This window comes from Schistocerca americana, chromosome 6, assembly GCF_021461395.2.
Source record: "Schistocerca americana isolate TAMUIC-IGC-003095 chromosome 6, iqSchAmer2.1, whole genome shotgun sequence".
In the NCBI taxonomy this organism is placed as follows: Eukaryota; Metazoa; Arthropoda; class Insecta; order Orthoptera; family Acrididae; genus Schistocerca; species Schistocerca americana.
The window spans coordinates 26,810,851-26,882,939 of NC_060124.1; the positions used below are offsets into that span (position 1 = coordinate 26,810,851).

The 72,089-nt window shown below is 41.7% G+C and overlaps 1 non-coding gene across 1 annotated transcript; it reads right to left on the reverse strand.

The window, feature by feature from the left end:
• Positions 1 to 33,730: 33,730 nt before the first annotated feature.
• On the reverse strand, positions 33,731 to 33,846 carry Trnal-caa. The gene is made up of 2 exons: positions 33,809 to 33,846; positions 33,731 to 33,776 (listed from the first exon to the last, which is right to left on the reverse strand). It is a non-coding gene; the product is annotated as a tRNA-Leu (tRNA).
• Between the last annotated feature and the right edge of the window lie 38,243 nt (positions 33,847 to 72,089).

The window sequence follows — 72,089 nt, forward strand, 5'->3', positions numbered from 1 at the left end:
TGTAACTCCCCTGGAGAAATAGTGATCCTCTACAGCCACCCAGCCAGTGTTGCCAGTGCAGGATTTTGTGCACAAACTGACCTCTCGGTTATGTACCATTAATGTTTGATGAGACTCATGTCAATATGTAAAGGGGGACGAAAATCTAATAGTCGTGGGCGACTGGAATGCAGTTGTAGGGGAAGGAGTTGAAGAAAAGGTTACAGGAGAATATGGGCTTGGGACAAGGAATGAAAGAGGAGAAAGACTAATTGAGTTCTGTAACAAGTTTCAGCTAGTAATAGCGAATACCCTGTTCAAGAATCACAAGAGGAGGAGGTATACTTGGAAAAGGCCGGGAGATACGGGAAGATTTCAATTAGATTACATCATGGTCAGACAGAGATTCCGAAATCAGATACTGGATTGTAAGGCATACCCAGGAGCCGATATCGACTCAGATCACAATATAGTAGTGATGAAGAGTAGGCTGAAGTTCAAGACATTAGTCAGGAAGAATCAATACGCAAAGAAGTGGGATACAGAGGTACTAAGGAATGACGAGATACGTTTGAAGTTCTCTAACGCTGTAGATACAGCAATAAGGAATAGCGCAGTAGGCAGTACAGTTGAAGAGGAATGGACATCTCTAAAAAGGGTCATCACAGAAGTTGGGAAGGAAAACATAGGTACAAAGAAGGTAGCTGCGAAGAAACCATGGGTAACAGAAGAAATACTTCAGTTGATTGATGAAAGGAGGAAGTACAAACATGTTCCGGGAAAATCAGGAATACAGAAATACAAGTCGCTGAGGAATGAAATAAACAGGAAGTGCAGGGAAGCTAAGACGAAATGGCTGAAGGAAAAATGTGAAGACATCGAAAAAGATATGATTGTCGGAAGGACAGACTCAGCATACAGGAAAGTCATAACAACCTTTGGTGACATTAAAAGCAACGGTGGTAACATTAAGAGTGCGACGGGAATTCCACTGTTAAATGCAGAGGAGAGAGCAGATAGGTGGAAAGAATACATTGAAAGCCTCTATGAGGGTGAAGATTTGTCTGACGTGATAGAAGAAGAAGCAGGAGTCGATTTAGAAGATATAGGGGATCCAGTATTAGAATCGGAATTTAAAAGAGCTTTGGAGGACTTACGGTCAAATAAGGCAGAAGGGATAGATAACATTCCATCAGAATTTCTAAAATCATTGGGGGAAGTGGCAAAAAAACGGCTACTCACGTTGGTGTGTAGAATATATGAGTCTAGCGATACACCATCTGACTTTCGGAAAAGCATCATCCACACAATTCCGAAGACGGCAAGGGCTGACAAGTGCGAGATTATCGCACAATCAGCTTAACAGCTCATGCATCGAAGCTGCTTACAAGAATGATATACAGAAGAATGGAAAAGAAAATTGAGTTTGCGCTAGGTGACGATCAGTTTGGCTTTAGGAAAAGTAAAGGGACGAGAGAGGCAATTCTGACGTTACGGCTAATAATGGAAGCAAGGCTAAAGAAAAATCAAGACATTTTCATAGGATTTGTCGACCTGGAAAAAGCGTTCGACAATATAAAATGGTGCAAGCTGTTCGAGATTCTGAAAAAAGTAGGGGTAAGCTATAGGGTGAGACGGGTCATATACAATATGTACAATAACCAAGAGGGAATAATAAGAGTGGACGATCAAGAATGAAGTGCTCGTATTAAGAAGGGTGTAAGACAAGGCTGTAGCCTTTCGCCCCTACTCTTCAATCTGTACATCGAGGAAGCAATGATGGAAATAAAAGAAGGGTTCAGGAGTGGAATTAAAATACAAGGTGAAAGGATATCAATGATACGATTCGCTGATGACATTGCTATCCTGAGTGAAAGTGAAGAAGAATTAAATGATCTGCTGAACGGAATGAACAGTCTAATGAGTACACAGTATGGTTTGAGAGTAAATCGGAGAAAGACGAAGGTAATGAGAAGTAGTAGAAATGAGAACAGCGAGGAACTTAACATCAGGATTGATGGTCACGAAGTCAATGAAGTTAAGGAATTCTGCTACCTAGGCAGGAAAATAATGAATGACGGACGGAGCAATGAGGACATCAAAAGCAGACTCGCTATGGCAAAAAAGGCATTTCTGGCCAAGAGAAGTCTACTAATATCAAATACCGGCCTTAATTTGAGGAAGAAATTTCTGAGGATGTACGTCTGGAGTACAGCATTGTATGGTAGTGAAACATGGACTGTGGGAAAACCGGAACAGAAGAGAATCGAAGCATTTGAGATGTGGTGCTATAGACGAATGTTGAAAATTAGGTGGACTGATAAGGTAAGGAATGAGTAGGTTCTACGCAGAATCGGAGAGGAAAGGAATATGTGGAAAACACTGATAAGGAGAAGGGACAGGATGATAGGACATCTGCTAAGACATGAGGGAATGACTTCCATGGTACTAGAGGGAGCTGCAGAGGGCAAAAACTGTAGAGGAAGACAGAGATTGGAATACGTCAAGCAAATAATTGAGGACGTAGGTTGCAAGTGCTACTCTGAGATGAAGAGGTTAGCACAGGAAAGGAATTCGTGGCGGGCCGCATCAAACCAGTCAGTAGAGTGATGACCAAAAAAAAAAAAAAAAAGACTCATGTCGGACGATCTGTGTGGCCAAATCATTCGCTCGATAGCTCCACAATGTTCTTCCAACAATTGCGAACAGCTGCGAGCAGGTGTAATGGAGCATTGTCGCCCATAAAAGAATCCACCGTTGTTTGGTAACATGACGTCCACGAATGGCGGCATGTGGTCTCCGAGTAGCAGAGCATCCAGAGAATCCAGTCAATTCCATGTAAACACAGCCCACACCACTATGGAGATACCACCATCTTTCATAGTCCTCGTTGACAAATTTGGCCCATGGCTTCATGGTGTTCGGGCCACATTCGAACCCTACCGTCAGCTCTTACCATTGGGGACAGGGACTCATCTGACCGTGCCACGGTTTGCCGGTCGGTCTAGGGTGCAACCGATATGGTGACGAGCCCAGGAGACGCGCTGCAGGCGATGTCGTGTCGCACGTTTGCTGTCAGAGCCGATTGACGCTAGATTTCGGAGCACTGTCGTAGCGGATACGTTCTTCGCACCTCCCACATTGATTTCCGCGGTTACTTCACGCAGTGTTGCTTGTCTGTTAGCATCGGCATCGCTACGTAAACGCCGCTTTTCTCAGTCGTTAAGTGAACGCAGTCTGCCACTGCGTTGTCCGTGGTGAGAGGGGAACGAATGGAATTTTGATTTCGCGGCACAGTCTTAACATTGTGGATCTCGGAAAACTGAATTCCCTAACGATTTCCCAAATGAAATGTCTCATGCGTCTAGCTCCAACTGTTATTCTGTGTTCAGAATCTGTTAATTCCGGTCGAGTGGCCATAATCATGTCGGATATATTTTCACGTGAATCACCCGCGTACAAATGACAACTCCGCCAGTGCACTGTCCTTTTATGCCTCGTGTACGCGACAGTAACGCCATTACATATGAGCAAATCGCTATCCCACCCCTTCTGTCACCTCAATCTATGTTTCCTAAGTTACGCCCTCTTTATGGTACGTATATCTTCACGGAGTTTGTAGACGGTTCACTGCTGCAGGTTTTAGGGAAATCTAGTAAGACACTGGTCACGTACATAAAGTAAACGATCGCTATGAGATACCGCCCGATAGGTATGCAACACACCCAGAATACAGGTAATGCGGCTACGACTCTCTGACCGAAGCTGCTAGGAAAGCTACCACAGTCTACACATGCTCATGGTATCTAAGTAAGCCTCCGGTAGTTTTACAACTCTAGTTACGCGCCATTGGGTAATAGAGCTGTGATCTTGCCTGAAAACGTTTGTGGTTTGGATTGCTCCCTGGATAGTTGTAAATGCTTGAGACAATTTGCTTTGTTTCGGATATCTGTTCGCTTCGTGAACTCTCCTGTGCTTGCCTCCGCAACGAGCTGTTTCGTTCCGCCAGTCTCTGTTACTGCCACTGCAAACTGTGAAACTTCCTGGTACATTAAAACTGTGAGACTCGAACTCGGAACGTTTGAAAAAGTCCCGAGTTCGAGTCTTGGTCTTGCATATAGTTTTAGTTTGCCATGAAGTTTCATATCAGCAGCTACTCGGCTGCAGAGTCAAAGTTTCTTTCTATAATAAACTGTGCTTTATCTACGCAGAAGAGGATAGAAAAGTGGCGGGGAGAGCTTTCTGGCAGTACAACTATTCCAGTGAAGCATGGATCCCGAATTTGTAAAGTTGTGGCAGGAGCTGTTGTAGCAACAACAGCAGGAAAAATAGTGGGACTTCCATCAGCAGCAACCACTGTAGCAACAGCAAGAAAAACGGCGGGAATTGCACCAGCAACAGCAGACATTGCTGTTACAGGTGCTGCAAACCCAACACCAGTTCGCTCGCTCCCCCCTCCACCATTCGGTTGCTTCGATGAGGCACACTAGTATTTGGGAGGTCTATTTACGTCGGTTTGGTTTTCACTGAAATGCAAGTCAAATAACCGGCCGTGAACGTCGGCCTGCGCTCTTACTGCCTTTCAGTGTATGGGGCAGTCAAATGAAAACGAGAAAGATGGAAAAAAAAGTGAACTGTTTACCTGTAAGATTTCAAAATTACTCGCTATAACTGTCAATAAATTTATCCTACTGTGTGACAAGTTGGTCAATGCCTTCAAGGAAAAATGTTTGTGGTTGCCTACGGAACCCAGCGTTCACCACTTCGCCCTGAGAAAATCGACTTCCTTCAAGGCTGTAAATATATGGATTTCGCTTGGAGAGAGATCAGGACTCTATGGAGGATGTATAAGAGCTTCCCAGCGAAACTTCTGCATGCGTCGAAGCAACCTTGGCAACATGTCGTCGGACTCGAATGACTGCGTCCACCAACGTTCCTGGACGTCTGACCGTGATGGCTCGTTCCAGTTTTTGCAAGGTGTTCATGTAACGCTGTGCGTTAATTGTGGGTTGCTGTGTTCCAGAAAGTCAATGAAAGACGGGTCCTTGTGGTCAAAGAAAAAGGTCATCGTGAATTTCCCAGAGCTGGTGTGCTTGTTGCTTCGACTACTTTCTAGAACTATCGCTGAGAAGCCCTTATATATCCTTCGTACATTCCCAATGCCTCCCCATGAGATTTTTTTTGGAGCCCTGAAGAAATATATTAGTGGCCATCGATTTTATTCGGAAGGAGAGGGGCAGGTATGGGCACAATTATGGCTCCATAGGCAACCACGAACAGTTTCCGTGAAGGCATTGACCTTCTTACCTGAAAGTAGGATAAATGTGTTACCAGTTAAGCAATTACTTTTGACGTAGTACGCAGTTTACTTCCTTTTTTCCCATGTATCTCTTTTTCATTTGCATGTAACTTGTAGTAAACTGGAAGAAGTGCAGCAAAAATTGTACCTACTCTCCGATCCTTGAGAAGTTTGATTTTTTCTGGTAGTTTTGGTTTGCTGTCTATTATAGTCACAAAAAAATCACGTCTTTTTTATAAATCTTAAAATAAGGTTCTATTATTACACGATCCACCCACCATCAATTTTAACGAAATTAATGGATCACATCCAGGTCATTCTTCGTTTGCCAATGTAATGTAGATCATATTCACGGAGTAATATAACTTGACTAGCAAATATTGGTACACCTATGACCTAACATTGTGAGTATATATTTTGGATATTACCTATAATAATTTCAATATTTCATGAAGTGGAGATGTGTGTTACTCTTTACCATGTGTTTTGCACCTGATGCTGCTGCTCTAGACCGCCAAAACTGTTGTGTATCAATAAAACACGTCATGTACGTAGGATGCACATTGACGTCAGTCAAAATGTCCATTAACTGCTTCACTGTCTAGCACAAACTGCACCTAAGGATGGCAGCTAGCTGTCAATTACCAGTGTGAAAAGTTTACCGCGTAAGCATGACTTGCGTTTTCTTCCGGCAAGAACTCCTGCGTATCGAACGCTGCAGTCGCATCACACGCTCCTGACTTTCTAAAGGCGCAAGCAGGGTTTCCGTCCTGGTTCCGCTGAACTGTTGCTTCGTCGCAGCCGGATATATTAAATAATACTCAGTGAGGTGTTTTTTTTTTTTTTTTTTTTTTTTTTTTTTTTTAATGGAGCAAAATTTGCTTTCATCTCTGGCTCCGGGAATGTGCGAGCGCCTCCTTTGAGCAGCGAGTTTCAGTGAATCGACGGACCGTGCGTGGAATCGCCAAGGAAAACCCACTTAGCGGTCTAGCTGTCGTTTCATAAGAAAATGTCTCATTGTCAGATTTCCCTGACAGCTGATGAAAGGCCTGAGAACCCAGGCGTATCAGCTACGACATGGTTCGACTTGCTGTTCCTTACCCCGTGACTGATATTATAGGAAGAGAAGAAGAAGTAGATGAAGGTGAGATGGGACGTAAGATACTAGGATAAGAATTTGACACACCACTGAAAGACCTACATTAAAAAAAAAGCATCTCAGAATTGTTAAGAGCTCTGGCAGAGCCGGCTGTGATAGAGCTATTACATCTGGTATGCAAGAAGAAAAGAGACTGCAAGAAGTATGTAATAATTACTATTTCAGGGAAAGTGTTGACAGGTGTTGATACTGGCGAAAAATCTGTTTAATAAGTCATGCTTGCAAAGTACTGACACGAACTGTTTACAGAAGAATAGAAGAGATGGCAGAAGCAGACCTCAGGGAAGAGCAAATTAATTCTTCATTTGTGCGGCCGTAGTGTCCGTAGATGCTTTACAATTCTTATTGGTATTTTTATTCTGTCGTTGCAAATACAAAAATGCGTGACTTTTTCAACAGACGCGTTTCGCTTCATTGAGGTAAAGCATCATCAGTGATCTGTAATTAAGTTATTTACATTTTGATTTGCATTTAGAACGAAAAACAGTCCGTTAAGAATAAATTGATTTGTACTTACGGTGATTTTCGGTTGATTTTTCGCTTACATCGCCGTCTGATAGCACATCGTTGTTTTTCTGTGTTAGACGCTGATAATTTTTGGTCTAATTTTTAGATACTCTGCAGCACTATGCATTTCTTATGTTTTTCACAACACACTTTTATGCACACCACTGTATTCTGTTTGTTTTTGTACTTCAAGTATGTGTTGTGGTTTGTGTTTCGTAGTGTTGCCAACCTAAACCTTCCAATACTTGTCTTTGACCTATAACATCTTTTTTAATTATATTGTTGTATGTGTGTAATTGTATTTAACTTTGTTTCTGAGTATTTATGTACTGTGTAAGAGTAGAGAAGAAATAGCGATTTTTTTTTAGGGGAGGGGGGAACCATGATGGGTGGACATAAGTATATAGCAGTGTGATCGAGTGTGAGCTAGAGGAGAAGGTGAGGAGCGAGAAGTGAAATGAAACTGGGGGGAGGGGGGGTTGTGAGAGAGTGGGGGGGGGGGGGGTGAAGGATGGAAAAGGCTCTTTTCTTTTTCAAGTAATTTCATCAATTATTCTATATAAAGTCTGGTTTCCAATATTTACTTGGTCATTGAGCAAGAAAATTTCCACATACTAAAAGCATTAACACAAAATCAACAGAGAATTCCAAGACGACTATGCGTGGAAAATGGCTGAAATTTTTACGATATATTCCTAAGATTCCAATCTCATACAGCCTTGACAATTTTCTTGATACCTTTATCCATTTTCAAGATAAACAAGTTCAAAGTTATCTTATTTCTACACGTAAAATTCTGTATGAAGCGAAATCTAAATAATAAATAACTGTATAAAATTGCTTAAATTTTAACGATATTATCTAGAAGAACCATCTCCTCGTTTCCAAAAACCTTCACCCATTCTCGAGAAACACCCCTAAAACTTGTGTTTGGGTACCAAAACCCAGCCGTGGACACCGAGACGGCTATGCTCAGTAAATGGCTATAGTTTTTTCAATGCATTCCTAAGATCTCGATCTCGAACAACCTTGACAGTTTTCTTTATATCTTCATTCGTTGTCTGTAGAGGATATCATATGATGAAGTGTTGCAATATTGTGATAGACTGTGCTTACTTCAAGCACTTGAGGACACAAAAGCTATTTTATTGGAGTGGTTGCGGCCACTTTTTTAAGATTTTCCTGTTCTTTTTATCGTTGTCGCTTATTCTACAGCCGGCCGGAGAGGCCGAGCGGTTCTACGCGCTTCAGTCTGGAACCGCGCGACCGCTACGGTCGCAGGTTCAAATCCTGCCTCGGGCATGGATGTGTGTGATGTCCTTAGGTTAGTTAGGTTTAAGTAGTTCTAAGTTCTAGGGGACTGATGGCTCTGAAGTTAAGTCCCATAGTGCTCAGAGCCATTTGAACCATTTGGACTTATTCTACAAAACAAATTTGTCCGTAAGCTAGAAATCATTATATCTCAGTTTCCTGTTTTACAGATCTGTTCAATTTGTGACATTAATTTCCCTTTGAAGGCGCTTGTAGAAAATAAAGCAGAAATGAAACCATAGTTAACTTGTGAATCACTCCCTGGTGTCGCGTCATTTGTTTTCAAGTTCTTTTGTCTGCCCAAAATGATGAGTGTTCAGTATCAGCATCCCTTACATCGCGTTTGTAGTTAGACTTACCTACATCAAGGCGAAGAGACCGGGTGCGAGAGTTCCACATGATTTCACGACCATCAATATAACACATCAATCAGATCGATGTTCAGAACAGAGTTTTCTACGCTCAAAATCGGTGATAAAGTGAATAAAAACTATTACAGGACTGACTAGAGGCGAAAGTCTGAAAAGTGTTAAAGGTACAGTTCTCTCCCCTACTGCTATGACAAGAGACTGAAATTGAATTATGGTATCTTCAATAGTGTATGTATGCAGACTGAAGGGACGAATCGAAATTTGTGCTGGGGCCAGGATTCCAAACCGCGTTTCCTGCTCACTACGCGGACGCACTAACCACTACGCCACCCTAGCGCAGTGGCTTTTCATAACTGCACAGACTACCTTAGCACGTCCCCCTCCTCAGTCCAAATTCCATTTACACCTCATCCCACTGGTATTCCCCCGGAACTCGAACAGCATTTCAGCGGCTCTCCAGCTGTATTGCAACTGCACCTCGGTATCTAACAAACAGGGGATCCGGTCTGAAAGCGAGGGGTAGTTGCTTTACTGAAATGAAGCTACACGATTGAGACAAAAAAAAGCAACACTAAGAAGGAGTTGAGCGACATATCCAGATGTTCGTAGGCGTGTTTCTGCCTGTGAACGGTGAAGTCTATTACGTTTTCACGGCGGTCGCATAAGATTGCGTTAGTAGCGCCACTATAACGATACAAATCAGCTTTGCTTTACATTTAAAATTAAACGAGGTGGGTTGCTGCTATTCAAGAATGCTCTTAAGGCAACAAAGACGCCATTATCAACAACTCACTGACTTTTAATGAAGCCGTGTAATAGGGCTACGAGAAGCTGGATGTCCCTTCTACGATATTATACACTACTGGCCATTAAAACTGCTACGTCACGAAGATGTGCTACAGCCGCGAAATTTAACCGACAGGAAGAAGATGCTGCGATATGCAATTGATTAGCTTTTCAGAGCATTCACACAAGGTGGGCGCCGGTGGCGACACCTACAACGTGCTGACACTAGCAAAGTTTCCAACCGATTTCTCATACACAAACTGCAGTTGACCGGCGTTGCCTGGTGAAACGTTGTTGTGATGCCTCGTGTAAAGAGGAGAAATCCGTACCATCACGTTTCCGACTTTGATAAAGGTCGGATTGTAGCCTATCGCGATTGCGGTTTATCGTATCGCGACATTGCTGCGCACGTTGGTCGAGATCCAATGACTGTTAGCAGAATATGGAATCGGTGGGTCCAGGAGGGTAATACGGAACGCCGTGCTGGATCCCATCGGCCTCGTATCACTAGCAGTCGAGATGACAGACATCTTATCCGCATGGCTGTAACGGATCGTGCAGCCACGTCTCGATCCCTGAGTCGACAGATGGGGAAGTTTGCACGACAACAACCATCTGCACGAACAGTTCGACGACGTTTGAAGCAGCATGGACTATCAGCTCGGAGACGATGGCTGCGGTTACCTTGACGCTGCATCACAGGAGCGCCTGCGATGGTGTACTCATCGACGAACATGGGTGCACGAATGGCAAAACGTCCTTTTTTCGGATGAATCCAGTTTCTGTTTACAGCATCATGATGGTCGCATCCGTGTTTGGTGACATCGTGGTGAACGCACGTAGGAAGCGTGTATTCGTCATCGCCATACTGGCGTATCACCTGGAGTGGTGGTATGGGGAGCCATTGGTTACACACCTCGGTCACCTCTTGTTCGCATTGACGGCACTTTGAACAGTGGACGTTACATTTCAGATGTGTTACGACCCGTGCCTCTACCCTTCATTCGATCCCTGCGAAACCCTACATTTCAGCAGGATAATTCACGACTGCATGTTGCAGGTCCTGTGCGGGCCTTTCTGGCTAGAAAAAATGTTCGACTGTTCTTCTGGCCAGCACATTCTCCAGATCTCTCACCAATTGAAAACGTCTGGTCAATGGTGGCCGAGCGACTGGCTCGTCACAATACGGCAGTCACTGCTCTTGATGAACTGTGGTATCGTGTTGAAGCTGTGTGGGCAGCTGTACCTGTACACGCTATCCAAGCTCTGTTTGACTCAATGCCTAGGCGTGATTGTTCTGGGTACTGATTTCTCAGGATCTATGCATCCAAATTGCGTGAAAATGTAATAACATGTCAGTTCTAGTATAGTATTTTTGTCCAATGAATACCCGTTTATTATCTGCATTTCTTCTTGGTGTAGCAGTTTTACAGGCCAGTAGTGTAGAAAGACATGGCAGGAATGTAGCCAGTGTACGTGATTGCTGACAGCGGTGGTCACGAGAAAGCACGGTCGCAAGAAGATCGTTCTCCCGACTGCCACGTGACGCTACCGAGAGGGAAGACCATAGTGTTCGGCATACGGCTCGGTGCATCGTACTGCATCTGCAGCAGCAACTTGAGCAACAGTTAGCACCTGAGTGACGTAACGAACTGCTACAAATCGTTTACTTCAAGGACAGCTCCGAGCCAGACGCCCTGTGGTGTGCATTTCACTGAACCCAACCCACCGCCATTTCCGACTTCAGTGGTGTCAGGCGAGAGTTGTTTGGAGGGCAGGGAGGAGGTCTGTTGTGTTTTCTGATGGGAACTGGTTGTGCCTCCTTGCCACTGATGGCCATGCTGGTTAGAAGGAGGCAAGTTGAGGGCCTGCAACCAATCTGTGTGCGTGCTAGACACACACTGGGCCTACACCTGCATTTAAGGTCTGGGGTGCGATTTCGTATGACAGTGTGAGCTCTCTCGTAATTATCCCACGCACCCTGACTGCAAATTTGTACGCCCGTCTGGTGATTCGACCTGTTGTGCTACAATTCATGAACTGCAATCCAGGGGTGTATTTCACCAGGATAACGCTCGCCCACATATCGCTCTTACAACACAACATAGTATACGGCATATCGACATGTTGCCTTGGCCTACTCTTTCACCAGATCTGACAGTCCATCGCATATGGGATGTTGTGGACTGACAAGACAGCCAGTCCACAGTGACGGGTAACCGAAAGGCACGCGTTTAAACTCACGCAGGCTGGCGTGAGGTCCGAAACAGGATACGTAATGAATGCTATAAAGAAAAGTACGTAGCTTCTGGAATACTTAACTTTAATCCACATTTGTAGAACATCCCTCTTGATGATACATGTTACAACCACAATATATATAGCAAAGGATTATGGCGCCTTGCTAGGTCGTAGCCATTAACTTAGCTGAAGGCTATTCTAACTATCTTCTCTGCAAATAAGCGAGGCTTCGTCAGTGTTGCATCGCTAGCTAAGTCGTCCGTACAACTGGGGCGAGTGCTAGTAAGTCTCTCTAGACCTGCTGTCTGGCGGCGCTCGGTCTGCAATCACTGATAGTGGCGACACGCGGGTCCGTCGTATACCAGCGGACCGCAGCCGATTTAAAACCTACCACCTAGCAAGTGTGGTGTCTGGCGGTGACACCACATGGGGCATCAACGGACGAAAACTCCAACGTCATCCACAAACAGCATTAAACAACCAGCATTAACATTTCCTGTATTGACCGAAAAAGCGTAGCAGGTACGGCATCTGTATAATACAATGCGTACACGTTTGCACGCTTGCATTCAACATTCTGGCGTTCACATCGTTTATTAAAGTACCAACATTTCACTCTCGCAGTGGTACACCTCGCGCTTACATTAACCTGCGATCTAACAATGTTAATCATTTAAATATGTTGCCTAGGACAATGTACTCCCTGAATTTCATTACTCTAGAACAACAATATTTTGGTGCAACGATTTTGTACCGTCACTGTACATGGTTCCAGAAACCTGTTTCGAGTCTCAAACGTCTATTATGTATGTATACAGACCGAAGCGACAAATGGAAATTCGTACCACGGCTGGGATTCAAACCCGAGTGTCCTGCTCACGTGGACATATGCACTAACCACTACGTCACTATGGCACAGTGCACTGGACATTCACCAACGGTGATTTGTGATTGTACCCAATAACACCCCACACCGTAAGGCCCTGAGTTGGCGCATGCGAGTCCAGCCACTGTGATGCCGCTCCCCTTGTCTGCGGCGAACCAAAATGCGGCCTTCATTTTCAAACAGAACCTGACACCATTCCTGTCTCCGGAGGCGTCGTTCCATATACCATTGCCGTCCAGCACGTTTCTGCACATTCGTCGAAGGTAGGCGGAGAAATGGACGAGCGCACGTAACCCATGCCATAATAATTTGCGAACGACTGTCACCCCTAACGATGTGTTCCACTATTGCGCCAGAGCCGAGAAGGACGCAGATCTGTCCTGCAATGCCATTCGGATGAAGTGTCGACATTCTCGGGAACTGATTTGGGGCCTTCTGTGAACCATTCTGCAGACAGTAGTTGCATTGCCGAAATACTTCGTCCCACCCGAGCAGGAGTTTCCCGGGTGGATGCATCACATCCTCTCACGCCAATAACGCCGTCTCTTTCAAATTCATTGATCTGACGGTACGGTTCGTGCATTCGTCTGCGAGGCATCCTCCTCGTCACACTGATCCATTACCTTCGGTTTCTAGTGGCAACGAGAGCCGCAGCTATGTTTTACCGTCAGATGGTGTTGCGTCGCGATATCGATGTTGACCTCGATCCGCGCGCCGACATGGTTCAAATGCTAATCATTTCTGCAGATCATACTAATGTGCAGGTCCTGTGACTATGAAGGTCCTATCTCTAGTTGTCCGAGGTGTTCGGTTTCTTCTGAACGTGAGTGTAGATGGTCGGTCGCTTTCCTCGCAGTTCAAGAAGTGATTAGTTACGTTCCTGTTAGTTTCATTGATCAAGATTTTAAACATGGCTGCAACAGCAACTGTTGAAATTCTTCACGATAAAGGATGACAGCCAAAAACAGTTGCAGGATAAAATTTTTTTTACGCGAGATTCTCGCGCATTACACTAGTGCCCTCTCTCGTTAGATGTGTTCCATAGCGCAAGCTTTATCTGTTTGACACTAGGACACAGGTAAATTGTTTCTATATTTTATATTTTACATAAATGTTTTTAAATGGTCTGATATGTTTTATTTATTAAGACAGAAAGTTTGAATTAACACGACTTTTAATAATTTTTGATGTGCTTATGTATGTATTCATGGATTTTAATATGCGTGAGTGTCTGGCACATACAAGTGCCCTCTCTCGGTGAAACCATCTGCCCTAGTGCTTTCACACTCTTGTCTCGATAGTTCATAGGCGAAGTAATGGTGCTAAACTATTCGCTTTGACCCTGTGCCTATAGTCATGTTGTACAAATGGAGAAGATGTCTTAATTATTGACGACGCCTTTGGCACAATTGTTTTATTAATCTCCATTGCATGATGTAATTTTAGTAAGTAACTAAAGATTTTATGCCTGTATTACTCTGGTAATTTCACTATTACTTAAGCTTTTGTGTTTCTCACTTCCGATGCTAAGGCTTTTCTAATGAAAGTGTCTTCCTGTTCAGGATTTTTTACTTCTGATGAAGTTATATTTATATGTACCGAAACCTTGGTCAAGAATTTTAATAAATTTTTATCCTGCAACTGTTTTTGGCTGTCATCCTTTATCGTGAAGAGTTTCATTGATAATTTTTTTAGGATCACTGTGCAGTGTGTTCTTGGATTTTTAAGTCCAAATCCTCCTAAACTATAGGGTCACTTTAAAATGTACATCTGTTACACTGTATTGCCAGACATACCGAGATGTTGCGTCCAGGACTTGCGAAGCGATCGTGTTGGATACAATCAGCGCTGTTGCTGTATGCTGAAGCCACGTAGAATGTATCGACTGACGAGGAATCCTTTTTTGTGTCATAGGCTTAGTACAACTCGGCAACCTGAAGCTCTACGAACGAAGCATGCAAAACACAATAAAGGCGTAATAACACTACAGAGGTGGTTTTCATTAATCAATGGGATGGAGGTACCGTGTATTTAGTACCTTACGCGCCTGTTGATACTTACCATATGGTTTGAGCAGACAGTAAAGAACATTCCAGGATGTTTACCTGTGGCAACCAAACGTGCTGCAGTTTGTGCGGATGTCAACTTATGAGGAAGATTGCTGATTTGCACCGCTATATTGTTGGTAGTTTCCCGTTGGGCGAGCTACACTATGTGATCAAAACTATCCGGACACCTCCAAAAATATACTTTTTCATATTAGGCGCTTTGTGCTTCCACCTACTGCCAGGTACTCCATATCAGCCACTACAGTAGTCGTTAGACGTCGTGAGAGAGCAGAATGGGGCGCTCTGTGGAACTCACGGTCTTCCAACGTCGTCAGGTGATTGGGTATCACTTGTGTCATACAACTATATGTGAGATTTCCACACTCCTAAACATCCCCAGGTCCACTGTTGCCGATGTGACTAGTGGAGTGGAAACGTCAAGGGACATGTACAGCACAAAAGTGTTCAGGCCGACCTCGTCTGTTGACTGAGAGAGACCACCGACAGTTGAAGAGCGTCGTAATGTGTAATAGGCAGACATCTATCCAGGAATTCCAAAGTGTATCAGGATCCACTGCAAGTAATATGACAGTTAGGCGGGAGATGAGAAAACTTGGATTTCATGGCCGAGCGGCTGCTCATAAACCACACATCACGCCGGTAAATGCCGAACGATGTCTCGATTGGTGTAAGGAGCGTAAACATGGGACGATTGAGCAGTGGAAAAATGTTTTGTGGAGTGACGAATCACGGTACACAATGCGGTCATTTGATGGTATGGTGCGGATATGATGAATGCCCGGTGAACGTCATCTGTCAGCGTGTGCGGTGCCAATAGTAAAATTCGGAGGCGGTGCTGTTATGATGTGGTCGTTTCTTCATGGAGGGGGCTTGAACCCCTTGTTGTTTTGCGTGGCACTATCACAGCGAAGGCCTATACTGATGTTTTAAGCATCTTCTTGGTTCTCACTGTTGAAGAGCAATTTGGGGTTGGGGATTGCATCTTTCAACACGATCGAGCACCTTTTCATAATGCACGGTCTGTGACGGAGTGGTTACACGACAATAACATCCCTGTAATGGACTGACCTGCAGAGTCCTGTCCTGAATCCTATACAACACCTTTGGGATAATTTGGAACGCCGGCTTCGTGCCAGGCCTCGCAGACCGATATCGATACCTCTCCTCAGTGCAGCACTCCGTGAAGAATGGGCTGCCACTCTCCAAGAAACCTTCCAGCACCTGATTGAACGTATGCCTGCGAGACTGGAAGCTGTCATCAAGGCGAAGGGTGGACCAACACCAGTTGAAATCCAGCATTATCGATGAGGGCGCCACGAACTTGTAAGTCATTTTCAGCCATGTGTCCGGATGCTTTTGATCACCTAGTGTATGTGTTTCCGCCATTTTAACCACGGTAACACTCGGACGGCTATTGTCAGGTCACGTAGATCCATGCCCGATGGTGATGGAGATGCTTTACCAGAGAGTCTGTGTCGAGCGAAAATAAGCTAACCCTGACGAAGTCCTCTTCGAAATTTGTTTCCTGAGCGTATCATTTATTTTTCATTTTGAGGACGTGCCACTGATTCATGAGGGAACAAGGTTAGAAGAGGTAAAACAAACGTTTAGAGCAGACATAATGTCAATAGGTAACCATAATGTGTTTGGTCATACTGTCTTTCTAGGTTTAAAAGTGCGATTGCCCTTGATGTGTGCACCTGCAAGGTCGTAGGTTTGTACACTGCGGCAGAAATGATCGGCGCTAAATACATAAATAAGGTGGTTTTAGTCTGCAGTTGCAAGCGCGCGTCAGCAATTTGGAATCAGAGTTTAACAGCGTAATCAGTCGCAAGGCTGTGAGGATTGTAGCATTCATCGTTTTGTTACCGAGTTGCTGTGATTCCCTGTGTGAAACTGACTGGCTTGTGCACATAAATTTCTTAACAATGAGCTTTCCCAACTATTCGTCTACCGTAACTGGCGTACGTATACCGCACTGCTCTACTGGCCGACAAGGTGGGCTAATCTCACGGTATGTAACTTTTTTATGCGGCAAACAATCTTGCGGGAGCAACATGCACAACTGAATATCACAATCACCGCTTCGGTCGTAATGCTTTTATTTTTATCACGACCGGTTTTGGACTAAGAGATGCCCGGTACCAGGTGCAATTAGTCGTGTGCTGGGACCTTGAAGGCCGCGAGACTCGTTTGAATGGAGGCGACCACCATAAACGAGAGCAAAGCACTCATCTCATCAGGTTTCTGGCTGGTTTGATGCCGCCCACCACGAATTCCTCTCCTGTGCCAACATTTTCATCTGGGAATATCAGCTGCAACCTACATCCTCAATTATTTGCTGGATGTATTCCAATCTCTGTCTTCCTCTGCAGTTTTTACCCCCTACAACTCCCTCTTCCATGGGAGTTATTCCCTGCCGTCTTAACGGACGTTCTATCATCATGTCTCTTCAACTTCTCAGCGTTTTCCGTATATTCCCTTCCTCGACGATTCTGTGAAGAACCACCTCATTCCTTACCTTATCAGCCCATCTAATTTTCAAGACTCTTCTGTAACACCACATCTCAAATGCTTCGCTTCTCCTTTACTTCGGTTTTCCGAAGTGCATGTTTCACTACCATACACTGCTCTGCTCCAGACGTACATTCTCAGAAATTTTTTCCTCAAATTAAGACGCATGTTTGATACTAGCTTTTTTATATTCTCTTACCTCCATCCATCATGGATTATTTTGTTGCATAAGTAGCAGAATTTCTTAACTTGGTCTACTTCGTGGTGCCCAATTCTGAAGCTAACATTCTCGGTGTTCTCTTTCTCTCTACTTCTCATTACTTTCGCCTTTCTTCGATTTAGTCTCAGTCCATGTTCTGTACTCATTAGACAGCTCATGCCGTTCTAGAGATCCCGTAAATCTTCGTCACTTGTACTGAGGATACCAACTGATCATTGATATCCTTTCACTTTGAATATTAATCCCATTTTTGAACCTTTCTTTTATTTTCGTCATTGCTTCTTCGATGTGCAGACTGAGTAGTATGGGGCGAAAGATTACATACCTGTCTTACACCATTTTTAATCACAGAACTTCGTTCTTGATCTTCCAGTCTTACTGTTTCCTCCTGGTTCTTGTACATATTGTGCACTACCTGTCTCTGCCTATAGCTTACCTCTGTTTTTGTCAGAATTTCGAACATCTTGCACCATTTTATACTGTCGAACGCTTTTTCTAGGTCGGAAAATTCTATAAATGTTTCTTGATTTGTCTTCAAACGTGCTTCCATTATCAGCGGCGATGTCAGAATTGCAACTCCCGTACCTTTACCTTTAATAAAACCAAACTGATCGTTATCTAAGAGATCCTCATTTTTTTTATCATTCTTCTATATAGTAGCTGAGAAGCTTATTGTGCGTTGTCCAATGATTCTCGCACTTTACAGCTCTTGCTATCTTCAGAATTATGTGGATGATTTTTTTCCGAAAGTTAGGTGGTACATCGCCAGACTCATACATTCTCCACACCAACCTAAATAGTGGTTTTGTTGCCACATCACTCAATGATTTTAGAAATTGAGATGGAAAGATATCTGTACCTTCTGTCTTATTGGATCTTTAAGTCGTACAAAGCGCTTTTAAATTCTGATTCTAGCGCTGAACCCCCTATGTCTTTCTGTCGACTCCTGTTTCTTCGTCACCTCATCTGACAAGTCCTTCTCCACATGGAAGCCTTCAGTGCCCTCTTCTGCGTTTAAGGGTGGAATTCACATTGCCTCTTAATGTTAACACTCTTGTTTTTAATTTCACGGAACGTTGTTAGACTTTTCTGTACGCTGAGCCAGTCCTTCGGAAAATAACTTCTTCAGATTTTCGCTACAACTATTTCGACTTGGCTTCCATGCACTCCCCATTTATTTCATTCCTAAGAGGCTTATGTTTCTTTATTCATGAATTTCCCTGAAAATTTTTATACTTCCTCCTTTCGCCGGTCAATTGAAGTATTTCTTCTGCTACCCATGGTTTCTTCGCAGTTGCCTTCCTTGTACCTAGGGTTTTCTTTCCAACTTCTGTGATTGCCCTTTTTAGATGTGTCCACTTCTCTAGAACTGAAGTGCCCATTGAGGTATTCATTACTGCAGTATCTGTAGCCTCAGAGAACTTCAAAACTATATCTTCATTCCTTAGTGCCGAGCAAGGTGGCACAGTGGTTCGCACAGTGGAGACGCATTCAGAAGGACAATGGTTCAGACCTGCATCCGGCCGTCCAGATTACCTCTGTGATTTCCCTAAATCGCTCCAGGCAAATGTTGGAATGATTCCTCTGAAAGGGCACAGCTGATTTCCTTCCCCATCCTTGACACCTGTGGTCCATCTCTGGTGACCTCGATATTGACGGGACGTTAAATCCAGTATTCCTTCCTTCACTTCTTAGCACTTCTACATCCAAATCTTTGCACACTGATTCTTCCTGTCTCGTTTCTTAAACTGCAGACTACTCTTCATAATTACTAAATTGTGCTTTGTCTCTGTATCCGCTTCTATGTACAGCTTACAAATCCAGTATCTGATTTTGGAATATCTGCCTCGCCATGATGTAGTCTACCGGCCTTTTCCAGGCATACCTTCTCCTCTTGTGATTCTTGAACAGAGTATTCACTATTACTAGATGAAATTTACAGAGCTCAATCTTTCTCTTCTCTCATTTCTAGTACTACGTCCATATTGTTCCACAACTCTTTCTTCTACTCCTTTGCCCACAACCGCATTCTGGTCCCCATGACTATTAGATTTTCATCTCCCTTTACATACTGAATTCCCCATTCAGTATCCTCACGTAGTTCATCTTTCCATCTTCGGTTTGCAACACTGTCATGTATACCTAAGTTATTGTTGTTATTGTTCGTTTGTTGTGGACTGTGGGATATGCAGCTGTTGACTCCTGGCATCTATGGTGCAATAGAATTTTTATTAGGTTCTAGTTCAGTTCTAACTCACTAGCTCACTTGAACTTACCTAGAACCTACTATAACATTTTACTATAATCCACTTTTCAGGTCTAACTCACTTAATTTCATTTAAATAACTTAGAAAAATTAATAAAAATGAATATTTCTTGCATCACATACATCAATTTTCAGAATAATAATTTTTTTCATACAAAAGGTGAACATAAGAAAATTAAATTTATTATTTTTTTATAAAAAGTGAACATAAGAAAATAAAATTTAATATTTTTTTATAAAAGGTGAACATAAGAAAATAAATAAAATCGAATATGGTGAACATAAAAAGTAAATAAACAATAAAATTCATTATCAAAATTGTCAGGGTGTGAATTCAATATCATGAAATTCATTATTTTTATTTTTAAGGTTTTTCATTCATTTATATTTCATTTTTATCTGTTCATTTTCAATTAACTGAAAATCCTAATCAGTAATTAATATAGAATACCTATCTGGTAAAGTAACCTTAACTCATTATAAGCTCCATACAAGTTTTTTCTCCATATGTAGTATTTAAATATTCACAACCAGTAACATTATATAAAACATTTATCTCTAAGTTGGTAAGTTCTTTAATGTCTATCGAGACACTTACGTTGTTGGGCTTCTTGATTAGAATCTCCATTTTTATAGAAAAAGTTTTATTAGATTATTTATAATTTGTAATATCCATATGGTAATGTATCTATTTTATTTTCCAAAAAATTTCTTTTGTCAACATGATGACTCAATGCATTCTTGTGTAGTACAGCTGTCTATATTTCGTATTTTTAACATCAAATATATTAAATCTTCTGTACTGTTCTCTGTTGTTAAAGAGTATTCATAATCTTCTAAGCTTATTTTAATTTTGACAATTATTTCTTAACTCCTTTAGATTTTTTCTCTGTTTTATCACCAACTTTATAAGCATATATTTTTGCTGTCAAACTACAAAATTTTCCATTATTTTTCCATTACAATCATCTTTCAGTTTTGCTACAATGTTCTTGTTAACTTGTGGAATAACATAAATATTATTTTCAGGATAATCAATAGTATCAAATTTATCAATCATCGATTTCATATCTTCATAAAAATCTTCAGTTTGTTTATTATAGATATAGTTGTCTGTATCTTGATAACATACTTCAATATTTTCTCCATATTTGGGTTTCATTATTCTATAGTGATAATCATACATCAGTTCTTTATATAAATCAAGTATACTCCTACTGACATAGATGGGTTTATTACCTGTGTTTTTTGTCTTATTCATATGAATAGCAGAAAAATTTTCATTACATATAGTTCTTGCTTTAAAGTTTGGCTTTGCTGTTCATTTTTCATACAGGTAAAAAAATGACATCACTATGCTTTCAGCTATCCCAGTTTCAGCTACTTTTTTAAGTTTTCTGTTTTTTACCTTTTTAAATTCTAACTACTTTTACTTAAATCTAATAAAAATTTTTCTTTAAAATGGAAGCTGAAAATAAAATGTGCAATACAAATAAAATGCCTACTACAAACAAACAGAAATATTCTATAACAGAGCTACTTAAAATAAAACAAGAACATCTAGTTAGGGATTTGGCTTATGGTCACTTAATGAAAATTTAAATAATAATAACTGTATTACAAATGTTGGAAATATTGTCTATACAAATAGAGAACAATAGAATTACAGAACCATTCTGCGATACTGTTATGATAGTTAAAATTATAGATTTAATACACTGCACAAAAGATACAAGGAAAACAACAATTTTTAGTTACGAAGGAAATATCTGGATCATTTAATAGTTTCTTATGAGGAGTATTTTCTAAATTTTGTTCTGCAAAACATGCTGTTAAAGCAAACTTACCTTTTCTTTTAGATTAGAATACAATAACATGCTAAGGAGCTATACAAGATATTAATTTAGATATGGACTTCATAATAAGTAAATACATTAATCCAGTTATTATTCCATACAAGACTGAATTAGCAGATGCCAAGATTGACAGATTATTAAAAGAACTACCACAAATATTACAAGTACCTCATAAAGAGCATTGTTATTTGTTAGATTTAGATGTAACACAAGATTTTGTAGGAATTTTTAACAAAGAAGATATGTGGAAATATTTAACAAATAATTTTAATTTTCGACTGCAAGGAGAATATAAAGATGATTGTAATGTAATAATTAAGAACACCAATTTAGCTGCAAAAGAGTGTTTCACTTGGATTAATTCTAGAGTAGAAATATACAATAAATTTATTTCCAGTTAACAAGTCCAGGAGTTAACAAACAACTAGGTAACCCAACTATAGATTTTTTTTCTAGACTGTTAGTTAAAGGAAACATCTGCTTCTAAATTAGCTAAAGAAAATAGAATTATAAGGCTGGCAGAAACAATTTATGATTACATTAATCCAGATTTCAAAAGAGAACAGGAATTTGATCCATTAACAGAGTGTTTAAAATTAGTAACAGAAAACACCAAGTATTTCGAGAAAGCTCCTTTTTATTCTGTTCCACAATCTAAAATGAGACAAAATTAGCATATACTCTACAAAACAGGTACTGTCTTATTTACAACTATGTCTTGCAATATGTTTATTGTGGTAGTAAACTACAAAAAAATTAACAGGAATACAAGTAAAAATTGGAACAGATAATAAAGAAGAAAAAGAAAAAATTAGTTAAATTTATTTGATCTGCTTTTAGTTTTAACCTCTTACCTATTAACTGTATAGAAATTTTTGAAGAGATGGAGAATGTAATTTCTGTAAAACAAACATGCTTTATAAAATCTGAGGAGATGTATTTCTCTAAATCGAAGATTCTATTTTCTACAATACCAAAAGAATTTGGACCAATAAAAACAAATAATATTATTCTATTTGTGTGTAGAAAAAGAGTAAATAACCACAGCAAACTTTATCCATATACAATTAAAGAAACTGAACCAGTTAATATGGTATATTTAGAATCTACTAAAAAACCAGAACAAGGTCTAGAAAATTTAAGTATACAAGAAATAAAGATAGAATATTTGGATAAAATGCAATCATTAAAGGAAGAACACAAGTATATTCTGGAGGAGGAACAAAAAATAAGACAAACAGAAGAAATAAACAATTATTTTAAGCTAGAATGGATAGATTTTCCTATATGTGAGGTTTATAAAATTTATACTTTTTTAGTAAATGATAAAAATATTCACATTGTGGTGCATTGGGCGAAAATAATAGTAAAAATCTGTATATTATATTAAAGGAACCAATAAAAAAAATTTAGACATACAAGAAGGTTTTAAAAAAAGGAGGAATTATCTGTATCCCATACAGAAGTCTTTGACAAGAATTAGAGATATTTTACTATCCTGAAGGAGAGCCATTTTTGGCGCTAAAAGCAGATGGTCTTTCCAGTTTTAATGGACATTTGTTTTCTAAAATAATTTACTTAAAAATATTAATGATTTGGGAAGACAAAGAGAGTCTATTGTATAAAGCAGAAGATAAAGAAACGATCGAAAATATAAAAGTCTGTCAAATACCAAGAAACATAAACATAAATAATTGCAAATGAATAGAAGATCTACAAAAAACACTGGATCAACTTATTTCTAATACTGCTATTAAAAATGATCAAGGAAAAAGAGAGATATTTTTAAATTCGAAAATGTGCAAGAGTGTTCTTGTTCTAATTATTGGCTGGAAGAAGAAATTTGAAATAAAAATATAGATTAAATTACAAGATTAAAGTTAAGCTCAATAAAATTAAAACAATACAAAATAGCCACCAAAAATATTAATGTTTGTTGCTTAATTTTTATATGTTTATATTTTAACTGTTTCGAATTTCCCTAGAATAACTATGTTATTCTGTTTAAAAAATCTAAAATTAATGGTGGCTGTTTGTGATTAAGTACAACTAAACTTGCTATATTTTTACAAATATAATAATCTCCAAAAATATAACAATTTCCATCTTCTGGAAAATAAATATGCTAAATAACTAAGTAATAATGGAAATCATTCCTTTTCTATAATTTCCTTGGTTATGTAAACAAATACATCTGTTTCCCAAGGATCTATACCTGTAGGAGTAAATAGTTTTTACATCTATTTTAAATAAAATTATTTTAGTAATTGATATTTCTCTTTCTACCACATATTTGGGTATCTTCATTTCGGTTCCTTCACAAAAATTCGAATTCTTTCTATTTTAATAAAAAATTTTATGAACAAGGAAGACAGAAATGCTAAAATTTTAGATGTATTTTACAAGAATAAGGTGCAATACCAGGACATGAGAGAAAAATAAAATAATTTGTCAGATGAATAATACCAAGTAGAGTGTGTCAATTTAATTTTACTTAAAAACGGTTGTGTAAAAATTCTAGTTTACAATAAACAAAAAGCTGCATTTGTAGAATTAAAAGATCTAAATAAAAATAGTACAGAGAAATATGTAAAAAAGATTTTTAAGGCAATTTACAAACATTACTCAGAATAAAACAGTTCATATTCTAATAAAGAAAGCAAAATACATGTCGATAAATATTGTAAAAACTCATTTCCACAAGACGAAGCTGTAGAAGAATACAGTAGTGGCTGAATTTACAGAAGAGGATTTAATTTTTGTTTGTTGTTAGTTGTATTTGTTGTTTTGTTTGTTTAATATATTGCAGGAATTAAATTTTTAATCCCTATAATTCTGTAATGACTTTCCTTAAGAAAAATGAAGACATCAACTTTTTTTAAAATATTTATAAGCTAGATAGTTGGTAAAGATGATCAGTTTGATGATCAACATACAATCAATGATGATAAATATGATCAATTATATTTACCAATGTTGATCATATGTTGATCGTCAACAAAGTGGGCAATGAGCACACAGCTGTGCCTTTAACTTTAAGGTATTCCCCACTGTTACATGATGTATGTACAGCCACCTCAGTTGCACAAAATTATTGTCAAATTGAGCATGGTTTCGAGTGCTTAAGGAAGTCTTCATCAGAATAAAAAATTACGTAGGATGACATGTAATCACACCAAGTGTGAAAAACGTCTGAGCAAAAGTGCTCTCATCAAATAGAAAATGTCACAAGAATAAAAAATAAAATGTAAAAATGTCAGACTGATGGTAGTGGCTGCCATTGTATTTCCATGGAATATTTTATGCAGTTGACAAACATGTTACATTTTTACATTTTAGTTTTTATTCTTATGACATTTTCTATTTGATGAGAGCACTTTTGCTCAGACGTTTTTCACACATGGTGTGATTACACGTAATTTATGTAATTTTTTACTCTGATGAAGACTGCCCTAGTGCAGACAAAGTCATGGTCAATTTGGCAATAATTTTGTGCAACTGATGTGGCTATACATACAACCTGCAACTAAATATGTACGGTTGCTGGATCTCAGCCAATAAAAATGTTTAAAATTTCAATATTTCTCACTGCTGAAATCATGTCTGAGCCAGCACAGGGCACCTCGTCTTTTGGTACTGGTTGCATTCTTCCTGAAAGGTTTGGACACGTGCAGAGGGTGGGTTTGCCTGTAACTGGGAACTCCATCGTCAGGCGAATGTGGAGATCATTATGGAAACAATGGGCAGGTCGAAAAGAAAGGCCTTTGGCCACTGTGTTGTTTGCTGGGGATTGACGCACAGGGTGTGGAGGAGGCTCTGCCGGCAGCGACTGATTGCCCTGAGTGCATCCGACTGCAAATCGTTGCTCATTTCAGCACAAATGACCGCTGCCACCTGGGTTCAGAGGCCATCCTCGGTTGCTGTAGGCAGCTAGCTGATTTGGTTCCGAGAGGAATTCTTAAGATGTCAAACCAGCTGTGGACGAAACGCCAAAAAAAGTTTCATAGACCATGACCATACAACATGGTAGATTCTCCAGAAGCTAAGACAATCGGTCGTGAAAGTTTTAACTGTATGTCCCCATTTGTTTATGTTTGAATTCAGCTGCCAATCTTTGCACCAGGCGATGATTATCAGTAATCTGCCTCTCTGTTTATTTCAAGTATCGATTAAAAGCTTAGGAGCGGCCTTTGATCTGAACTTGAACGTTCAACCACTTAAATGATACCTGTTTACAACGTACTACATCGGTAGGTTGGAAGTCGGGTCGAGCAATATTATATACGAGCAATGTTACATAGGACACCTGTGGTCCATCAAGCCAGGAAACTATCTCAGACTGGCCCCCAAAAGCTGCCTGAGCTTCAGCGCATGTGTGTCGCGCGTGATTTTCGATATCCTATCGTCCTTTTACACCATCAGCTTAGTCGATCTTAATTGTTTGACGCTCTTTTCGTTTTCTTCCTTAAATGATACTTGAGTGATAAATGTACTTAGTTCTTGCATTTACAGATCGTAAAATTGGCGTTTGTGTAAATTTCACATTAAAATTTTGTGAATTTTAACAGCATAAAAGTGACAAATAAATCGTTTTCCTTATCTAACTTCCATACTAACGGACCACTGTGCAGGTGTGGGTTTAGATGGAAATGTAAACGTAATTAGTTTTAGCATGACGTCTACAAAGGTCTTTCTTCTTTTACTGCCTTCACATTAAATTCCCAATCCTAACGAAATAAAAAAATTCACATTTTTTTCGTCTCGACGTTCCCTACACCACTGTGGTACGTTGTAAACTTCTTTCTCGGCCTGTATATTGCGAACAGTAGCGGCCTCGTCACACTACCCTGACGCACGCCAGACGCAGCCTTCATCCCTGACAGTGCCTCTCCAGTAAGAACGACGTACACTCTTCATACAGCAGTCGTTGCACACGACTGACTGCAACTCGTCGAAACTAAATCTGCAGCTACATATCACTCTCACTACCTAATGACGAATACCGAGCGAGGTGGCGCAGTGGCTAGAAAACTGGACTCGCATTCGGGAGGACGACGGTTCAATCCCGCGTCCGGCCATCCTGATTTAGGTTTTCCGTGATTTCCCTAAATTCCTCCAGGTAAATGCCGGGATGGTTCCTTTGAAAGGGCACGGCCGACTTCCTTCACCATCCATCCCTAATCCGACGAGACCGTTAACCTCGCTGTCTGGTCTCCTCCCCCAAACAACCCAACCCAACTTAATGACGAATGGACCACCTGGTCACTTGTAGAGGAGTTTCGCCTGCCTACGTGGAACACTACTTGGGTGATATACTCACAGTTTGAGTCAACGCCTAATGTTTTTCCAGAATAGTTTCCTGTTAAATTCTACAGAAGGACGTAATTCACCGGTTGTTGAATACATAGCCGGTTTGTTTTTTCCTGCAGCCTTTGAATCCGACTGCACGCTGCCAGGGATGATGCACATTATGTAAGAGGAGACAGAAAACCAATGTACTGCACAGGATGAAGTCAGTGACTGTGGCTCAGTTCATGATTATATCCAGAGTTGCAAAACCACCGTAGACTGACGTAGTTTCCCTAGTAGTTTTGGTCAATTAAGCTTGTAACCTCGTTACTTGTATGTTAGCTGTCATGTGTACCTATCAGGCGGTAGCTCATTTCGATCGCTTTATCTGCGTATGCGATCGGTGTCTTACCAGAATTCCCTAGAAACCGGAAGTGGTGGACCGTCGAGAACCTTGAGTGAGGGCATATATGGGAGCTGCACCTCTACAGAACATTTTTGTTCTGCATAGTTTCCTGTCTGTTACTTCAAAATAAGCAGTATCTATAGCAAAATTGAAACTGTCATTGTTCAACTTCGATATTATTCGAAAATTGTTGCTTTATAACGTGAAACAGGAGGAGGCAAAAAAAAAAGAAAGAAGACTGATCATACGGCGCTAGAAAACGAAATCTCCTCAAAAAGGTAAAATAAAAAAAAAACAAAGGAAAAACAAATCAAACTGCACTTCAGTACTTCGTTGATCTTACATAAAACATGCCTGTGTTACGTTGACCAACTATCTCACTTATCACTAATAACAGGAAACTCTTACCTTTGATTATGATGAAAAACTTACTACTGAGTACAAAATAACAACTTTTTTGTGTTCGTGCATGTAAACTGTACTTGCATCAAAAGTAATTGCTTTGGTTGCACAAAAACGCACAAGTTATGCGAGCAGCTTATTTTTATTGTTTGCCAAATGTCATTTAAATTTTGTAAGGATATAAAATACACAATGGACTAACACTGAACGATGTGCGTTTCTAATTACATGAAAACGAAGAAAATGAAGTTGTTGGCTACCAGTTCCTCTCTCGCGCATTCATTTGTGTTTCCTTCCCTACTAGTACTGTCGCTAACCCTACCATTTACTACCACATTTATCTGCTGTACCGAAACTATTGAACCGCAGTTTTGGTATAGCGCAACTCAGTATCTGATCACCAGACTGACGAGTTAGACCACACGGTAATCAAGTCTTTGTAATTTTTTATATATGTGGTATTTGAAGTTCAGAACTGAAATATTGGTCTCCTACAGCATAGCAATGCAACTCTCAAAAATTTTCGAGACTTCTCTGATGTTTTCCGAGCGCATCCAATTCACTAAATGAAGGCTGCTGTTTTCGACAGGTCATGTGGCTTCATGACAGAAAGTACATCTGTCAACCTGGGTGGCATGGGTTCACTTCCTGGTCGAAGCATATTTTTATACAAAGGTGAATGTTCTAAGAATATTTCCGTGAAGCGTAAAATACATAAAGAAGAAACTAAAATAATTTGTAATGCTTATTTATTTAAACGGTCTTTGATAAATGATCGGTAATTGAGAATTTATATTTGTGACGAAATCTGTAATTTTGGCTGCTGTATGTAAATGCGTGAAGAATTTGACAGAGTACTGAAATACCTAAGTCGAAACAAGCCCCTGGCGGTAGACAATATTGCATTAGAACTATTGAGACAGCCTTGAGAAAACTGTTCCATCTGGCGAACAAATTGTATCAGACACGCGAAATACCTTCAGACTTCAAGAAGAATATAATAATTCCAATATCAAAGAAAGCAGGTGTTGACAGGTATGAAAATTGCCTAACTAGCCGTTTAATAAGTCACGATTACAAAATACTTACACGAAATGTTGGAACACGTGAAGCAAAACTGGCTCTACGACTTACCGTAGAAGACAGGTTAAGGAAAGGCAAAGCTACTTTTCTAGTATTTGTAGACATAGAGAAAGCTTATGACAATGTTGGCTGGAATACTCTCTTTCAAATTCTGAAGGTGACAGGCGTAAAATACAGGGAGCGAAAGGCATTTTACAATTTGTGCAGAATCCAGATGGCAATTATAAGAGCCGAGTGTCATGAAAGGGAATCAGTGGTGGAGAAGGGAGTGAGACAGGGTAGTAGCCTATCCCCAAAGTTATTCAATCTGCATATTGAGCAAGCAGTAAAGGAAACGAAAGAAAAATTTGGAATAGGAATTAAAATCCATGGAGAAGAAATACAAACTTTGAGGTTTGCCGATGACATTGTTATTCTGTCAGAAAAAGCAAAGGACCTGGAAGAGCAGCTGAATGGAATGGACAGTGTCTTGAAAGGAGAATATAAGATGAACATCAACAAAAGCAAAACGAGGATAATGGAATGTAGTCGAATTAAATCAGGTCATGTTGAGGGAATTAGATTAGGAAATGAGACACTTAAAGTAGTAAAGGAGTTTTGCTATTTGGGGAGCAAAATAACTGATGACGGTCGAAGTAGAGAGAATATAAAATGTAGACTGGCTCTGGCAAGGAAAGCGTTTCTGAAGAAGAGAAATTTGTTAACATCGAGTATAGATTTAAGTGTCAGGAAGTCGTTTCTGAAAGTATTTGTATGAAGTGTAGCCATGTATGGATGTGAAACATGGACGACAAACAGTGTAAACAAGAAGACAATAGAAGCTTTCAAAATGTGGTGCTGCAGAGGAATGCTGGAGATTAGATGGGTAGATCACATACCTACTACCCTTACTATTGGAGGGAATCATGGAAGGTAAAAATCGTAGGGGAAGACCAAGAGATGATTACATTAAGCAGATTCAGAATGATGTAGATTGCTGTAGGTACTGGCAGATGAAGACGCTTGCACAGGAAAGAGTAGCACGGAGAGCTGCATCAAACCAATCTCTGGACTGAAGACAACAGCAACAGCGTATGTAAATCAATAAGTCGTTTCGAAAAGGCCATATGTCCATCCCCACCACATTTCCATTTTAGCTCAAGATCAGGAACTACTCGAAGAAACGCCCATTTCCTGTGAAAAGGCCATATCCCGCTCACTCCTATGTCAGTGATATTAAGAGTCGTATTTCACGTTCCGCGGGAAAGAGACATGTGTCTTGCAATGTAGCCTTGCCGGAGTTGCGAGCTGTTAGGTCACGTGTTGACCGCTGCAAGCGCTGCTCGCAGAACATATGTTTGCGTGGACAACTGCCGTTGTTTCTCGTAGAGCTATTTTATACTTTTGTTGCAAGAGTGAAAGTGATAGTGTCAGTGATTATGAGGACGTAAAGAGAAGAAAAAAGGATAGTTTGAGTAAACGTGATCGAATAAAGAGAGAAAAACCCCAAGGGAAACAGGATGTGAGCTACAGTGAAAATGTCGTAGCACCACGCCGAACGGGATCCAATGCTGGTAGGTGTAGTTACTGATGTTGACCCTACAACACAATAGCTATATCTTACGTGATAACGTACCATCGTGTTGGGCAATACTCACAGAAATTCTATCTTAATTGGTCTGCATTTTTTTTTTTTTTTTTTTTTTGTGAACGTGTGTGTGAAATCTTATGGGACTTAACTGCTAAGGTCATCAGTCCCTAAGCTTACACACTACTTAACCTAAATTATCCTAAGGACAAACACACACACCCATGCCCGAGGGAGGACTCGAACCTCCGCCAGGACCAGCCACACAGTCCATGACTGCAGCGCCTAAGACCGCTCGGCTAATCCCGCGCGGCAGTGGGCTGTTTGATCACAAGTTGATTGTGTAGGTGTTTTCATGTGTCCAAGAAAGTCTTTAGAGACGGAGTAATCGCTAATGCAAATATTGACACATATGAATTGTTTTGCTGATAAAGATACTCAGGATATTAGGCACAATGTCTAATTAATGCGCATCCAGTAAAAAGAGAAAGGAAGTCAAATACTACAAATCCCAAAATTCGAATACCTAATTTTCAATATCACGTGAGCAGTGATGGAAGACAAATCCAAATTTGTAAAAATAGGTTCTTGGGTCTCCACCGAATAGATGAGAAACGTATTCGTCGTTTAAATCACCTAGTACTGCTAGACAGCCCGACGGGTGGTATGCGGGGCAAACCGGAGGGTTCAAGACATAACTTAATCCACGGAGCTGTATGTTCTTTGATTAAGTGCCATATTGAATAATTCACTGTAAATTAAATCGATTATTCGAACAACATCCGAACAAAATATTTATCAGTACAGCTGGGTGTCAAACAGATGCATGAGTTATTTAATCAATAATATCCTGATGCTAAAGTGAACTACAAATTTTATTTTAAATTTTCGAAGGAAGATTTTGATTACAAATCTGGAAAGCTGCAGATTGACACCTGTTCGACAGGTGAGGGGCTGAACAAAAAAATGGGAAAAGACCGCATTTGAATGATAATGCAAAAGAGTGGCTACGACAGAATTCATAGTACATAAGAACAGAGCCAAGAAATTTTGTGAGAGATTTGACGCAATCAAGACGGTTGCCCAGGATAAAAACAGTGTACGTGGCATTACTGTCGGCTACATGTAGAACATCCCACTGTCAGATACTCCAGTGCAGGAAATGTTTTTTACAGACAGTTGTTGTTTTTGAATTTTACATTGTCAACTTAGGAAATCATAAGGCAACGTTTTTCTCGTACCACGAAGGGCAGGCTCGTAAAGGACCCAATAAAGGCTGCTCATTGTTAAACAAGTAAGGAAAACATTCCCAAAGAGGCGATGGAGCTACACATCTTTTCAGTTGGATACCCTGGTCAAAATAGAAACAACACTGTGGTCAGATTTTTGTTAGCTGCAGCATCACCTCGGCAATTTGAAAAGATTATTCATTATTTTCCGGTCTTTTGCCACAGCAAAGAGACTTATTCGCAAGACTGATCGAATATACACTCCAGACGAAATCGACACAATAATAAAAAGGGCAAGTTAAATTTTCCAGGTTCATGCAGTACAAACTAGTGAGATCATTGATTGTAAGACTTAGTGGTCTAAACATGATAAAAAAATCTGCTGTATCAAGAAAATCATTGTCCAAAGTTCCACGTGATCGGAAAATGACCCTACAACTGTCGCTGTATGTGACGTTTGAACAGTGTGCAAGTGAACCTGGTTTGTTGAAAGTATGTCAGTGGATCGACGGCTTACAGCGAGAAGATATTTTGTCGGGGAAGCCTGAGTGGTACACGCCTGAACAACCAAACCCTTCCGCATGCAAAGAAAAGCTTCCATTCAACGTGAAAAAAACTGCAGACATAAGGAAATTGTTTCAGTATATACCAGACGATAAATTAGATTTACTTTGTAAATGGCCTACAAACGCCCTGAATGAGCATGAAGAAGACTTTTGATAATTAACAGCTGTTCTGTTTTGTACTGTTCTGAACGTAAGACTGTGTAATAAAAAGCACACCAACATATGCATCATGCTGCAGTCTTTGTAACTTACATTTTATCACTTACTTAGTTGACACAGTTGCAAGGCATCAACTATCTGTAGAATGTTACGTTTCATACAAGCAATTTCATTCGACAAGGCCGTGTCTCCACATCGGTTGTTTGTAACGTAACATGTTTTGTTTTGGCACACAGTTTTATGATGCCATTAAGTTAAAGATCCTGCACTGAAGTCTAAATGTAAACTAAAACACTTTACACTTCCGTTTCGCAAACCAAACAGTGTCTTCTTTCTCCTGAAAATTTTACTTTTATGGATATATGGCTTTATCGAAATGACTGATTCAGTTATGAATAGGAATAAGAGTATATTTTACAAAAACTACCAATTAGATTAGAACTTTATATTTAAAGGACGTAGATATTCGAACTAAACTGGAAAAAAAAAGGAAAATGACTGGCTGCAATGAGATTCGATCCAACGATTCGCATTTACGAGCGCAAATGAGTTTTGCTTCATCTTTGTGTGTTTTACGCTTCACGGAACGAATTTTAAAACATGCACCATTGTTGAAAAATATTCATCGACTTGGAATTGAATAGAGTCCACCCTCTTGGTAAACGAGCATTCTACCACAAAACCACACACCCTTTCGAAACTTTGTTCTAGCTTTAGTGAATTAAAGATGCTACGTTAACTTAGAAGCCGATTTTCGCGCGAATTTTTGATAGTTACAGCTGTCTGCTTTGTTGAATGATATTTGAGTACTATCGTTCACGTGCCATAAATATAAAGAAAATTAAAAAAATTCGATTGCATTAAATAAGAGTGCCTTTTATGTCATAGCACGCGTACTTCTGTTTTTGGTAGATAACTGACGAACATCCACCAATTTATTTACTGCGCTTCATATATCCCCGACACGTCCTAAATTTGTCTGAATTCTTCCTTGTATCCCTTCCGCAAGTGACTGCGAAGATTCCAGAAAATATCTACACCTCCTATGTGAATCACTGGAAGTGTTCAGGCTCCATTAATCTAATGGACATAGAAACAATCATTAAAATTAAAAGAAGAACAGAATGGAATAATTTTGCTTCTTCTGAATTCGGTTACTCTGTTGTGAGGAATGCAACGTACTTTTGGTTTGTTTATAAATAATTCTTCTGCTACCAGTCACGACTTACTTTATTTTATTTTTCGGGAAATGGTTTCCATTTGCAAGAGCAGTTTATCGTGTTTGTTATGCCATTTCTAGGTGATGTCGATGTGTTAGAGTGGCCAAATTTAGAAGAATTTGTACTTATAGTTTTCTTATGGCTCACACACACTAAACAGCACAAATGGAGACGCATCGTGTGAAAAATAAAATAAAGAAAATCGTGACTGGTAGGAGAAGAATTATTTATAAACAAACCTACTGTTTTCACAGTCTCAGGCTTTCAGTACCATTTATAACGGATCAAATCAGAAAGTATTTTTGAATCGGTTGTGTGGTTCATCAGCATCAGCTTTTAAAATTTTGTCAGAAGTGGGATTCGAACCCACGCCCTCAGACGAGGACCAGAATGCTCAGACCTGCTCTAGCAGGCAAGGTAATCCTTGAGTCTGGCGCCTTAGACCGCTCGGCCATCCTGACATCGCGAAACTGCTGCAGCAACAGATATCAAGAAGAAATCCGTTATCTCTTTGAAACTGTTACGAAGTTTGACCATTACGACCTAAGAGCAGCTGTTTACTGTAAGTGATTAGGAGGAGTCTGTGTAGGCTTTAGTGAATAGCTGAACAAGACAAGATGGACTGAAACTCTATATCGACTCACAGGAGGCATCCGAACATAGCGTCCACCCAATGGAATTGCTGTAACTTCTAATGGTAACGCAGAATGAATTGAAGCAACAAGTTCTCTGTAACCAGCGACAGTTTATTTTATCCCCACTCTGTATTTCAGAAATTTAAACCTCCATCAGCTGGTGGCATGTGTTGTTTGAACGACTTTGCGATAAACTGTGACAATGTCTAGTAATAGAAAGAACAAATCACTATTTTAGCGCATTTAGTTTTGGTGAGGTCTTTGATTATAAGGGTGAACAAAAATATAATTCTAAATGTAAAAATACCTATAATGGTCACAGGGTCCTTTTTCGGTGTATTACATCACATACATTCTGTAAACACTGAAGTAAGCAGAGATGGCGCCTATATTCTAATAAGTGAACATAACATATGTAATAATAATGTTGCCAACAGTGGCAGAAACGTTGTACTACTTTGTAAAGTAATGTGAAGGTCTTTGTTTGAGAAGATGAACAGGGATATAAATGTAAATATCTCCAGTTCATAGATTCTTTTGTAGTTGTCTTTATGTAAAGGAATATGTGAACACTGGAGATACATTTACTTTTACATTTCTATCTTTGTTCTTCTTTAGAGTCTTTTGTTTTGTCTTCTGTTACTAGATCTGCGCTTCTCAACCAGGGGGTAATTACCACCTTAGGAGTAGAATTATATCTTATGAGGGTAAAAACTAAAGAGTTAAAATGCGTTTTGGTCGCGAAACTAAATTAGTCTTAAAAGATCATCACTATTATCAGTGTTTTGTAAGACTGTAACACTGGTTAATAAGTTTCCAATAACTACTTTCTCCCCCCCCCCCCCCCCAAATGCTAGCATTAATCTGTGGCAAAAATGTGGTGGAGTTTATAGCTTGTGAAACGCATGTATGAACATCTTCCTCACACACTCCAACCACTACAAACATACTTTGTATTGTACATCCATGGCAATGAAATTGCGACGCATAGAAATAAATCACATATCTGAGTTGTAGGTAGTTCCTGTAGTACTCCATAAACTGCTTCATTATTCATTTCACAATAAATAAAGTAACTAACAGCACAACACAGCAGTAATTTTGTAATGGGTACTACACTGTTGTAGGGTCTGCACAGTATTATTAATATCACTGTTATTATTATTATTATTACTAGTATCATTATTATTACTACTGCTACAACTAATGCTGCTAGCAGAGGTCAAATAACACACTGACTCCAGAAGTTTTCCAGTTTTTACAACTTCAGAAGTAGGAGATAAAACAATTAAGTGATTTACAAACAGTGGGTAAAGTGAGTTTGTTTGCGAGGCCATCCTCCGCAACAAGTACAGAATTTTTCATTTGTAAATAGAAAACACCTTCTCTTGCTACACTGTATTTTATTCTCCCAGACGCAGTCACCTTTTTTCACTTTAAGGCGATATCTATAATAATACAGATTTATACACTATTGTTTTGGTGTGTATTATTCGTAGCTTATAAAATAGTTCACTTCTCGCTTTTTATGTAAAGCCGGAAGTAAACTGTTTTATCACCTACGAATAATACATACCAAAACAAAGGTGTATAATAACTGTATCATTATATATCCCACTGATGATGCCTTAAAGTGAAAAAAGGCGAAACGCGTCCAGGAGAATAAAGTTCAGTGTAGCAAGGGAAGGCGTTTTTTATTTACAAAACTAAAGTGGATTTAGTACATGCTTTTTAACCTGGTTAAATTTACGTAACGGTAGAGGTTGTGGGTGAAGGACTTGTCGGTAGGGAAAGGACTGAATCAGAGGAAGAATGTTTTTAACGTGTGTCCATCCTCAAAGAAGTTAGCAAGCTTTCTTTACTGACAGGGAGTCGTAGGTACCACTCACAGTAAGAATTGTTTCATCATTCTATAAAAATGTTGTTAGAAATCAACTGTGCCAATTGTGCCATTGACTCGTTAGTTGGCGGTTTAGTAAACCAGTTATAACACTAAATATTATTTATCTTTTGCGTTTTAAAAATAAAAGCCTTCAAAGAAAATTCTAAAGATTAACTGGGCTCTGATGTTGATGATGTGGAAGGGGGTACTAGCTCATATCAGACTGCACTGACGGGCAGTGGTCACAGGATGGGAAACACTTTGCTAGACAGTGGCGAAAGTCACAACACGTACACGACTTATTAACTGTCATAAAGTCATCTGGTTGAGGAGGTTTAACTAAACCTGGGAAATGCGTAGCGCAATTGAAAATTGTGACTGCTAACAGTAAACTTGTAGTTTCAGTCCATGTGACTAACACTCACGGTTAAGCCCAATTTCATTTAAGTGGCTATTAGTGCTTGTACTTTTTGTGGTACAGTCTTTCTTCTGAACAGATGCTATGACCCGCCAAACATGAAACTTTTTTAAGTTCCTACGAGCAGACGTTAGAGTTCGTAGATATTAACATACTACGTTCGTTATACTTCCCGAGATTTTTATAAGACGTGGTCTTCATTTTATGCTTTTTCTGCTAATTTTCACTATCATGACTACAACTACTTTAACTGGTGAAACGGATAAAAATTTTCTAGAGCAGAATTGAATCTAAACGATCAACTCCACTCCTGTTGCAAAAGTATGCAAAAATGGTGGATACTATTCGGTAGTGAACTGAATTTATTGAACATTATTCACCAGAAAACGAGCACAGTTCGGATGATACACTACAAAACTGTTCTTTCCTTATAATTACTGATTCTGGCTGTCCTGGATTACCGATCATGCCGACATTTCCCTGTGCTTCATTGCTTACTTTTTCGACCACGAAGACTGTATGAAGTACAACGCTTTCTGCCACCAGAATGCAGAATGAAGAGTAGAGGAATTCGTTTATCTAATGATGTGTACACAGATATCACCACTTCCCACACTATATTATTCATATGCTACTTGAGATATTCAGTCCAGATATGCGTGCCTGTGCATACGAAATGAACACAATCGAAATGTATTTCTTTTTCTTTCACGTGGGTAACCACAGCAGTGAACTTGTTACTTGTCACTGTCATCTTTCCCTCCTTGGCAGCTACGCTATTATCATACGTACGTATGTAGAATCAGTGACAGTGTGTAAGCAGATTCAAAATATTGACGCTAATTGTATGCACGACCGGTAGCGATGTACCTTGATACAGTAATGGTCTTCTCACAGATTGTTAGTACGGTGTTATGCGTTCAATGGGTTCATTTTTGTTTCAGTAAACAAAATATAGTGTGTACTGATGTGAGGATACAGGGCTAATTTCAACATCAGTTAGGCCAGCAACGACATATGGCATGTGTCCGCCTCAACATATTCAAGTCAAGTATAGTGTAACACAGACAATGTTTGTACAGATTATGTTAAATTCCGTTTTGAATCCAACAAATGTCTGTGTTGTCGTTTCTGTGTTTCATGAGCGGCGCAGCAGCTAAGCGGCTGCGAAAGGAATCATCCACCTTGGCCGGAATCTTCCACCTCGACCGGACGCAGAAATCGGGGAGCCGACGGCCGTGCGCAAGAGAAAGACGCACAAGCTTCCCTTAGAGGCTGTGGCCTACGTTTTAACAATGAAATTATGTTTCATAAACGAAAATGTGATGTTATAACTTCAGTCCTCTGCCAGAGTTCGATGTTAGCTGTTCTGGAAGAGACACGCTTGATGGCAGATGTACATTGAAACACTTACGTAGCAGTCATCTGTGTATGATTTGTGTTCATCTGTATATGGTTTATGTCTTCCAAAATGAAAAATGTTAAAGAATTAATTATTTTGAAAATTTATGACTCTACTTTACGTCTATTGACATGTGTGTGAAAGTCAGGAAAAGCGGTGATTTTTTCTGAAGGAAAACTTACGACGCAAAAAGAAAGTGGTGATTAACTTATTGGTTATGAACTGCAGATTAAAACTGAAGAAACTACAAAAAGGAGGGAATTTAAGGAGATGGGATCTGGATAAACTGAAAGAACCAGAGGTTATAGGGGGTTTCAGAGGGAACATTAGGGAACGATTGACAAGAATAGGGGAAAGGAATACTACAGACAAAGAATGGGAGGCTTTCAGAGATGAAATAGTGAATGTAGCAGAGGATCGAGTAGGTAAAAAGCCGAAGGCTAATAGAAATGCTTGGGTAACACAAAAGATATTAAATTTAATTGATGAAAGGAGAAAATATAAAAATCCAATAAACGAAGCAGTCGAGAGGGAATACAAATGTCTAAAACATGAGATCTACTGGAAGCGCAAAATGGATAAGCCGGAATGGCTAGAGGACAAAAGTAAGGATGAGGAAGCATATATTACTAGGAGTAAGACAGATACGGCCTACAGGAAAATTAAAGAGACCTTTGGAGAAAAGAGAACCACCTGCATGAAATATCAAGAGCTCAGGTGGAAAACCAGTCCTAAGCGAACAAGGAAAAGCAGAAAAGTGGAAGAAGCATACAGAGGGGCTATACAATGGAGATGTACTTGCGGGCAAGTGAAGTGAAAGAGGACGCAGATTAAGATGAGAAGGGAGATATGATACTGCGTGAAGAATCTGATAAAGTACTGAGAAACTAAAGTCGTAACAAGGCCCAGCAGTAGACAACATTCCGTTGGAGCCACTGATAGCCTTGCTAGAACCAGCTATGACAAAACTCTTCCACCTGGTGAACAATATGTCTGAGACAGGCGAAATACTCTCGACTTTAAGAAGAATATAATCATCCCAATTCCAAAGAAAACAGGTTCTGACAGGTGTGAAAATTGCCAAACTAGCAGTTAATAAGTCATGGCTGCAAGATACTAAAACAGAATAATGGAAAAACTGGTAGAAGATCAGTTTGGGTTCCGGAATAATGTAGGAACATGCGAGGTAATACTGACCCTACCACTTCTCATCGAAGATAGGTTAAGGAAAGGCAAACCTACGTTTATAGCATTTGTAGACTTAGAGAAAGATTATGACAATGTTGACTGGAATACTCTCCTTCAAATTCCGAAGGTGGCAAGGGTGAAATATGGGATGCGAAAGGCTGTTTACAATTTGTTCAGAAACCAGATGGCAGTTATAAGAGTCGAGGGGCACGAACGGGAGCAGTGGTAAAGAAGGGAGTGAGACAGGGTAGTAGCCTATCCCCGTTGTTATTCAGTCTGTATACTGAGGAAGCAGTAAAGGGAACAAAAGAAAAATTTGGAGTAGGAATTAAATTCCAGGGAGAAGAAATAAAAAAAATTGAGGTTTGTCGATGACTTTGTAATTCTGTCAGAGACAGAAAAGGACTTGGAAGAACAATTGAACGGAACGGACAGTTTCTTGAAAAGTGGATATAAGATGAACATCAACAAAAGCAAATCAAGGATATTGGAATGTAGTCGGATTAAATCAGGTGATGCTGAAGGAATTAGATTAGGAAATGAGACACTTAAAGTAGTAAATGAGTTTTGCTACTTGGGAAGCAAAGTAACTGATAGTGGTCGAAGTAGGGGGATATAAAATGTAGACTGGCAATGCCAAGGAAAGCTTTTCTGAAGAAGATAAGTTTGTTAACATCGAATATATAAGCGTCAGGAAGTCCTTCCTGAAAGTATTTGTATGAAGCGTAGCCATGAATGAAAGTGAAATGTGGACGATAAGCAGTTTAGACAAGAAGAGAATAGAAGCTTTTGAAACGCGGTGCTACAGAGGAATGCTGAAGACTAGATGGGTAGATCATGTAACTAATGAGGAGGTACTGAATAGATTTGGGGAGAAGAGAACTTTGTGGTATAACCTGACCAAAAGAAGAGATCGGTTGGTAGGACATATTCTGAGGCATCAAGGGATCACCAGTTTAGTAATGGATGGAAGAGTTGGGGGTAAAAATCATAGAGGGAGGTGAAGATATGAATAGAGTAAGCAGATTCAGAGGGGTGTAGGTTGCAGTAGGTACTGGGAGATGAAGAAGCTTGCACAGGATAGAGTAGCACGGAGAGCTTCATCAAACCAGTACTTGGATTGAAGACCACAACAACATCGAGTTTACGACGATTCTCAAAGGATAGTGATCTGACAGGGTTTATCAGTAAAACATGATCAGTTTCATTATTTAAAAGGCGTGTAACTTGAACATTAATCACATATTTAATACTTTCCTGCATTTGAGGATTTTGAAACGTTTGCCAGAGATAATTGTGCTTACGGATCTTGGCGTTGACAGTCATCCTTAGTACGCATAGTAACGGATAAGCGAATAGAAAGTTTCACTGACCTTCAAAGTAGTCACCAGCATTGTGTGTAACCCGTTGCCAGCGATGTGGTAGTCGTAGGACACTCTTAGCAGTGCCAGTTGTGTTGACAGTTCGGGCGGCGCGGTCTATTGCCCGACGAATTTGTAGCAGTTCTGAGGCGAATGCCGTGAAGTGTTTCCTTCAGTTTAGAAATCGAGTTGAATTTACGAGGGCTTAAGTGAGGGGAGTGCAGCAGGTGGTATAGCACTTAGCAGCCCCATCAGTCAAACAAATCAGCAACAGCTTGCACTGTACGTGCTTGAGTATTGTCCTGCAAAATGATGGTCAGGTCCTGCAGAAAGTGTCATCACTTCTGTCTCTACGCTGTTCATTTTTGGAACACAACCTACGACCAGCTTAGAGACAGAAGTGATGACACTTTCTGCAGGACCTGACCATCATTTTGCAGGACAATGCTCAAGCACGTACAGTGCAAGCTGTTACTGATTTGTTTGACTGATGGGGCTGCTAAGTGCTATACCACCTACTGCACTCCCCTCACTTAAGCCCTCGTAAATTCAACTCGATTTCTAAACTGAAGGAACACTTCATGTCATTCGTTTCAGAACTGCTACAAATTCGTCGGGCAATAGACCGCGGCGCTCGAACTGTCAACATAATTGGCAATGCTAAGAGTATCCTACGACTTCCACATCGCTGGCAGTGGGTTATACACAATGCTGGTGACTACTTTGAAGGTCAGTGAAACTTTGAAACACGAATCTATTTTGTACGAGCTGTAAATAAATAGTTTCCACTCTCGTACAAGGGCTATGCTGAAAACGTATGGATTAATTCAACGGTAGTATTTGCAACTGCGTAATGGCCCGTCATCGAAAGCGGACTTCCAGTTCCCCGAAGTCGCTTATCTATTTGTTGATTGTCGCGTAAGTGGGAACATCGTCAGATGGTGGCAATCCATACTTACGCTGAAAATGACGTTCTACCCGTCCAACAGACTTCAGCTCCGCGAGAGAAAGCACACACAATACCTTATGCAGTGGAATCCACATGGCTACTGACCCGCGTTTACGTGAACAAAAGAGTTACGCGATGTGCACTGTTTGCCGATGATGCTGTAGTCTACAGGAAAGTAGTATCACACGAAAGTTATGAACAAATCAATGAGGATTTGCAGAAAATAAATGCGTGGTATAATGACTGGCAGCTATCTCTCAATCTTAGTAAGTGTAACCTACTGCGAATAACAAGGCGAAAATCCCCATTAACGTACGAGTACAAAATAAATGCCCAGTCTTTGGAAGCGGTAACATCCGTCAAGTATCTGGGTGTGACTATTTGAAATGATCTCAAATGGAATGATCAGATTACAGAAGTAACAGGCAAGGCGAACTCTAGATTGCGGTTTATTGGTAGAATCCTGAAGCGATGCAGTCCTTCAACAAAGGAAATTGCTTACAATACGTTAGTTCGTCCAGTATTATTGTTCGTCTGTAGGGGACCCTTACCAGCTGGGTCTGATTCAATAGATTGAGAAGGTCCAAAGAAGAGCGGCAAGATTCGTGACTGGTACATTTAGCCATCGCGTTACAAATCTCATAGAAAGTTTGAAGTGGAGATAGACGACGCGCTAAACGGAAGGGACTGCTCACTAAATTCCGAAATCTGATCCTCGCCGAGGATGTAGAGCACGTGTAATTACCACCAACTTTCAAATCCCACAATTATCACCATTCAAAGATAAGGGAAATTAGAGCTCGTACTGATGCGTTCAGACATTCGTTTTTCACTCGCGCGATCCGCGAGTGGAACAGTGGGGCGAAATATGACTTTGGCGCGAATTGTGCCCTCCGCCACATACCGCTTGGTGACTAGCGGAGTATATATGTAGATATGTACTACCAACCGCCGCAAGCAAAGAAAGAAAACATTCTGAGTTACAATACTTGTAGAAGCAAACCGCCAATAAATATCTCAGTTACATGTCAAGTTATTACATTTTACATTCCTGTTTGTTTATGTGGTGTCACCGCCAGACACCACACTTGCTAGGTGGTAGCCTTTAAATCGGCCGCGGTCCGTTAGTGTACGTCGGACCCGTGTGTCGCCACTGTCAGTGATTGCAGACCGAGCGCCGCCACACGGCAGGTCTAGAGAGGTTTCCTAGCACTCGCCCCAGTTGTACAGCCGACTTTGCTAGCGATGGTTCACTGACAGATTACGCTCTCATTTGCCGAGACAATAGTTAGCATAGCCTTCAGCTACGTCATTTGCTACGACCTAGCAAGGCGCCATTATCAATTGCTATTTATCTTGTGATGCATGTACCGTCAGACCGATATTCACCAATTATGGATTAAAGTTAAGTATTCCAACAGCTACGTACTTTATTTACTAGACTCAATTCCTTTAGCTGTTCCAGACCTCACGCCAGCCGGCGTGAGCTTAAACGCGTGCCTTTCGGCTTCACCTCCTAGTGGCTTGGCTGTCTCGCCAACTCACAACAGTTTAACCTGAACACCCTGTGTTTATAGTTTTCCACGTCGCAAATAATTATCTGCGATCGAATCCGTAACAACGCTTTCCTAACTTTGGCAATCAACACAAAGATCGCATCCCACAGTGAGCGAAAGACGTCACGTGACCAATTTCCGATTTCAGGCGAATGGAGGGACGTTATGCGAACGGTTTTTATTTCAGCCCCAACGCCAGCCGTAAACTGCGGTGTTTCATCATTTTAGTCGTCGTAGCCGGCCGAAGTGGCCGCGCGGTTCTGGCGCTGCAGTCTGGAACCGCGTGACCGCTACGTCGCAGGTTCGAATCCTGCCTCGGGTATGGATGTGTGTGATGTCCTTAGGTTAGTTAGGTTTAACTAGTTCTAAGTTCTAGGGGACTAATGACCTCAGCAGTTGAGTCCCATAGTGCTCAGAGTCATTTTTTTAGTCGTCGTAATCTGACCAGTGATTAAGATCCTAGATTTGAGTGAGGTAGAAACTGTATTAGTGATGCCATCGCGAAAGAGGGTTACCGCGGTCTTCCAAAAATGAGTTCATGGTAGCATCACGTCGGTTCATTCAAATAGGCCCGCACGTGTCACCTAAGCTCGTGCTCCATCTCTAACGACCTCGAAGTCGAGCAGACGGTGGAGTTTTAACTTTCCACTTTTCCTCGCAAGCTGCGTATAAAAAGCGGGATAGGTAGACGCTGGGGGTCAGACCGGAGATTCTCGTTCCGCGCGATAATAACGTTAATCTCGCGCTCATTTCGCTTGCATGTTTGCGGCGGGGGAATCCCGCGCGGGCTTTTTTCCTGCCGAGCACGGCCTGCTAATGGAGCCGGTCTGTGTTTCCGCTGGCCATGTGCTCGCACGGCCGGCCAGGGGAGGGGGCCACGAGCCCTCCAGTCGCATGCCACGCGCGCGGCTCAACGACTTCGCGTGCGAGGTCGGCGGCGCGAATTAAATGCGACGGTGCACGTTCTGCTCAACACAAGCCGACCATAACAGCTATCTACATTACCGATGCCCTTCCAAGACATAAGATCTGCGAACATGTGTCCTATTGTAAGTAGGCTGTTTAGGTTTTTAGTTGGTAACGCCACGTAGCGCTCTGTATGAAAATCACAGTGCAGTCTTTGGCTGGTTTCTGATGTGTTGGTAAATGTGCCAACACCTTGTAGATAGAGGAGGCCTTTATGCACGCTATCTAACGCAGACGGGCGTGACTTCTGGAACAGGATAAGTAGTGAAAGCTAATAAGAAAAGTATGCAGCTCCTCGAATACTTATCTTTTATTTCCTTCATGTGAGTACAGCATTTTGGATGAGACATTTCATACGATAACTATCAAACTATGTAAGGCTAATGGCGCCTTGCTAGGTCGTAGCCATGCACTTAGCTGAAGGTTATTCTAACTGTCTCTCGGCAAATGAGAGAAAGGTTCGTAAGTGTAGTCGCTAGCAAAGTCGTCGTACAACTGGGGCGAGTGCTATCCCGTATCTCGAGACCTGCCTTGTGGTGGCGCTCGGTCTGCGATCACACAGTGGCGACACGCGTGTCCGACATGTACTAAATGGACCGCGGCCGATTTAAGCTACCACCTAGCAAGTGTGGTGTCTGGCGGTGACAGTTTCCATTGTTGGAGTTTGCCATTGTAGTGTTGGGCAGCTGGCTGTTAACAGCGCGTAGCGTTGCGCAGTTGGAGGTGAGCCGCCAGCAGTGGTGGATGTGGGGAGAGAGATGGCGGAGTTTTGAGAGCGGATGATCTGGACGTGTGTCCATCAGAGACAGTTAATTTGTAAGACTGGATGCATGAACTGATATATATATATATATATATATATATATATATATATATATATATATATGATGACTTTAGAACACTATTAAGGTAAATACATTGTTTGTTCTCTATCAAAATCTTTCAATTGCTAACTATGCCTATCAGTAGTTAGTGCCTTCAGTAGTTAGAATCTTTTATTTAGCTGGCAGTATTGGCGCTCGCTGTTTTGCAGTAGTTCGAGTAACGAAGATTTTTGCGAGGTAAGTGATTCATGAGGAGTATAGGTTATTGTTAGTAAGGGCCATTCTTTTGTAGGGATTATTGAGAGTCAGATTGCGTTGCGCTAAAAATATTGTGTGTCAGTTTAGTGATGATCGGAATAAGTAAAGAGAGAAATCTCTGAGTACGTTCAGTTTTGCTCAGCTGTTTGAAAATCAAATAATGTAAGGGGTTTACGAGCACAGTAATTCATTAATTTTTCTAAGGGGGCGTTACACTATTTAACACAGTTAAGGGTGTGTCAGAATCTTCAGTGATTTATTCTTGAAATAAAATGTTACAAAACTGCATATGAGCTTGCCACTAAAATCCTTCGTTAGGGACGCATGAAATGATTCGTCAATCCGGACACAAAAATATATTTACCAAATACATTTACACGTGTGAAAGGGTTTACTATCTGTGGCACAAAAATGACACATTTAACAAACAAATTTACGTTTGATACTAAAATGTAGACTTTCACGGCCGGAAATATCATGCCCATTATAATTATTCGGGCTGTTATGCCGTGGTCGGTTGACGAATTCTGTGTCAATTCCCAACGTTTCGTCTCCGACTGCGGGAGACATCTCCAAGGGGGTCCGTAGCACGATGGAAGGTTCAACGCACCCACTGGCTCGCTACTGACTGCCGCTAAATTCCGTGTCCGCGCGCTCCCACGCCGCGGCGTGACGTCACGTGTTTTGAAAACGTCTCCTCGAAACGAATATTGTGGTTCCCTGGGGAGCACAAGGGAAATTGTAGAAGAGGAGAAACGGAACGATCAGCTGTTGCGGAGCATGCTTTCCAGCCAGGGAACCACAATATTCGTTTCGAGGAGGCGCAAGTACTAGCGGCCACAAGCGGATATTACGAAAGGCTCTACAGGGAGGCAATCGAAATCGCTAAACACCCAAATAACTTCAACCGAAAGGAGGAGGCCGTGAAATTAAACGGTATATGGATGCCGGTGTTAAAGAAGATGTGTACCACCCGTCCACTACTGGGTGATGGCAACGGCGATCGACGGCGACGGACAGCGGCCAATTCCACTGACGTTTTCAAAACACGTGACGTCACGTCGCGGCGTGGGAGCGCGCGGACACGGAATTTAGCGGCAGTCAGTAGCGAGCCAGTGGGTGTGTTGGACCTTCCATCGAGCTACGGACCCCCTTGAAGATGTCTCCCGCAGTCGGAGACGAAACGTTGGGAATCGACACAGAATTCATCAACTGACCACGGCATAACAGCCCGGATAATTATAATGGACAAATTTACGTTTATAGAAATTGCTCGCTTCCGTTCATCCCCTGAACCAGCGTTCCATGTATATCTGTACATTATGGAAAAGTCCTCGTGGTCCGAATTTGGACAAATCCATTTTGGATACATTTCCTCAGACCATTAGGTACGGGAGTTGAATACTCCAACGATTTCAAATATCCCCAGAGGTTAAATTCTATTGAATGAATTTTATCATTTTGCGAGAACTGAGGGTGATCTGTTTAATTGTTAAAAACCAGTCAACAGCCAAACTCGCATATTTTTTTAAAAAAACTTTAAGACAACCTGTTTCAACAGGCTATATTGTCATCTTCAGGTCTTAAAATCTTTTACTGTAAAACATGTTCGTTTTACGCTGACCTCACACACAAGGTGTCAAGTGGATAAAAATAGCACATTATAAAAAGCCTGTCATCACTAAAATATTTAAAAACATAAAGCAACTTGTGCAACAGGCTATGTCCATATACCTATTGATCACAGTTGCTTGTTGCATCATCCAAACACGGTACACAATAACACAACTATTTATATGTGTTGGACATAAAAAATGTTCAAATGTGTGTGAAGTCTTGTGGGACTTAACTGCTAAGGTCATCAGTCCCTAAGCTTACACACTACTTAACCTAAATTATCCTAAGGACAAACACACACTCACCCATGCCCGAGGGAGGACTCGAACCTCCGCCGGGATCAGCCGCACAGTCTATGACTGCAGCGCCTTAAGACCGCTTGGCTAATCCCGCGCGGCGTGCTGGATATATTCTAAACCAATATGAATATTATCTACATAAATATAGCACAAAAAATGTTTGAGAAAAAAGTCAAGCGTTTTGTGAAATGATTTGTCTAAAATTAACAAATAAAATAGAGTAGAGAAACTTTTGAAGCAAATCATTTCATAAAACATTTGACTGTTTCTTTTATTTTCAGATGTTATTAAAAAATCATGATCTTATTGATACCTCATTAGCCTTTCTAGCGTCTTTTGTTCTCTAAGTATCCTAAATTTAGTACCTGATTCGAAGGAGGTCTTTTTAACAGTTAAATATCACACCATTGTATCTTTTTATGCAAAACTAGCTATGCATTTAGAACTGAACATCTTGATACTTCATTTACGTAGCTAGAAACAGCTGTTCGTGAAAAACTTCAATTTTTCTTCTAATCAATAAATTTTCTTAATTACTGTGAATAATTAAAATAATTAAACAGTTTTAGTCGTAACTAAACGTCACGCTCGTCCGTTTGACGCCCCATTTATCCTTTATCCACTTTTTGTTTGGCTATGAAAATTCGGAGAAAAACGCATTGTGTAATTTACAGGAAGTCTTCTTTCCTTTCCAGTCAAACATTTGACCAAAACGGTTGGACTGTTAATCATACGACAAAATATGTGCCTCTTTGTGCGCCATCATTTGCAAAAAATATTGTTTAGGTACCTTGAACCGTTTATGAAGTATCATTATTTTTACAACCACATAATTCCCTACGCACAGTGATGAAATTTTGAGTGCCGTGCGCGACCCATCTCCCACATACGCAATCAAAAATCTCGAGGACTAAAAGAGATATCGTTCTGGTTTCAACTTTAAATACAATTTCGATATCTTGGCTGAATTTCATACACAGAAATGTCTGACCTAAATTGAGCTAAATGGAAAATCTTTGCAGTGCGTTTTTACTTCTGCAAACCTTTACAAATTTCTTGCAAGCATTTACTTAGTTTCGTGCAGCACAGTAACTACGAGGGCTGTTCTGCAAAGAATGATCATAATTTTTTATGGTCGTAATTTCTCACGCTAAAATTTAATCTTATGATATTCTCTTAGCTTAATGTGCAACAAACATGGCGTAGTTGTTTCATTGTGGGACTCCTGGTTCCAGCCTATGAGAGGCAGCCGAGGTCAGGAATGTTCAGCATCGCCTACCGCTGCAGTGGAAGTAACACGCGAGGAACAATATGCGGCTTCGAAATTCTTCTTTCGTCTCAACGTATCTTCAGCTGAGACCTATACAATGTTACAGGAGGCCTATGGAGAGTCTGTTCTTCCCAACAGCACAGCTCGAAGGTGGTTTAAAGTGTTTAAAGAGAGGAGACAATCAATTTCAAAGGAAGGTGGACCCGGTTACTGCTCTTACGGATGAAAACATCAACACTGCTGCTGTCATTTGAAGAGAGGATCGACGAATCACCCTAAGATCAGTTTCTGAAATACTGAACATTTCACTGGGCGCCACCGACACGTTGGTGACAGAAAAATTACACATGACATGTGTTTGTGGGCGATGGGTTCCAAACTGTTGATTCCCGAACTAAAGGACATTCGCTTGCAAGTCTGCATGCAGTTAAAGTTGATGTTAGAGGAAGATCCGGAGTTTCTTTCAAATGTAATCATTGCTGATGAAACATGGCTACATCATTTTGATCCTGAGAGCAAACAGCAAAGCTCGGTGTGGAAAGCTCTTTCATTACCAACCAAATGGTTCAAATGGCTCTGAGCACTATGGGACTTAACTTCTGAGGTCAACAGTCCCCTAGAACTTAGAACTACTTAAACCTAACTAAGGACATCACACACATCCATGCCCGAGGCAGGATTCGAACCTGTGACTGTACATCACCAACCCCCAAAAAATCAAAAGTGGTTGCTTCTGCTGGGAAAGTTATGGTCATCTCATTCCTTGATATTTATGGAATGGCTTATCAGCATGTTGTACCTGCACACACATCAGGAACTGGACAATACTACAGGGATGTCCTGAAGCCATATTAGGTGCAGAAGACCATATTTCTGTGAAGCAGGCTGGATGCTGTGCCACGCATATTACCAATGTTGTTGCTGAATATTTGGCAAAAATCAACGTGAAATGCATCCCTCACCCTCCCTATAGTCCGGATTTAGCCCCATGTGACTTTTTTCTATTCCCTAACATGAAGGCATTGTCAATCATCAGAAGCAGTGGTGGAGGCTACGATTTTGAAGGATCTCTCAAAAATTGGTTTCCAGCATGTATTTGAAGACTGTCAGAAACGATGGGACAAGTGCATCTCATTCATGTGAGTCTACATTGAGAAGGACCACCAAAATTATGAGGATGAGTAAAGGTATACACTAAAAACAAATTATGATCATTCTTTATTGAACAGCCGGCCGGCCGCGGTGGTCTCGCGGTTCTAGGCACTCAGTCCGGAACCGCGTGACTGCTACGGTCCCGGGTTAGTTCGAATCCTGCCTCGGGCATGGATGTGTGTGATGTCCTTAGGTTAGTTAGGTTTAAGTAGTTCTAAGTTCTAGGGGACTGATGACCACAGATGTTAAGTCCCATAGTGCTCAGAGCCATTTAAACAGCCCTCGTATCTCAAATAACGAAAATAAATACATTCATATATCGAGCGAAGGTATCAGGCTGATAGACGTGAGAGAATCAAATGTTTTCATCAAATAGTTTTTTTTATCGGATAAGTATTTCAAAGGAGCTGGCGCGTCTGCTCCAATGCTTCGCCAACGAGACTGATATCTGTCACTGTTACTGTCGTGAATTCTTCAGTGACAAACTTCGCCAGTTATAACGGATGATAAGTGGCAGCCGTGTTTTGTTGTCTGAATCTGCGCGCGCTGTCGGTCGCTTCTGTTGCTCTCTTAGGACCTCTGTCCACGATTGGGAGACACTGGAGGTGCATTCAGTGGCCGAAGCTGATGGTCAGGTAACACAGAAGTGGGATAAGTTTCTATAGTTAAGGAATTATTAGTTCGACTGAAAATATCAGAATTAGTGTCGTGAATATAGGATGAATTTGTGTATACATGGACTGTTGTGTCTAGACAAGACAGCCTAGACACAATGAGAGGAAGCCGAAAGGCACGCGGTAAGCTAAAGCAGGATGGCGTGAGGTCTGAAACAGGATACGTAATGAATGTTATAAAGAAAAGTACGTAGCTTCTGGAATACTTTAATCCATCCTTTTGGTACATCTGGAGATTGTGGCGATACAAGTGAGACTCTTTAGATACATGCAATGTTACTAATGGCGCCTTGCTAGGTCGTAGCCATGGACTTAGCTGAAGGCTATTCTAACTATTGGCTCGGCTAATGAGCAATGCTTCGTCCATGTAGTCGCTAGCAAAGTCGTCCGTACAACTGGGGCGAGTGCTAGTCCGTATCTCGAGACCTGCCTTGTGGTGGCGCTCGGTCTGCGATCACACAGTGGCGACACGCGGGTCCGACATGTACTAATGGACCGCGGCCGATTTAAAACTACCACCTAGCAAGTGTGGTGTCTGGCGGTGACACCACATGGACTTTATAAGTGAAGCAACGAAAGCTACAAGTAGTACCAGAGGCTAGTGGAATAAAGCGTGAGTGGCAGCCATCGATGGTGCATCCAGAGGATAGTGGAATAAAGCGTGAGTGGCAGCCATCGATGGTGCATGTCAGTTTAGATACTTTATACTTGACCGTCAACATGACTGGACATCAGTCTTATCACAAAAACGCAGGCTATTTCATGTACGGCGCAAGCGCATGCACACAGTTCGTGCTGGATGTGCACTCTTGCACGGTTTGCTTCTTAGCAGCTGCCACAGTTCGTCTTGCCTGAATTGAGTTTAAACTGACATACAGGGTGTCCCATTTATCTTGACCACCCTAAATAACTGTTTATCCAGATGTAAATTACAAAATGTTACTAGCAAATGTTCTTCAGCCGTCAGGGGGACATCAATCAGCATGATTGCCTTCGTTGTAGCCTTTTTTTAAATGGGACCCTGTATTTTTTTCCGGTAATTCATTTGCCCTCTTAAAAACCTATTCAAAAATGTACCACAGTGTACCATTCACTGAAACACAACGTTATTAATTACATAACACAACATTGACGTTGACGCTCCTAGCTCTTAGTACAGGTACTCGGGGTAATGGAACACATCCACTTGCTGACGTTGACAGAAGACAAATGTAAACCTTAGTAGAATGCACACCTGTCATTCCGTCAACGATCGTCAGTTGAAGAGTTGTGTGAGTAGAATGTACACCAACGAAGAGAAGGTAGAAATGCTACTCAATTATGGGGAATGTAAGTTAGCAGAACAGTAATTCAATACTGTTTTCTTATGTACGGATACATTTAGTACAGTAGTTTAGTCCTTTTAAATACTGTTGTCTAGTGTAGGCATATGCCTACTCTACAGTAACGGTTGTCCTTCCTACAAACTGCATCGACAAAATGTTTCTTTAATTGTTTTTGTTGTTGTTGTTGTTGTTAAAGGTAGGCGAAATGCTACGCAGGCAGCGGAACTGTACAGAGAGCAATATCCTGACAAGAACCCACCTTCTCGACGGATGTTTTCTCGTCTTGTTGCGACGTTTCAGCAAGCGGGGAGTTTCAAACCACGAAAACGCACAGTTGAAGCTGTCGAAGTTACTGTTCTCGCTTCCCTTGCTATGAATCCACATGTGAGCACAGAGCAGCTTGAACACGAGATTGGCATTCCCAAAACCAGTGTACATAGTATTCTTACACGTCACCGGTTACATCCTTACCATGTATACCTACATCAAGAATTGCATGGGAGTGACTTCCAGAATTGTGTACAGCTCTGTCAGTGGGCACAGCAGCAAATCCTCGGCAACCCGAACTTCTTCTCCAATGGACTATTTACCGATGAATGTTCCTTCTGAAACAAAGGACAGGTAAATACGAGGAACATGGACTATTGGTACAGCGACAATCCACGATCGCTGAGACAGGTGGAACACCAGCGTCAATGGAGAGTTAACGTCTGGTGTGGGATGCTTGGTACTACAACTATTGGCCCTTATTTCATCAATGGTAGTCTAACGGCACAGCGTATGCCAACTTCCTCAGACAAATTCTTCCTCCTCTTCTGGATGAAGTGCCGCTAAGAACCAGAATGTTTATGTGGTATCAACACGATGGATCTCTAGCACATAATGCCTTGCGTGCACGTCGTGTTCTGAACCGAAGGTATCCTGCCAGATGGATTGGTCGAGGAGGAACAGTTACTTGGCCTGCTAGGTCCCCTGATTTAAATCCTCTGCACTTTTTTCTTTGGGAATGCATTAAAGACGTTGTCTATGGTGATATTCCAACAACTCCAGAGGACATGCAGGAACGTATCGTTATTGCTTGTAATTCTCTTCACCAGGCAACACTGGAAGCAGTAAATAATTCTTTCAGTCAACGAGTGCATCAGTGTATCGGTGTCCAGGGTCACCACTTTGAACACTTTTGAATGTTCCGCTCCTGGGCAGTGCTACAGGAGAGTCAAAGTCCATTGTGTGTTATGTTTTTACGTGGTTTTCATTTGTTTTCCGACAACTCCAGCAAGTGGACGAGTTTGTGATCCCGGGCTCAAAGTCAATATTGTGTTATGTAATTAATAACGTTGTCTTTCAGTGAATGGTGCACTGTGATACATCTTTGATTAGGTCTTTAGGAGACGAAATGAGTTATCGAATAAAAAACACAGAGTGCCATTTAAAAAAGTCATACCGCTGTTCATATCTTTATAAAAAACAAAGCAACAACGAAGGCAGTCATGCTGACTGATGTCCCCCTGACGGCTAAAGAATATTTGCTTGAAACATTTTGTAATCTGCTTCCGGACAAACAGTTATTTAGGGTGGTCAAGATAAATGGGATACCCTGTATAATACGACTATATTAAGCTCAGTTTTACTTATAATAAACGCTCAAAATTAATTTCCTTTTGTTTGGGAATCTTGTATTAAATTAAAATAAAAAAGAACTTGTTTCTTGATTTGCTGTATGTCCGTGAGCGGAGAGTGAAACGGAAATCACATACTAGGATTTTCTTTCAACGGAATGGATACCACAGAGAAAATAAAAAAGTCTTATTTGCAAAATTTAGCTACACCTTCCACCTGCTTCTCTATATACTCACCGCTCCGACTTCGACATTTGTTGTAGCGTGGTACCAATTTTCCAATACCCTTGTCGTAGCAGCGAGCCGCTTGATTTTCCGCTAATTACCTACACCGGGCTGCAGCTCGTTGTCTGTGTCGAAATGCTGTCATCGTAGCCAGCGGTTCTGGCGAGCGAAGAGTTGAAAGTCAGAGGAAGCCAATTCTGTGCTGAATAGCAGGTGATCAAAAGCTTCTCATCGCAAAAGCGCAGGAACGTCTTCGTTGCCCCTGCGTTGTGCGACCGAGAATTGTAATGAAGGCGGAAACGGATGGCAGTTACGTTGTGTGGGCTGCGTGAAATCTGGCGAAACCAATCAGCAGGAGTTAGAACTTGGCGACTGACTTTATTTTCTAGGCACATTTACGTGCACAGCGTGCGCTCAGTACTGAAAAATGCGAAGTGACGCCATAGACAGGCATAATAGACACACTGTGCAGGGAGCTTCATGGGATTTCCACTGTGGTTTTAATTTCGCTGACGATCGGAGGCTGAAAAAGAAATTGCCCTCGTATCATCATTCCCTCTGAACAGGGCTAATTTAGGACGAGGCTAATTTTAATGAAAAGATATACGCTCCGTCTTCAAGCCCAAAAATGCCCATCGGGACCATCCGACCGCCGTGTCATCCTCAATGAGGATGCGGATAGGAGGGGCGCGTGGTCAGCACACCGCTCTCCTGGTCGTAATGATGGTTTTCTTTGATCGGAGCCGCTACTATTCGGTCGAGTAGCTCCTCAATTGGCATCACGAGGCTGAGTGCACCCCGAAAAATGGCAACAGCGCATGGCGGCAGGATGGTCACCCATCCAAGTGCCGGCCACACCCGACAGCGCTTAACTTCAGTGATCTCACGGGAACCGGTGTATCCACTGTGGCAAGGCCGTTGCCTTAATTTTAATGCAAAGGCTTTCGAACTATAGTTACTTGTGGTCACAAAGAAGGCGGCGAAAGAGAGGTTGCTTGGTTTAAAGAAGGACCTTTAGTGAGAGGCAGTTGGCAAGTGGGACGAGCTAGGTAATGGCAACGAAACAGATCTGGTGGGCTCTGCCACAATTTGGTTCGATGACGAAATAGTTTTTATAGGAACGAGCGTTTAGGGTGTCAATAAAAAATACTGGTTTCTGGCTGGTGAGCGACAGTGCTCTCGTTGTCGGAGTCTGTTAGCACTCCAGGCTACTCAAGTCTTTAACTTCAAGGTTTCAGAGCAGTCCTTTATGCAAAGTTTGCATCCTGAAAGCTGTTCTCACGACATCCCTAAGTGAGGTTACTGTGTTTAGGCTCTTCACAGTTGTACGTTCTGCCTGTTCCGCAATGTTGCCGAAGTGCTGACTCTGCTGTGCTTGGCTTCCCTCTCGCATAGTCTGATGAAATGAGCTCATGGCTTGTTTGTACTACGGGCTACCCGTACGACACCATTGTATGGCCGGCAGACGCGCTGCACTCAGCCGACTCTGTTTCTTCCTAACAAAATTATATTGCTGCACTTACCTAATATTCTACTGTGCAACTCACCTCATTGCAGTATTTGTCTCCCACCCTCGCCTCAACCCTGTTGTGGCTTCTTTGATATCGTTTTGAAAATTTTTATTTTAATTGACGGTTGGTCACATGTGAAACCTGACACTGAATACTATCGCGTACGCTCCTCCCGGCTTCAGTGCTTAGTATTCGTTTTCCTCTCTGCATGTAAATCTTACATGCACAATAAATTTTGTCCGCAGCTCGTGGTCGTGCGGTAGCGTTCTCGCTTCCCACGTCCGGGTTCCCGGGTTCGATTCCCGGCGGTGTCAGGGATTTTCCCTGCCTCGTGATGACTGGGTGTTCTGTGGCGTCCTTAGGTTAGTTAGGTTTAAGTAGTTCTAAGTTCTAGGGGACTGATGACCATAGATGTTAAGTCCCATAGTGCTCAGAGCCATTTGAACAATAAATTTTAGTTAATGAGTCAAATTTGGCCACAATTCATTGTTATGCTATGGTACGATGCATCCTATCCATTTACATTTTCAAACTCACTGCTTGATTCATGCCTGGCAATGGGATCGAATGAGGTGCTGCCAAGCCCATATCGCTGACGTCAAAATGTTGTAGAATTATGGAAGATGTTTTATGTTTACGTACTACGCTTATGCGTTATGAAATTATGGCAATGGGATCGAATGAATTGTTTCCAAGGCCCATATCGCTGTCGTCAAAATGTTGTAGAATTACGGAATGCGTTTTATGCTTACGTATTATGACTTTTTGAAGAACAAAAATTTACATAAAAACCAACATAAATTCTGCAAACAGAGATGTTGCAAAACTCGTGTTCTTCTGTTCATCCATGATATCCAAATCGACGTGACGTCGGCACCCAGATTGATGAGTTGTTGCTCGACTTCAGGTCAGCTCCGTACTTTCGTTTCGTAAAAAACAACAACAACTTGCAGAGTATTGTACCAGATTTGTGGCTGGATTCGGCACTTCCGTTCTAGGCGCTCAGTCCGGAGCCGCGCGACTGCTACGGTCGCAGGTTCGAATCCTGCCTCGGGCATGGATGTGTGTGATGTCCTTAGGTTAGTTAGGTTTAAGTAGTTCTAAGTTCTAGGGGACTGATGACCATAGATGTTAAGTCCCATAGTGCTCACAGCCATTTTTCGGCTCTTCCTTGCAGATACGACTCAACACGCAAGGCAACAAAATCGTCATATGTAAAGATAATTTCAGGATTTACTGTTTACAATATCGAGCAACGTGGTGCAGTGGTTACAACGCTGGACTCAAATTTGGGAGGACAACATTTAAAACCCGCGTCCGGCCATCGAGATTTTGGCTTTCCGTGATTTCCCAAAATCGCTCCAGGCATATACCGGGATAGTTCATTTGAAAGGGCCCGGCCGACTTCCTTCTGCATCTTTAACACAATCCGAGCTGGTGTTCCTTCTCTAACGACCTCGATGTCGACTGAACGTTAACTCCAATCTTCCTTCCTTCCTTTTACTGTTTACAATAGATATAAATGATCTAGGGAGTGAAGTCGGAAGCTCCATAAGGCAGTTGACAAATGAGACTGATGTCTGTAATAAGGTAGCAGCTTCAGAATACTGTAGCGAATTGCCAGAAAACCTGCAGACGATCAATGACTAACAGTTGACTCTAAACATAAATAAAATGTAAAGTGGTGCGCATAAATAGGCGAAGACATGGGCTACTTTACGATTTACACTATTGGCGACAAATCATTGGAAACAGTAAGTGCTACAACAGTAGCTAATCATCCGGACGGACCTTCAGCGAAATGACCACACACACACACACACACACACACATATATATATATATATATATATATATATATATATATATATATATATACAGGGTGTTTCAAAAATGACCGGTATATTTGAAACGGCAATAAAAACTAAACGAGCAGCGATAGAAATACACCGTTTGTTGCAATATGCTTGGGACAACAGTACATTTTCAGGCGGACAAACTTTCGAAATTACAGTAGTTACAATTTTCAACAACAAATGGCGCTGCAAGTGATGTGAAAGATATAGAAGACAACGCAGTCTGTGGGTGCGCCATTCTGTACGTCGTCTTTCTGCTGTAAGCGTGTGCTGTTCACAACGTGCAAGTGTTCTGTAGACAACATGGTTTATTCCGTAGAACAGAGGATTTTTCTGGTGTTGGAATTCCACCGCCTAGAACACACTGTTGCTGCAACAAGACGAAGTTTTCAACGGAGGTTTAATGTAACCAAAGGACCGAAAAGCGATACAATAAAGGATCTGTTTGAAAAATTTCAACGGACTGGGAACGTGACGGATGAACGTGCTGGAAAGGTAGGGCGACCGCGTACGGCAACCACAGAGGGCAATGCGTAGCTAGTGCAGCAGGTGATCCGACAGCGGCCTCGGGTTTCCGTTCGCCGTGTTGCAGCTGCGGTCCAAATGACGCCAACGTCCACGTATCGTCTCATGCGCCAGAGTTTACACCTCTATCCGTACAAAATTCAAACGTGGCAACCCCTCAGCGCCGCTACCATTCCTGCACGAGAGACATTCGCTAACGATATAGTGCACAGGATTGATGACGGCGATATGCATGTGGGCAGCATTTGGTTTACTGACGAAGCTTATTTTTACCTGGACGGCTTCGTCAATAAACAGAACTGGCGCATATGGGGAACCGAAAAGCCCCATGTTGCAGTCCCATCGTCCCTGCATCCTCAAAAAGTACTGGTCTGGGCCGCCATTTCTTCCAAAGGAATCATTGGCCCATTTTTCAGATCCGAAACGATTACTGCATCACGCTATCTGGACATTCGTCGTGAATTTGTGGCGGTACAAACTGCCTTAGACGACACTGCGAACACCTCGTAGTTTATGCAAGATGGTGCCCAGCCACATCGCACGGCCGACGTCTTTAATTTCCTGAATGAATATTTCGATGATCGTGTGATTGCTTTGGGCTATCCGAAACATACAGGAGGCGGCGTGGATTGTCCTCCCTATTCGCCAGACATGAACCCCTGTGACTTCTTTCTGTGGGGACACTTGAAAGACCGGGTGTACCGCCAGAATCCAGAAACAATTGAACAGCTGAAGCAGTACATCTCATCTGCATGTGAAGCCATTCCGCCAGACACGTTGTCAAAGGTTTCGGGTAATTTCATTCAGAGACTACGCCATATTATTGCTACGCATGGTGGATATGTGGAAAATATCGTACTATAGAGTTTCCCAGATCGCAGCGCCATCTGTTGTTGAAAATTGTAACTAGTGTAATTTCGAAAGTTTGTTTGCCTGAAAATGTACTGTTGTCCCAAGCATATTGCAACAAACGGTGTATTTCTATCGCTGCTCGTTTAGTTTTTATTGCCGTTTCAAATATACCGGTCATTTTTGAAACACCCTATATATATATATATATATATATAGGAGAAGCAGAAACTGTAGAACAACGATAAAGCAATGTAATTAATTCACGAAATGAACACTTTTTCCATCGGTTCTTCAGTGTTACCCTTAGGGCCGATTTAAGGCACAAGCCAAACAAGCTGCTGGTTGGGCGCGAAGCTGGGAGATGCGCCAGGTACTTCACAGTTTCTACGATTTGTATACGGGACATATTACAAGTGGCGGCTGACACTTGGAGTTTCAGGCTCAGAGGGGTACCAGGGGTGAACAAGAGCAGCACACAAATGAAATGAAATAAAATGTCGTGTGGCGAGTGCCTGCCGGCGGGTAGACCTGATCGCCGGGCGCAAGTCTTTTGAGGTGACGCCACTTCGGCGACTTGCGCGTCGATGAGGAGGAAAGGATGATGATGAAGACGACACAAACACCAAGTCCCTGAGCGGAGAAAATCTCTGACTCAGACGGGAATCGAACTCGGGCCCCCCGGCATGACAAGATGGCGCGCAGACCATTCAGCTACGGTGGCGGACAGGACACGAATGAAAGTGTACGAAGGAAAAGGAGGAAGGGATGGGGGAAGGGCACCAAATTAAAGTCGCTTGTGTGGAAAAATGTTTTGCAGCCGGCCTTAGTTACTGTACTCATCAGTGTGGATTACTGAAAGAGCTAGAGAAGATCCAACCAATATGAGCGAGTTTTCACCACAGGATAATATTCAGTCGTCGCGAAAGCGTTGCAGAGATGCTCAACAGCCTCCAGTGGTTACATAGAAACTCATCATAGTGCAGTGGCAGACGCCACAAGAAACGCTATCTACAGTATGTTGTCCGCATCTGTGTTACCACTACTTGTTTAGTAATTTACTAACACGACCTGTTTTCTTTTAAGTATCAGCGCTTTGCATATGGTTGTCTACAGAGAATTCTTGGTTCAACCGTAATTTTGTAAGGACTGGTTTCGGTAATGTGGACGTTTTTGGATACTAACACACTGACGGAAAAAAATCGCAACACCAAGAAGAACTTGTGCGACATAAACGAAAGTTGGTACGCTTGTTTCTACATGTGAAAGACGTCTATTAAAATTTCGCGCCTGTCGCGTAAGAGTGGTACTAGTAGTGCCACTATAAGGATGCAAATCAGGTTTGCTTTACGTACGCGCTGTTAACAGTCGTGCGCCTTAGTTACCATTGAGACTGTACGTGGTGAGCTGATGTAAGTCAAGAACGCCCTTAAGGCGACAAAGACGCCATTATCAAAACCTCATTGAGCTTAAACGAGGTGGTGTAATAGGGCTACTAGAAGCTGGATGTTCCTTCTGCGATACTGCAAAAGACTTGGCCTTGCAGCCACGTTAAGTGATTGCTATCAGCGTTCAGTGAATTCGAAAGTAAAATTCTATGTACCGACTTGACAGAAAATCCTAGGATGTTCTGGTCTTACGTTATATCAGTAAGTGGCTCGAAACAGCATGTCCAGACACTCTGGGATGATGATGGCATTGAAACAGAGGATGACACGCGTAAAGCTGAAATACTAAACACCTTTTTCCAAAGCTGTTTCACAGAGGAAGACCGCACTGCAGTTCCTTCTCTAAATCCTCGCACAAACGAAAAAATGGCTGACATCGACATAAGTGTCCAAGGAATAGAAAAGCAACTGGAACCACTCAACAGAGGAAAGTCCACTGGACCTGACGGGATACCAATTCGATTCTACACAGAGTACGCGAAAGAACTTGCCCCCCTTCTAACAGCCGTGTACCGCAAGTCTCTAGAGGAACGGAAGGTTCCAAATGATTGGAAAAGAGCACAGGTAGTCCCAGTCTTCAAGAAGGGTCGTCGAGCAGATGCACAAAACTATAGACCTATATCTCTGACGTCGATCTGTTGTAGAATTTTAGAACATGTTTTTTGCTCGAGTATCATGTCGTTTTTGGAAACCCACAATCTACTATGTAGGAATCAACATGGATTCCGGAAACAGCGATCGTGTGATACCCAACTCGCTTTATTTGTTCATGAGACCCAGAAAATATTAGATACAGGCTCCCAGGTAGATGCTATTTTTCTTGACTTCCGGAAGGCGTTCGATACAGTTCCGCACTGTCGCCTGATAAACAAAGTAAGAGCCTACGGAATATCAGACCAGCTGTGTGGCTGGATTGAAGAGTTTTTAGCAAACGGAACAAAGCATGTTGTTATCAATGGAGAGACGTCTACAGACGTTAAAGTAACCTCTGGCGTGCCACAGGGGAGTGTTATGGGACCATTGCTTTTACAATATATATTAATGACCTAGTAGATAGTGTCGGAAGTCCCATGCGGCTTTTCGCGGATGATGTTGTAGTATACAGAGAAGTTGCACCATTACAAAATTGTAGCGAAATGCAGGAAGATCTGCAGCGGATAGGCACTTGGTGCAGGGAGTGGCAACTGACCCTTAGCATAGACAAATGTAATGTATTGCGAATACATAGAAAGAAGGATCCTTTATTGTATGATTATATGATAGCGGAACAAACACTGGTAGCAGTTACTTCTGTAAAATATCTGGGAGTATGCGTGCGGAACGATTTGAAGTGAAGTGGAATGATCATATGAAATTAATTGTTGGTAAGGCGGGTACCAGGTTGAGATTCATTGGGAGAGTCCTTAGAAAATGTAGTCCATCAACAAAGGAGGTGGCTTACAAAACACTCGTTCGACCTATACTTGAGTATTGCTCATCAGTGTGGGATCCGTACCAGATCGGGTTGACGGAGGAGATAGAGAAGATCCAAAGAAGAGCGGCGCGTTTCGTGACAGGGTTATTTGGTAACCGTGATAGCGTTACGGAGATGTTTAACAAACTCAAGTGGCAGACTCTGCAAGAGAGGCGCTCTGCATAGCGGTGTAGCTTGCTCGCCAGGTTTCGAGAGGGTGCGTTTCTGGATGAGGTATCGAATATATTGCTTCCCCCTACTTATACCTGCCGAGGAGATCACGAATATAAAATTAGAGAGATTAGAGCGCGCACGGAGGCTTTCAGACAGTCGTTCTTCCCGCGAACCATACGCGACTGGAACAGGAAAGGGAGGTAATGACAGTGGCACGTAAAGTGCCCTCCGCCACACACCGTTGGGTGGCTTGCGGAGTATAAATGTAGATGTAGAATGTACGGTCGCAAGAACACCAGTGTCCGGATGGCCACGTGCCACTACCATGAGGAAAGACCATCATCTTAAGCGTATGGCTCTGATGCATTGTATTGCACCTGCAGCAGCAATTTGAGCAGCGTGTGACACCATACTGACACAAAGAACTGTTACAAATCGGTTACTTTCAAGGAGACCTCAGAGCCATACGCCCTGTAGCGTACATAAAAATGGTTCAAATGGCTCTTAGCACTATGGGACTTAACATCTGAGGTCATCAGTCCCCGAGAACTTAGAACTTCTTAAACCGAACTAACCTAAGAACATCACACAACACCCAGTCATCACGAGGCAGAGAAAATCCCTGACCCCCCCGGGAATCGAACCGGGGAACCCGGGCGCGGGAAGCGAGAACGCTACCTCACGGCCACGAGCTGCGGACCCGTGGACAATCACTTTGAATTAGATTAGTAGTGACGACCCATGATTCATCCACTGTAGTGATCCACGTTGCTCAATCATCCTTTTCGCCATTGCAACGGATGAACTATCGCATGGATAGCCCTATTCTGTTCTGTTGTGGGTTGGCAGGAGAGCCAACACCCTAATAATAGAGGAAGCCGAAAGGCACGCGTTTTAGCTCACGCAGGCTTGCGTGAGGTCTGGAACAGGACAAGGAAATTAGAATGTAGAAAAACGGACGTAGTTTGTGGAATACTTAACTTTAATCCATTAAAGGTGAACATCGCTCTTGACGATACGTGAATTACAAGATCAATAGCAACTGATAATGGCGCCTTGCTAGGTCGTAGCAAATGACGTAGCTGAAGGCTATGCTAACTATCGTCTCGGCAAATGAGGACGTATTTTGTCAGTGAAACATCGCTAGCAAAGTCGGGTGTACAACTGGGGCGAGTGCTAGGAAGTGTCTCTAGACCTGCCGTGTGGCGGCGCTCGGTCTGCAATCACTGATAGTGGCGACACGCGGGTCCGACGTATACCAACGGACCGCGGCCGATTTAAAGGCTACCACCTAGCAAGTGTGGTGTCTGGCGGTGACACCACATGTTCCATTTGCGATCTGGTGTTAGCCTGCAGGGGAATCCAGCGTGTACAAACTTCACGAAAATTTAACCGTTTACGACTGATGCACACTGTTCTGCGAGGCAACCTAGGCACAAGCCACGTCGTCGATTGTGATCTTCACGGATTATTTATGTCAGACGTTGAAACAATTAACGCAGCTTTCTGTGAAAAACAGTACTCGCCATGTACGGTACGCTTTTCATTATAAGCTTCCACTGGTAACTTGGCCCACACATATCGCATAACTGCGCCATCTTCTAGTCGGGTAAACTCCAGTAGCATTCCTGCCGCCTTCCAGTTTACTAACTGTTGTCAGCGGAATACTGCCTGTGGGCTATCTTCCACCAGACACCTGCTGTGCCATTATACAAACACAGGAGCGATAAATATAAAATTGTATGCAGTATTGTAGCGTTTTCGACTTGTTTACTGACCCACCTTCGTAATTTGTAACCAAAAGAGTGGAAGTAAAAACTCTTTTAGTCCGTAGACTTGTGACAAGTGTCTTGTAACGGCAGAATGTGTGAATTGTTTTAATGGATGACATTTTTCGCGAAATATGACGTCCACTAAACATTCTGGCTGTGATGCAGTTGGCCACGACTTCTTCTCCTGCCCTGGCATCATTGTCAGTTTCAAGTATTTCGTCTACAGCAAATTAACAATAAAGTTTTTTGAATGGGAATAATCTACCCTACTGGACAGTTTAGGATGTGTATGGCATAACCCGTCAGTCAAAATTTGCGTTGGCCACACATTGTTAAAATATAGTGTGGTGGCCGGGCTGTAAAATAAACCATGCGACCCCAAGCATTTCTTGAATAACAGTGACGTAACACAGCACCTGAAAGTGAGTGTAACAGCTTACTGGACTAAGTGTAAGTAAGCGACACTTTGTGGACAGCGGGCCACAGGATCGTGGGGGCTGCAGTAGAATCTTTTTTCGATACTCGTCTGTTTCCACACCGCACTAGAGAGGCAGTGAAGTGTTTTTGGAAATCACGCTGGTTTTCCCTCTTGGCGCATAGAGTTCCCCGTCTGGGGATTAAGGCAATGTAGTTTAATCTCCGTTGCCATTCAGTTATCAACCGTCTGCCGCGAAATGGTATTTACCTACGCGGCAAATATCTGATAAAACTGCTTACGCCACTCGGAAAAAACGGGATTTTCGGTATCTGTTCGCGAGAATAGCGTTGCGAAATGGGCCATTGCGAAATATACAGAAAGCACTCAAACGATTTGAGAATCAGCGGCGATTAGCTCTCTGTTCGCTGAAAAAAGTTACACCTTGTGCCCATTCCTGTCTCTTTTCCGTGAGATAATGTCTATTACACTGTCTTCAGGAAAATCCTCGGTTACAAGATGTCGGACCCGAGATATGAATGCTCTGTAACTTTGTTATGCGTCTGGTCGCTTACAGTTTCCTCCCTCACGATTCCAAAGCTGTCGTAAATAGAGGACTCGTGGGTCGGAGCTATGAGTTGATACCAGAAGATCGACGAACATTGAACTGGTCTTAAGGCCTGAGCAACGTCGCAAGACCGATCGTTAATTCAATACAGGAAATTCCATCAGCACTTTGCAATGTAGAGGATGGTGCAATCCTGGACAAATTTTTGTTTTCTCTAGGATTGCAGTCGAGTGTGAGAAGTGTATGAGTGAGCCACTTCCTAGGGCAGAAGACAACTCCATCCTGTTTCTTGCCATCTCAACCTGGTGCAGGTACTGATGACGATGTTCGGCTACAAAAGGCCATTGGAAGAGCTTCAACGAGGACCAAGCTACAAAGACAGTAAATACTGCATGTCACGTTTATGTTGCCCACCCTACATTGATTGCTCCCCAGCAGCCTAATAAAAAAATGTATCAAACAAATTTCGTTTAGCTGCAAGGGGGCCATTAACGGGGATGTTGCATTTCTTGAAGTTTTGTTTGGTACGAAGATATGAACAGAAGTACGACTATACATCTTGGTGTGTAGACGGCATGAGACTGTCGATGTACCATAAGACTGTCGGAAAAACTTCATCGAAACAAATCCGAAGACTGCAAGAGCCGACAAGTGCGAGAATTATCTTACAACACCAATCAGCTTCACAGCTCATGTGTTCAAGTTGCTGACAAAAATATTATATAGAAGAATGGTAAAGGAAACTGAGGATCTGTTAAATGACGGTCAGTCTGCTATAGTAAAGGTGGAGGCATCAGAAAGGCGGTAGGTAATGGAAGTAAGACTGAAGAAAAGTCAAGACACGGTAACAGGATTTGTCGAATTGGAAAAATCGTTCGACAATGTAACATGGAACAAGATGTTTGAAATTCTGACGTAAATAGGGGTAAGCTGTAGAGAAAGACGGGTAATATATATTATGTACTAGAACCAAGAGAGAACAATAAGAGTGGGACATCAAGCACGAAGTGCTTGGACTCAAAAAGGTGTATGACAGGGATGTAGTCTTTCGCCCCTACTGTTCAATGTATACAGCTAAGAAGTAATGGCGGAAATAAAAGAAAGATCGTAGTGCGGGGTTAAACTTCAGGGTGAAAGGATATCAATTATAAGATGCGCTGATGACAATCGCTGTCCTCAGTAAAATTGAAGAAGAATTTGCAGGATCTGTTCAGTGGAATGAGCAGTCTAATGGATACAGAATATGGACTGAGAGTGAATCGAAGAAAGACGGAAGTAATGAGCAGTAGCAGAAATGATAACAGCGACAAACCTAATATCAGAACTGGGGATCGTGAGGCAAGACGAAGTTAAGGAACTCTTCTATCTAGGGAGAAAAATAACCCATGACGGATGGAGCAAGGAGGACATTAAAAGCAGACTAGCACTGGCAAAAAGGGCAACCCTGGACAAGAGAAGTCTATTAGTATCAAACATAGGCCTAAATTTGAGGAAGACATTTCTTTGAATATACGTTTGGAGCACAGTATTGTATGGTAGTGTAAAATGAATCGTGGGAAAACCGCAACAGAAGAGAATCGAAGCCTTTGTGATGTGTCGCATCAGAAGGATGTTGAAAATTAGGTGGACTGATAAAGTAAGGAGTGAGGGGGTTCTCCGTGGAATCGGCAAAGGAACGAATGTATGGAAAACACTGACAAAAAGAAAGGACAAGATGATATGACATCTGTTAAGGCATCAGGGAACTACAGGCTGTAGAGGGTAAAATCTGTAGGGAAAGACAAATTTTGGGACACATCCAGCAAATAATTGAGGACGTAGGCTGCAGTTGGTACTCTGAGATGAAAAGGTTGACACAGGAGAGGAATTGTTGATGGACCGCATAAAATCAGCCAGAAGATTGATGACCCAAAAAAATAAAATATTTTTATTCAGTAATCCACTTCCTCTCCTCAAGAGCTTTTCGTAATCGTATCACAATGTACCACTACTAACTAACTAACTAACCATTCATGTAAATATAACGTAACAAATGGTTCAAACGGCTCTGAGCACTACGCGACTTAACTTCTGAGGCCATCAGTCGCCAAGAACTTAGAACTAATTAAACCTAACTAAACTAAGAACGTCACACACATCCATGCTCGAGGCAGGATTCGAACCTGCGACCATAGCGGTCACTCGGCTCCAGACTGTAGCGCCTAGAACCGCACGGCCACTCCGGCCGGCCATAACTTAACACAAAACTGACTTTGACTCTCCTGTACTGCAGGTACCTTGAGTATCACAACTTGTTCGCTTTCTGGAGTTGACGGTAAACAAATGGAAATACAAAGAAAATGTACACCAGTCATTCGTCAACGTCTTTAGTTGAAGGTTTGTGTGAGTACAACGTACATCAAACATGGAAAGGTAGAAATCCTACTCACCTATGCACAATCTTATTTTGCAGTTTCCTTATGTTTCCATTTATTTAGTATTAATTCTGGCAAGTGGATGATTCACGTTATTCCGGGTAACTGCGGCGTGTGCTAGTACAGGAGACTCTAACTCTATTTTGTGTTAAATTTTTAATGACGCCATCAGCATATGAATGATGCACTATGACACGTTTTGGAACTGGTCTTTAGGAGACGAAGATTACCGAATGAAAGACTGAGGAATGTAACAACTTCATCGATCTCGCCGAAGGTGCATATCACGAAGCTGTCTGCCAAAGTACCAGAGGTCTTCCATAAGTAATGCAACAAATATTTTTCTGAAAGCAGGGTGGTGTTATTAAGGATTCCAAAACGCAGTATTATTCTCCATCCTTTTGGGTACAAACCATGTTTTTCAACATTATCTCTGTTCGGCCAATACATCACCTTGCTTGGAGGACCTATATACCCGCATGGTACTACTCTACTGGTCGATGTCGGAGCCGAAGTCTTGCTGCATCAACATCCTTCTCGTAATCCTCGTACTGCTTCCCGCGGCGTGCACCGTTTATTGGGCCAAACTTGTTGCTCTATATGGTCTTCCGTTACGCGGCGAGGAACCCAGCGAGACACACTTTCGAGTACCCCAACTGGTGCCACCACGTCCGGTTGTGCAGCGAAGTGTTTATTGTGATCCGTCGATCACTTCGAGGGAGAGTGTCCGCACGTTCCGACAGCTGTGTGCGGCCGGCCGGGCCGCGGGCTGTCGGACGGGTTTGCGTGACCTTTTTGCGATGATGACAGATGCCTCACCCACCGACTCACCGTGCTTTTGTTCACTGTCAGGTCTCTGTAGACATTCTGCAAGCGCCTGTGAATATTGCGATGCTCTGGTTTTCTTCCAAAAGGAACGCAATGACAGCTCTCTCCTTGGAACGCACCTCCACTAGAGACGCCATTTTGGTATGGCGCCGCCAGCTATCGGGACTTCATGAAACTACAGAAGCTGAAGCGGAAATATTCAACGATGTCCCACAGCACTTTCTGCATTTTTCAACCGAAAGTGGGAAAGAAAAAAAGTGTTGCATTACTTGTTGAACACCCCTCTTATATCCCACACCAGTCGGCCTCATACTGAACTATAGGACGACCTTTACCAGAGCAGTCTTGAACATTATGCGAGCAATTACTGCAAGCCGAATGATGAAGTTGACCAACTTCGTTGAATGCCAGGACATCAAAGTAAACAGTGACCGAACAAAAAATGGTTCAAATGGCTCTGAGCACTATGGAACTTAACTTCTGAGGTCATCAGTCGCCTAGAACTTAGAAATACTTAAACCTAACTAACCTAAGGACATCACACACATCCATGCCCAAGGCAGGATTCGAACCTGCGACCGTAGCAGTCTCGCGGTTCCGGACTGCGCGCCTAGATGTCAATCACAGGAAGTTACTAATTAAGCTGGGTGCTCTGGCAAGGAACAATTTTCGCACGTCCTTGGTCGACACATTTATTCATAGCATAAGATTCTCCGTCTGCGTCTGGGGAATGAAGAGAGGACGGAGGAACCAGAAGAATTGTTTCCCGCAAGGAACAGTTCTGGCTCCGGCTTTGTACAAACTGTATACAAATGACCAGTCAATGGCAAGTCACACTCAGAAATTTGTATAGAAATACGACAACTTAAAGAGCGAACTTCACAGAGGTAGAGAAGAACTGTTTATATTATGAGGTTGAAGTCAGGTCCATACTTTTCACTTTCCACCCGAAAACCAGACACGTGGGACGAGAACTTAATGTGGTATGACGAGGTGAACGACTGCAGCATTGTCTGCAGACCAAATATCTAGGTGTGGCTGGATCGCATTGGACTTCATGCAGCACTATGACGACAACCGTCGGTGAAATTAAAAGCAAGGCTGTTAGCATTAAGAGTACAATGGGAATTCCACTGTTTAATGCGTAGGAGAGAGCGGATAGGTGGAAACAGTACATGAAAGCCTCTGTGAGGGCGTAGATTTGTCTGATGTGACAGAAGAAGAAACAGAAGTCGACAGGGAAGAGATAAGGGATTCAGTATTAGAATCGAAATTTAGAAGAATCTTGGAAGACTTTAGATCAAATAAGGCATGAAGGATAGATAATATCCCATCGGAATTTCAAAAGCGTTGCGGAAGGTGACAGCAAAACGACTGTTCACGTTGGTGTATAGAATCTATTAGTCTATACCGTCTGACCTTTGGAAAAACATTATGCGAACAGTTCCGAAGATTGCAAAAGCCGACAAGTGCGAGAATTATATCACAATCAGATTAACAGCACATGCATCCAAGTTACTGATAATATTAATACACAGGAAAATGGAAAAGAAAATTGAGAATCTGTTAGACCAAGATCAGTTCGGCTTTCGGAAAGGTAAAGGCACCAGAAGCGCAGTTCTGATGTTACGGTTCATAATGGAAGCTAGACTGAAGAAAAATCATGGCACTTTCACAGGATTCGTCGACCTGGAAAAACCGTTCGACAATGTCAAATGGCGGAAGATATTCGAAATTCTGAGAAAAATAGGGATAAGCTATAGGGAAAGACGGGTAATATGCAATAGGTACAGGAACCAATAGAGAGCAATAATAGTGGAAGACCAATAATGATGTGCTCGGATTAAAAAGAGTGTAAGATAGGAGTGTAGTCTTTCGCCCCTACCGTTCAATCTATACATCGAAGAAGCAATAACGGAAATAAAAGAAACATCAAGAAATCGGTTAAGATTCAAGGTGAAGGGGTTTCAATGATAAGATTTGCTGATGACATCCACATCTACATCTACATGGATACTCTGCAAACCACATCTAAGTGCCTGCGAAAGTGAAGAATTTCAGCATCTCTCGAATAGAATGAACTGTCTTAACAGTAAATCGAAGGAAGACGAAAGTAATGAGAAGTAGCGGAAAAGAGAAAAGCAAGAAGGTTAACACGAGAATTGGAGATCACAAACTAGACGAAGTGAAGGTATTCTGCTACCTAGGCAGCAAAATAATCCATGATAGACGGAGCAAGAAGGATATAAAAAGCAGTATAGCATCAGTAAAAACGGCTTTCCTGGCCAAGAGAAGTGCACTAATATGAAACGTAGATCTTAATTTGAGGAATAAATGTATGAGAATGTACATTTGGAGTAGAGCACTGTATGTCAATGAAACATGAACTGTGGGAAAACTGGCGCAGAAGAAAATCGAGACATTTGGAATGTGGTGCTACAGGAGAATGTTGAAAATCTGGAAGACTGATAAAGTATGGACTGAGGAGATCCTCCGCAGATTCGTCAAGGAAAAGAAAGAATACTCTGTGACTGTGTGTACGCATGTGTGTGTGGTACTGAATATGCTCTTCCCATGCAGAGTGCTTGTGCATATACACGGAGTGAGTGGATGCATGATTGAGTAGAGACTGTGACGAGATGTGTGAAACAAAATCTGGTGCACTGCTGTACCCGTTCACTAGCACTGCTACCTCTTACGCGTGCAGACACACAACACCGTAGCCAGAGCGAAAACGAGTGTCGAATCCTGCCGCCAAGTCCACGGGTCGCACTCGGCTGGGAGACACCTGGCGCCGCGAAAACTTCCCGTAAGGAATTCTTCTGGATGATACCCATCAGAAAGAATATTTTAATTTAAATTCCGAGATAAAGTCGCGCAGAACGTCTGCTATCTTAATATGAACCGCCCTGGAATGTTAGATTGATATTACTTCGGCTAATACCATGTATTACCTTCTTATCTTTGTGATGATGGACTATGCCCGAAACGCGTAAATAAATAAGCTACAACAACAGGGGGGCTGGGGGGACTGTTGCTATTAGCGTCCGACAAGAGGTATTAAAGACATACTCAATATTCATTTGTTTATAGTTGATGGTAAGACCTCATCGGCCGTAAATGTTTGGGGAACAACTTTTCAAAACGGACGTGGATTATAATTAAATAAATAAAAACAAAACTGCTGTTATATCGAAAGGGACACTTCTAGTTTTATTTATCAGGTACGGGATGTGACGTCTTACGCTTTCGTCACAAATATTTGTTGATAAGTCAAAGATATCATATTTTAACCTATTTGCTCATTGACTTATTGTCACACGTGACTCACATAGGCCTCTGGATCAGGAGGCATTTGGTAGGGGTGATAAGAGCCTACGCATTAAAATTAATATTAAATTACGCATTTAATAGGTTGAAACACGCACTAGTTGGAAGCTTACGAGGTGTGGCTAGAAAAAAACCGGACTAGTACTGGTGAAACAATAAAACGAATGCAATAAGGCTGAAAGTCGCGTGGCCTGTCACGTGACTCTCGCTCCGCCTACTGCTCGAGTTTCATCTGCCTCCTGCACTCAGTCTGCCCGTGGCGTCTGTTTTAAGTAGTTGACGTTTTGTCTGTGCGTCGGAAAATGTTGAGTGTACAGAAAGAACAGCGTGTTGACATCAAATTTTGTTTCAAACTAGGAAAATCTGCAAGTGAAACGTTTGTAATGTTACAACAAGTGTACGGCGATGATTGTTTATCGCGAACACAAGTGTTTGAGTGGTTTAAACGATTTAAAGATGGCCGCGAAGACACCAGTGATGACACTCGCACTGGCACACCATTGTCAGCAAAAACTGATGCAAACATTGAAAAAATCGGTAAACTTGTTCGACAAGATCGCCGTTTAACAATCAGAGCAGTGTCTGAGTTAACAGGAGTTGACAAGGAAAGTGTTAGGCAGATTCTTCATGAAAGTTTCAACATGAACAAAGTGTGTTCAAAAATGGTTCCAAAGTGTCTCACAATTGAACAGAAGGAACGCCGAAGAATGATTTGTTCTGACATCCTGGAAAACATTGAAAGTGATCCCACCTTCTTACAAAATGTTATTACTTGCGATGAATCGCGGTTTTTTACTTACGATCCCGAAACTAAACGCCAATCGATGCATTGGAAAACTCCTGGTTCTCCACGACAAAAAAAAGCACGAATGTCAAAATCGAAATTCAAGGCAATGATGATTGTTTTTTTGACATCAAAGGGATTGTGCACATTGATTGGGTACCAGAGGGACAAACAGTCAATCAGCATTACTACATTAGCGTCCTGGCTACCCTACGTGAGCGAGTACGGAGAAAACGGAACGATTTGTGGAGAAAAAAGTCATGGATCCTTCACCAAGACAATGCCCCAGCTTACAGTGCGTTGTCAGTGAAGACGTTTTTGGCAAAACACACCATTCCCATCTTAGATCATCCACCCTACTCACCTGATGTGGTCACCTGTGACTTTTTTCTTTTCCCTAAAGTCAAGTCAGCTTCGAAAGGAACTAGATTTGAGACTGTTGAAGCAGTAAAAGAAAAAGCGACGGAAGTAATGTATGGACTTATCGAAAATGATCTGCAGCATTGCTGTGAACAGTGGAAAATTCGTATGGAGCGGTGTAGAGACCGAGGAGGAGAGTACATTGAAGGAGATAACATGAAATTGTAAATAATTGTAAATAAATGTTTTTTCCAGCATCACTCCGATTTTTTTCTAGCCGCACCTCGTATTCCGCTTGTGGAAATGGGTAAAAAGATATTTTCTATTTCAGTCACGAAACTAAATTATTTTCGAAAGATCATTAGTATAACACAATTTTGTAAGAATATAATACTGATTATATAAGTTATCAATAATTACTCTTTCTAAATTAGGAGCATTAATGTGGTAGTGGTTACAGGTTCCTCACATATTTCACCCATTACACACATATTTTGTGCTTTGTCCCGTACATTGCTGATGATAAAATTGAGACATATACGTGACAAATGCTAAATATATCAAGAAAATATCTGCTTCAAGTTAAAGATAGTACCTGCGGCACTCCAGAAATTTCTTCATACTCGCCTCGAAACAGATGAATGAATTAATTGACAGCACGACACAGCAGTAACAAGATAAGAGCTACTATAGTACTCTGCACAGTATTCTTATTATTACTATTACTATTACTATTACTACTAGTGCTGTGCTCAGACATAAAGCATACACAGCATGAAGTCTTCCAATATCCGCCA